The 66,643-nt window shown below is 41.9% G+C and overlaps 1 protein-coding gene across 17 annotated transcripts; it reads right to left on the reverse strand.

Moving 5' to 3' along the window:
- Positions 1-8,346: 8,346 nt before the first annotated feature.
- Ctnnd1 (catenin delta 1) lies at positions 8,347-59,569 on the reverse strand. Of its 17 annotated transcripts, XM_006234452.5 has the most exons (21): positions 59,233-59,555; positions 34,676-34,793; positions 32,780-33,068; positions 30,554-30,625; positions 29,342-29,494; positions 28,434-28,969; positions 24,420-24,883; positions 22,997-23,180; positions 21,770-21,887; positions 20,893-21,046; positions 20,072-20,089; positions 19,559-19,627; positions 18,408-18,535; positions 18,159-18,309; positions 17,343-17,535; positions 16,771-16,885; positions 16,151-16,238; positions 12,869-12,931; positions 11,186-11,289; positions 10,745-10,831; positions 8,347-10,457 (listed from the first exon to the last, which is right to left on the reverse strand). In XM_006234452.5, exons 3-21 carry the CDS (start codon positions 32,972-32,974, stop codon positions 10,446-10,448), a joined length of 2,904 nt encoding a protein of 967 aa, XP_006234514.1. In that variant the 5' UTR covers positions 32,975-33,068; positions 34,676-34,793; positions 59,233-59,555; the 3' UTR covers positions 8,347-10,445. The 17 variants fall into 17 exon arrangements, with proteins under 17 accessions (XP_006234514.1, XP_038960798.1, XP_006234515.1 ...); XM_039104870.2 differs by lacking the exon at positions 34,676-34,793 and having other exon boundaries at positions 8,347-10,454; positions 59,233-59,569; XM_006234453.5 differs by lacking the exon at positions 34,676-34,793 and having other exon boundaries at positions 59,233-59,569.
- Positions 59,570-66,643: the final 7,074 nt, after the last annotated feature.

Below are 66,643 nucleotides of genomic sequence, written 5' to 3' on the forward strand. Positions count from 1 at the left end.
AAGAAGTTGTGTGTCTGACCTGCGGATTAAACGCAGAGAACCATGCATTATAGGCATTTGCTCTGTCGCCAATCTAACTTTAGCTCCTAAACCAAAATTCTGCAAAAGTGATCGATAAATGAAATAGTGTGAAGTTGTGTGACAGGTCTGAAGGTTCATACCCTTCTGAAGGAGGCATGACTCAACTGGTAATGGGCTCTGACCACATAGCCAATACGCTGTCTCTCCATCACTGGGGGTTTCTAGGCACTGCCACATTTGGAACCTGTTTCACCTTGGTGGGGTGTTGCTGTGGAGAGCTACACTGTAAGGGCTCAGCTACAACTTGCATTGGTCCCATTTAACCCCTTTAAGTCTGGATTGTAGCGATAAGTCTGCTGGGACGCAGATGAAGCGCCAGGTATGAGTAAAAGACTCATGAGTCCCCACAGCGCCTCACCTTGCGTTCCATTAATTTTGCCTTAAACCAATTGAGATTGGCAGTTTAAAAAAACAAAGGATGGATTGAGGATTTAGCTCAGTGGTAGAGTGCTTGCCTAGCAAGCACAAGGCCCTGGGTTCATTCCTCAGGTCTGGGGAAAAACAAAAAAACAAAACAACAACAACAACAAAACAAAAACAAAAACAAAAACAAAGGATTCAGGACTGGGCATGGTGGTTACTAGACTCTGTTGGCAGAGGGATAAGGATTGCCCCAAGTTCAAGGAGGTCTATACTCCAAGTTCCAGGGCAACAAGTCTCTCTCTCTCTCTCTCTCTCTCTCTCTCTCTCTCTCTCTCTCTCAAAACAAACAAACAAAACCAAAAAACAAACAAAAGTGGTACTAAAGATGTAGCACTGTAGATAGTAAAGCACTTGCCTAACATGCATGAAGCCTCCATTCAATCCTTAGCACCCCGAGCCAGACACAATAGTGCATACTTACAAAGCTATTACCCAAGAGGCAAACACTTAGCCTTGGTTACACACTTAGTCCAAGGGAACTCTTAGGCATAAGAGAACCAACAAAAATGAGACCTCAGGAGAGTTAGTTAACTACTTTAAAATTCATTTCTTCATCTCCAAATTGTGGATAACCATAAGTTATGGTAAATATGAAGCAGGGAAAGAACATGTATTATAAAGCACAGCCGTAGGGTTAGTTTGTATTACATGTTTATGTCATTGCCTCCTATACAGGGTTGGCGTAGAGTAAATGTCAGTATATACAAAGGACTTTAAAAAGTGTCCTACAGAAAGAGCACTAGCAGGGTGTGTGGGTACAGGCATGTAAGCCCAGCTACTGGACAGGACTCAGGAGGAGGATCACAACTGCAACTTAGTGATGCTCTACCTCAGAAGTGAACATGTGGACATGACTCAATGATAGAGCGCTTGCCTAGAACAATCAAGGCCTCAAGGTCAAGCCCAGAGTGGGAGGGAAAGGGGCAGGGGAAAAGAGGATAAAGGAGAAGGGGAAAGAAGGAAGAGATGTGGAGGGAAAAAGAGGGGGGAGGGGAAGGGAGAGGGGAAGGAGAGGGGAAGGAGAGGGGAAGGAGAGGGGAAGGAAAGGGGAGTTACTAACATATTACATATACCTTGAATCAAATCTTTTAAAAAATATGCCCCAGTGGTCTAAGCTATCATTACCTCTTGCCCCAAATCATGCAGCTTCCTGCCATTGGTTACACAATCTTTCCTACTCTACACTGTTCCCTGTAACAGTGATCTAGTAACAACTTCAAACTCTTTCTCTGGCTCTCTTAAAGACAAGGGCCTGTGCTCATGATAACCTTTATAGCCAGAATAGGTTCTAGCATATAGCAATGTACTTAACAAATACATGTAGCTTTTATGTGACTTCATACAACCAAATCTTTTCATAGCTCTCATAGGCTCTGTATGCAGATTTCTTCCTTACCTCCCAAGGATAAACCTTGGTATTTGCAAAAAAGAAAAAAGGAAAAAAAGGTCTCCATCACATTCAAAAAGGCTATCATCAAAAGTACTAGACTTAATGGATGCTTCCACCTGGCCTTGCGTTCCCTAACTTAAAAATAATTTCTGAAAAAAAAATAATTTAGGCACAAATCATTTCTAATAGACATTTAGAATAGGACCTAGATGAGAGAAGTGTAACTATCCATCAAATAATTAATGAACATCTTATCCTGATCTGGGAACTGGACATGTACACTAATTGTCATTTTGGGTTGCCCTTGAAATAATCCTTTAAGTAGTTAGACATAACTTACTTAGCAAAATAATCATCTAATTAATTTAAACAAATACATACACATGTACAGATATATATATAATTGCAGAGAGAACTATCCAATGATAGGTATAATAAAGTTAATATGCCAGCTGTGTTGGCTCATGCCTGAAATCATAGCACTAAAGAAACTAAGGTAGGAGGGTTATTGTGAGTTCAAGACCAGACTGGGCTATCTCAAAATAGTAGCAGTAATAATAAAAGCAACAACATACTTGGTACATGCCAATTACAGTTTAAGTGCCATTCCATTCATAATCTCATTTTATTTTCACTGTATGTACATATTAGGCTCCATGACGAGAGGCACAAAAGATTAAGAAATCTCCCAGAGAGAACTGGGCATATGACTCCTTAGTAAGTGTGACTGCTTAGCATATACAAGGCTGAAGGCTCAACCCCCAGAACTGAGTAAAAGAAGCATAAGACAGGCAGGCAGGCAGGCGCGCGCGCGCGCGTGCGCGCGCGCGCACACACACACACACACACACACACACACACACACACACACACAGCTATGACAGTGAGAATTGGAATTCAGGAAGCCAAGCACCGGAGCCCAAGCTTGCTGCTGAGTTGTTTTTACACATTGTCATTCTGAATGACCTCAAAGACCCCAAGCTTGATCTGACACTAGTCTCAAAAAAGAGCAATCAGCATTTGAGTAAGGCATATATATATATATATATATATATATATATATATGTGTGTGTGTGTGTGTGTGTGTGTGTGTGTGTGTGTGCTATATATAGCACATCTGGAGCCGCTGTAAAACCTAAGCTATGCACCCTGTAAGTAGGAGTGGAACTAGGCTGTAAGGAGTGTCTACTGGAAATGTGTCCCCTGATGATAGACCAGCTGCCTTTCAATTTTTCAGCTAATGGCCCTGAGAAAGATCCTGCAGCCCAGGAAATGATGAATGGTGCTCAAATGAGCTGGGACAGCATGATGCTCCTTCTTGGCTCTCCTACCCCAAAGGTAGCAGTCTCTGTACACAGAAGGTACATCTCACAAGTGAGGAAGTGCTGGCTCAAGTTCCGACTCTCAGCATCCATGTTATATCCAGTTATCCATCTCCCCAGCATTAGAGGATGGAGATAGTTGCATCCCAGGAGCTTGTTGGCCAGCCAATCAGTAAGCTTCAAGTTCAGAGAGACTTCCCCCCGAAATAGAGATCAATAGAAGATATTAGAAGTTGGCCTCTGGCCTTCATGTGTACACACATATGAACACATACATGCATACATACAAGTAACACTTTAAAAGAAAGCATACCTCCATCCTGTCATTGGGCAGCCTATAGTTTTAGTTAAGCCCTACTTTGGATCATGCCCTATTAGAATATGGGGAAAGCTACTCAAGATTTTTATAATGTCGGCAATTTATAAAATGAGGCAGCAAGACTTAAAGCATTGGATCCTACCCTTGTGTTTAAGCTAACATAACTCACATGGTAGCTACTGAAGCTTTACTCAAATTACTTTGTCCTTTTGGAGACTTCAAGACTTCTTCCCTGTCTCTACACTTGCTTCCTGCTCTTGCTCTGCTCACTTGTTGCATGCTAACCCCAGCACTGGGATGACATACACTCCTCCTCTATTGCTGCAGCCTTTAAGCCTAGCTCATTCTATTGGATGAAGTAGCAACTACAGCTTCCCTTCTGCTTTTGCCTTTTCTTTAGAAGACACATGTTCTATTTCCATTCTTCAACAGGTACAGCTAATATGGACACGTTTCACAAAAGTTTTGAACAGTGTCCTTACTTTTTTCCCATATAGAATTATCCTCCATCACCCTTTCAACTTCCATGTCATTGTCCAGCATTCTTATCCACTCCTAATTACATGCTGTAAGGCTTACATCATCTACCGGGGCTTTGTTTAGTAGGCCTTCTGACCACTGGAGCCCACTGACCCTAATCTTTCTTCTTATAGTCTGTGCTCATGCCAACATCTGAAGTAATTAAGGGCTGGTTTATGCATCTCCTACTGCCATTTCCACTGCTCTTTTACTACTGTGTCTAGCTTAAGGACCTGGCCAAAGGTTATGGGAGTTGTGTCTGAATCTTCAGAAGAAATGCTCTGGCTTCTCGAAATCACCTAGAGGTATGACCAATGAAGTACCACTGCAGAGTCCCTGTTTACTGGTTTGTGGGTCACACAGGTAGTCAAAAGTTGGACTGCAAATTATCAAGATCAGTACAACAAAGGTCTCCCCCAATAGAGTATTTGTCGTTGCTTAATAGGCATGCCTGCTCTTTATGAGGTTGGTTCTCTTTGCACATTTACGTGGGTTCCAAGGACTGAACTTGGATCACAAGGTTTGCATAACAGACCATCTGGTCCTGAGTGTTTAATTCATCTCTATGCTAAGCATTCTGTGGACTCCTTCCTTCGCATTTTCCCACATTCCTTAGAAGTCTAAGGTATGCTGTACTTGGCAACCACTCTGTGCAAGGCTAGTTTTATCAGATCCTTGCAAGGATCCCTTCTTGGCTTTGTTTCATCAGCCTTATTTTGTGCCTCTTCAGCAATGTTTAGAGTTCTCTTTTCTAATATACAGCTGGATGTGGCTCAGTGATAGTGTTTGCCCACCATGTGCAAAGCCCTCAATTCAATCCCTACTTCCTTCCATGGAAAGCATTTTCAGGGAATCGAATCCACATCATCTTTCCAAAAGCAGAGCCTAAATAGTTAAAAAGGCTCCACACCGATCCTAAAACAAGAACTGAGATGAAAACAAGGAGAACCAAAGGGATGGGAAAGAGATGAGAAGCGCATCAAGAAAACAAATTTAGTCTGAAAATGACAAAAATGAAAGAACACAAAAAGATGAAGACAAGAAGCACAGGACAAGATCATGACTGAAACATGAACAGGGAACCCATATTCTCCCTCCTGGGGCACACTTCAGCATCTGGACTGCTTGTTGTCAGCACTAAAGATGATAATCAGGGAATGGCAGCAAGACAAGTATAATAATACTAGAAAGACTAGTTGTCACAAGCCTACGAAAATGCTTCAAATTCTTCCAATCATAGGAGCATGGGCAGAACTCTCAACACAGTTCACTCATGGCTTTTGACCCTGTCACTGCACACTACATAAAAACTCAAAATTGTCACAATGATGCAGACAGACCCTTAACAGCAATGAACTACTGTCTCCAGCTTTTCTTTCTTTCTACGTCTGCCAGTAATCCTGGCTGGAACAGCTGAAGAACCTGTTTTAAGGGACAAACTCAAAAAGTCTATCCTATGAAAAAGCAGTTTGCTTTAGGCAGTATCTTTCTTCCATGTTTGTTTTCTTGATCTCCTTGGCTTTGAACAACGGAACCACTTGCTCCCTAGTTGAAGTACCCTGTAGTTCATTAATTCATAATCCAGGACATGCTTTCTGCCTTAAAAGGCACCATATTCAGGGTCTGCCTGGGAATTGCCTCGATGATTTACAGGGTAGAGAAGTACTAGAACTTAGCCTCAGGCCCAGCCTTGGTGCTTCCTCGACTGTTCCCTTTTATGAATTATTACTCACTACTATTACCAAGAGTTAGCCAGTCATTCTGGGGTCCATACGGAAAATAAGCAAGTGTCCTAGGGTTTCAAGTTAGATAGCCACCTACATTAACCATAAAACCTATGTCACTTTACAGGGATAAGATTCCTGAGACCAACTTGTGAATCAATTTCCAAAGTGAAATGCAGGAATTTATTGTGGTATTGATATAGTACTCGTGATCTTGTGCCATAGGCAGTTAATCTACCTCAGAGATATAGGCCCATTCCAAGGGGCTATGGGAGAATTGATCTTTTTATTTTCTGAGATAAGAATCTGACAATGTAGCCCAGGATGGTGTCAAACTTGTAGCAATCCTCCTGTTTTGGCTTCCCAAATGCTACAATTACAGGCATGTTTTACTATACCCAGTTTTGGAATATATAATTTCAACCAACAGTACAGTTAATTCTTATATACTTACTCAGGCCCCTAAAAGTAGATCTACCAATTCTATAACATTTAAAAAGTACTAAGGGGGACGAGAGATACCCTAACAGTTAACTTGCTTTCAGAAGACCCAAATTCTGTCTGAACCAGCCCATAATTCCTATGGCTCTCAGAGGCTCCCAAGGACACACACCCAACTGGCTCTCTCCTCTCTCTCTCTGCCTTTCTCTCTCTCTCTCTCTCTCTCTCTCTCTCTCTCTCTCTCTCACACACACACACACACACACACACACAAAGAAAAAAAGCTTTTTAAAAAGTAACAAGAAAAGGGAATGGAAAGACAGCTCTGCAGTTAAAAAGCACTGGATGCAACACTCTCTCCTGGTCTCTTTGGACATTATACACATGTCCAAAGTGTGTAATGCAAGACATCCAGGCAGACAAAACACCCATAGATATAAAAATGGAAAAAAAAACTAACAAAAAACAGAAAAAAATATCAAAACAAAACCTGAGGGGGCTGGGGATTTAGCTCAGTGGTAGAGCGCTTACCTAGGAAGCGCAAGGCCCTGGGTTCGATCCCCAGCTCCGAAAAAAAGAACCAAAAAAAAAAAAAAACAAAACCTGAGAAGAGCCACTAAGAAGGAACAAATTCCAAAAGTTTCTTAATGTTAGTATGAGTAAGAAGTATCAAGAAGCCTGCTTCAAAAACATTGTCAAGTCTGCCAAGAACTTTCCAGAAAATCAGGCGTGGGGGTACAAGCTTATAATCTCAGCGCCTGAGAAGGATTGCCACAAGCTGAAAACCAAACTGGATGGGCTAGCTACACAGTGAGGCCTTGTCTTAAAAAACCAAACCAACCATATTCAGCGTTTATAGATCAATTGGTTCAACATTTCATTTTAGGTATGAGCATGAATAGCTGATTCATTGACTGGCCGAGACTACGTCTTGCTATGTAACCCGGGCTGTGTCTGTCACCTGAGAGCTGGGATTAGCAGTGTATACCACAGGGCTGGCATGCTCGAGACCTTTGAGAACTGTGTCTGTAGCTGAGCATGGTAATTTGCACCTATAATGACAGCATTGAGACAAGCAGGAGGATCATGAGCTTAAGGCCAGCCCTCAGCAGGGCTTCAATCTAACTCAATACCAGTGAGGAAAGGTTGCTGACCAATGGCCAGGTTTTTCTACAGAGCAAAGGCTCATGTTTTTGGCTTTGAATTTTATTCTTCAGGTCTAAGACTACAGGTGTTAAGTGCATTCAAGCCTTAATCTACACGGTGACACTGCGGGGGCTGCTTGGTCTCACTAGCCCCCCAAAGGTTCTTACGATCCTGGACTATCACTGGGAACAGCCAAATAACTGTAACTGAAGATGTTGCTATATAATGAGCATTTTACACAAATTCTCTGGTGGTTTTTAAATTATAAGACAGGACATAAGGGCCCTGGAAAAGTATTTTCCCATGAGCCTGAATCTTTGGTCTCTGCAGTAAAGATAACCCCAGTAGTCTGGTTTCTGTTAACCATGTACAATTTGCCAGGATGTCCTATTGAACAAGCAAACCGAGTCCATAGAGCCTGAGAAGCATTGCCATGCCCTGTGATTAGTGCTCGAGTGCAGAGGACTTTGAAACCTTTCACATTTACTAAGGGAGATGTTGGGACTGCTGGCTTCTGATCGTCTAGATTTGCTGTTGTGTTCTAAAGAGCCATGTGTTAGAGGGGTTTGATCAGTGTTGATTTTGTCAAACGATATGACATTTCCCCAGAGAAGGGAGAAGCCAGTCTGCAATCGTCGCGTTCTAACTCTAATGGCAGCAAGCTCTCCTGCTCTACTTCAGCCACTCGTTAACTATCTTTAAGACTCGGGTGGGAGGGTGTTCCACAGAAGGTTCCTTGATAAGAGCTGGGGCTGGAACTAAAGTAAGCCCATCCTGAGACAACCGCCTTCTGGCTGCTCTGCACAGAAAACAACACTGACACCAAAGTACCTGAGACGGAAGGAAGGAAGGAAGGAAGGAAGGAAGGAAGGAAGGAAGGAAGGAAGGAAGGAAGGGAGGAGGGAGGGAGGGAGGGAGGGAGGGAGGGAGGGAGGAATGAATGCAGCTGGAAGTGAAGGAACGACACGGACCTCCCACACACACACTTTAAAAACTTTTATTTATATAAAAAACTCATTTGTTTTTAAAAGCATTAACAAGAGAAAGAAAGAAAAAAGATACAGAGCAGAAGACATGCCCCTTAGTAGTATTCGGTGGGAAGGTAGGATTTTTGGTTTGCTGAAATTGAATGTTTAGTGTTTTTATAAATGAAAGAAGAACAACAAACAAACAAACAAACAAAAACAGTTAAAGGTCCCCAAAGCCCATGGCTATTCTATCACCCACACCCACCGAGAAGAAAGAGCACCAGGAAGAGCAGAGGACAAGGGAACCAAAAGCAGAGGCAGATGTGGGTGGGGGAGGGGGAGGCTCCCCTGTGCAGTGTACTCTGAGGGTCACGGAGAGCAAAAAGCTCCTTTTTGCTAGAAAAGGCAAATGGGACTCGGAAGAAATGGGAGGGAAGCAAAAGGTTAAGGGGGGGAGGGGTTGTAATGCATAAGAAAAGGGGTTGGCGGGCTGTGCACTTTTCTCCTACCCCATAGCCTCAATATATTAAGGAACAGGACAAGAGGGATAAAGAATTCCAGTTGCATTGAATAGAGCTTTTAGATTAAGGAAAGAAAGCAAATAAGGAAAAAGAGTTAAAAAATTGAACCCACATAGTAGCTGCTTCTCTAGCCCAAGCTATACCATTCACTATAACAGTAAGGGTGCAATGGAGGCAAGGCCTGATTCCCTGTAGCCTTTCAGAGATGATGGGATCTGGGGACAACTCAGGAGTCAGTCACGGCGCTCCCTCCTAACAGCCTCACTTTGATCTTCACCCATCCCAACTGTAAGCTGTTGAGCAGCATCCTGCTGTGATACACCAGAGGCTTTAACAACCCCCAGTGGGGACTTGAAGTTCCCTAGGTTACCACTTCTCTTCTTTCCTTCAGCTACTGGGGGCCAACAGTGGGTAAGAAAATAACAAAATCTAACTTGCAAAATCATGAGAAATGAGACTGCAGAGGCAAAGAAAGGCACCTGGAAGAGAGGGAGGAGGTGCACCCCAGGCCAAAGGCACAGAGAAGAGGCAAAGCCAGGGCAGCTCCTACCTTAGAAGGGAAAGGGGGAGGAGTTATGTACAAGTCTTGTAGTTGGCCAACAAATCCAGGGAGGGGGAGGAGAGGGAGGACAAGCTTATAAAGGAAGAAGAGAGATGGGTGGGGAAGGCTGGGGAAAGCCAGCCTGGAAGCTTCCTGCCAGTTTCAGACTAACCACTTCATGTACATTCCTTCTAGTTCCTCCTAGAGGTTTATCTTCGCAACAGACAATCTTTGTTTCTTCTCAACAACCAACGGCTCCGTGGCATTCTCCTTTTTACAAAGCATCTTGCAAACGGCCAGGTCAAGTTAGCAGTTTTATCACAGGGTAGGAGAGGAGGGTTAGAGACAGCCTTGATCAGGACAGCACCCCAAGGTTGCCCTGCAGCTGACAGAGGAGATGGAGTCTGTAGGTCCTTTGCGGTCCCTGCCTCGGTCGGACAGGAGGAAGAAGAGTTCTTACTCCGAGGGTGGGAGTACTTCACTTACTGGAGGCCCTTGCCAGGTGGAATGCGCCAATGTTTCCAGCCTTCATGGCTTCAAAAACAGCCACTGCATAAGGGAAGGACTCACACTTCCCCATCCACAGCAAAATAAAAAATTCCCCCACACCAGAAAAAATAGTCTTGATTAAAAGTCATCAGTTTGTCAGAATGCTGAATGCTGAACAGACAGCGTGTAATTTTCAGTTCTTCCCAATGATTCCAGTAGAGAGTTCCACTCTCCCTCCCTCTCTCTATACAAGGCCAAGAGGTCCAGGGAAGGCTGGCAAAAAGAGCTAATCTGCAGCAGGTTCAAGATATGCAAATAACTGAGTCAGGTTTCTTGGGGGAAAACTGGAAGTAGGGGCTGGGAGGAGAGGACAATTAAACTTCAGTGGAAGATGTTGATAATTCACGGATGAAAGCAGCCACTTTGGGCTACAAGGGTAGGAGTCAGCCTGGCAGTTGGCACAATAGTCCAGCGAAGAAAGGAAAAAAATCATCAGTCCATTTCACCACCAAAAAATAAAAGTAATATATTATAAGCCCATATGGAGAAGGTAGAGTGGTGCTAAATCTTCTGCTGTGGGGAAAAAAAAAAGAGAAGGCTGTTAATAAGGCTGAGAACAGGAGGATGGGGGAACAAACACAGCTGAGCAGATCTGGAGGCAGGAAAGCACACAACAGAGAACCAGATCATCTGCCGCATCCCAGCCTTCGAAGAGGTCATGATCACAGAAGCAGAACCCTTGGGTATCATGTGGCTCACTCAAGTGTCTCAGGCCTGATCAGATCAGCATGATTGGCAAAGAATAGGCACATAGGGACCTCCTTCCTCAGGACCATCTTAGGAGTGACTGGAGGACATACCATGGGGGGGTAAGACACTTGGTTCCCCTCATCATCCAAAACCAACACATCCAACTCTTCCTCCAAAGATTCCTGCCCCTCGTCCTGCTGTGAACACATGCAATTTGTTAGTGAGAGCCAAGGTAAGAATCTCTAAGTGTGTGCCAGATCTAAAGAAAATCCCAACATTGGTAAAGTAAACAAACACGGTTAAGAGTCCAGGGCAAATACCCTAAACAGGAGCAGGTGATGTACTAGAGAGATTAGTTAGCGTCAGTGACATCAGCAACACAATTAATGAAAAACATCTCAAGAACCGTCAAGTTGCATCAAAGCCTCTACTTTTTCCTGAAAACACCTACCAAAAAAAGATTTATCTTTCTCTCCCCCCCATTTTATATAATATACAGTTTCAATATACCATTAGCCTCATACACACAGCAATATATAATAAGGATTTACCATCAAGGGTGCTCCCTTCAATGGCTCCATATCACCCAAATCCCCAGATCGGTCCAGTGTTCTGTTGTGGTCTCCTCTCTCATTCAGTGTGGAATAGTTGTTATCTAGAGAAAAAAGTACACAGAAATGAGAGATCCCTTCTAGTATACAATGCATGTGAATTAGGCACCCGATTGAGAAATGAGCTGTTTCAGATGCTCCAACAAGACATTAAACGCTGATACTTTTTAAGACTTACACGCAGCTTGAGTATAAGGGGGGAGATGATATATGAGATATGCCCAGTACTGGGGATGTACTTCAGTGGTAGAGTGGTTAGCCTAGACTACCCACCATTGGGAAAACAACAAAGCAGTAACAATGAGAAACAGTGTATCCTATGGTGGTTGATACTAAAGAGACCTGGCCTGCTTATATACAGCCCTGAAATTAAAAGAAGACAGAGAAACATGCTACAATTGGAAGGAATTGATAATGCAAAAACAACTTGAGTTTAGCCTTTGGGAATGAAAAGAATTTAGAAGAGCAAAGGGGAAGAACATTCCAGTAGAAGGCTTCATATAAAGATTTTTAAATAACTCAGTAATGTGTTGAGTGTCCTCTTGTAAACCTACAACTGCAGCAACTGGAGGTTAAGGGAGGAAGATCCACAGATATTCAAGGTCATCTTCAGCTACAGAATAAGTTCAAGGTCAGTCTGAGATACAGGAGAACCTAATGATAAATAAAATAGAACGATGGGATAAAATAGTAAGTAGGAAGGAGGCAAAAGAAGTCAAGGTCATCCTCAGATAACCTGGGCTATGAAATCCTGCTTAAAAAAAAAAAAAAATCAGTAGAGAGTAGAGAGGAAGAACAGAGAGGGACAGGGCTAATTACACGCCACACAGAAACTTTATGAGAACATATGTGGGAAGAGGATCTATCAAGAAGTCAAGGTCAGGGGGCTGGAGTGCTAGCTCAGCAATTAAGCACACCTGTTGCTCTTGCGGAGGGCCTGGGTTCATTCCCATCACATACTTGGTGGTTCACAACTATCCCTAACTCCAATTCTATGGATTCTGACGTATAAGAGCATGGGCCACCTGGTAAACAAACATACACGCAGGCAAAACACTCATACATACAAAATAAAATAAATTGGCTAGGCATGGCAGAGTCTCAGCACAGGAGAGGCAGAAGCAGGTATGCCCTGGTGAGTTTAAGGTCAGTTTGATATACAAAGCAAGTTTTAGGACAGCCAGGAATATACAAAAAGATCTGTCTCAAAAAATAAATTTTTTTTCTCCTAAAACCAATTTTTTTAAAGTTCAAGTTTGTCCCATCCACAGTAACATATAAAAATGTAGAAAAGAGTAGATTGATCAAATTTTATTATAATTTCAGATATCCTTTCAAATGGAGATAATCAATCACTATACTTCTGGGATGGTTGTTTAGGGGGTAAAAGCTACAGGGGAAAAACAAAAAGAGCCAGGTACAGTGGAGCATATTTATAATATCAGCACTTGGGAAGTAGAGGCAGGAGAATCAGGAGTTCAAGAGCAGACTCAACTGTAGGGAGTTCAAGACCTGTCTATGTGACCTGAGACCCTGTCCCAAAAGAAAAGAGAGAGAGAGAGAATGCCTACTCACCCCAATTAAACACTATTCTGCAACATTAGACAGGAACTCTTTACCTACCTAATGATTTTGTGTTTGACCCCATATTGCTCATTGGAATTTCTTCCCGGTCAGGTTTCTTATCTATATGGAATTAGAAAGTTATCCAAGTCAAAATGCAATACACCAAAATCTGTATAAAGTAGACATTTCTTTCTAGCATGCCATCTTTCCTTGCCTTTATTCAATACAGTTTTACTCAGCACATACTATGTGCCAAGACTAATCACAACCTACGGTTCTAGGAAAGCCCTTGCAGAACTCTGGTCCCTTTCCTATAGACACCCAAATACAAGAAACATTTCAGAGGCATTTGTTGTCAAGCCTGATGGCCTGAGTCTCATCCCTGGAAACAACCTGTGAAGAAACTGAGCCCTTCGAGTTTTCCTCTGACCTCACACCCAAACTAAATAAACAAAGAAATAAATGGGGGGTGGGACCTTCAACAATATGGGCCCTTACATCTCAAAGCCCCTTTAGTCTTAAAGATTGCAAGGTTCTAGGCTAAAGATGTAGTTCAACAGTAGATGAAGCGTTTGCCTAGTCTTCTCACATATGAGGTGAATGAGGGTGTAGGAAATGACTTCCATTGGCGTGGAATAAGCAGACTTTACTATATTCAGAAATGGAAACATCTATTCCACATAAAAATATTTTTTCCATAATCATAAGCACTTTCAATTTAAAAAGCATTGTGTGGGGGCCGCTAAGGTGGTTAACGGGCTCGAGCACTCGCTGTGCAAGCCTGTCAGCCTGAGTTTGATCCTAGAGACCAGATATAACTACAAGAACAAGCTCCCTGGTTGCCCTCTAACCTCCACTTGAAGGCCACCATATGTGTGCCCACGACACACATCACAGACAATAATTAATTTTTAAATTAAAATAAAAATCCAAGGTTGGGAACACTGTTGAACATTTTTATATACCTCTTTTAACTCTGGGTTAATAGAAGAGATAGAAGTAGAACTTAGTCTCATAATTTTAGCACTTAGAAGGCAGAGGTAGGGGTCACTGTAAGTTCCCAGTCCAGGCAACTGTGGAGCCCATGGTAAGACCTTGCCTCAAGAAACCCACAGAAAGTAGATGGGGTAGTCTGTCTTGCCCTTGTATGGCATTTACTTATACAGATACACAGATTTTTGAAAAGTATTGGTACTGTCTCCCTGCAAAATAACAGTTTACAGAACTATGCAAATGTTGTAAAAATTAACACATTTTATTATACATGTGTATTTATCTTGACTTATATAATCATAAAAGCCATAAAAATGGTTTTATTATTACACTTTGTGTGTGTGTGTGTGTGTGTGTGTGTGTGTGTGCGTGCGCGCGCACGCATGGGTATGAATGTGCACATGGGAGGGAGAGAGGGAGAGGAGAGGGAGAGAGAGAGAGAAGGAGAGAGAGAGCGACCATGTATCCGTGTCCATTCATAGCATGACACGGATACAGTGGTCTGAGGACAACTTTCAGGGGTCAGTTCTCTCTCATGAATGAACTCAGGGTGTCAGGCTTACTGGCGAGTGAATTTACTCACTGAGCCACCTTGATGGCCCTAGAAAAAGCCTTCTAAGTATTGGGATGTTACTAGGCTCAGTAACATGGGTATGATTTTCCCAATTATACTTTTCTTCTTTCGGATTTTGGGGTTTATTGAGGCTTTTTCAGGGGGCAGGGTCTTATTCTACAGCTCAGGCTGGCCTTGAACCCCCTATGTAGCCCATGCTGGCTTTAAATGAAGGGCAATCTTCCTGCCTTAGCCTTCCAAGTGCTGGGATGAGACACTACACTCAGCCAGAATTATATTTTTCACTCAGGTAGCAAATACTGTCAGTTTTTTCAACAAAGTAATAAAGTTTCTGTGTTTATTTCTGAGGGAATGCTTGCCAAATAACCATGTTGAAATAATCATCACTTGTGTGTCAGCTACTTCATTAAGTAAAATAGTACTCTATAAAAACTGGCTAGTCTAATTAGTAATACCAGTAGTCTGCCTCAAGATAATCACAGTGGCTCCCTGTGGCGCAGCACAAGAGCTTCACATTTCCTCATTAACACTACACATCTAGGGGATGTGTACTTAGGGTAGAAATATAATAAAATATTACAGCTCCATCAAGGATGCTCCTAAATGGAGATGGCTTTTTAACTGAGGAGTGCATGGGAGTAAACCCAACTAGTTCAGGTCAGTGTCACCATCTCCATCTGTGTTGGCCCCGGCAGCACGCGCTGCTTTTATGTCATCAGTGCATATGTCCAAGAATCTTGGGGCTCTCACGCCATGCTCCAAAAGCCATGGGTGGAATCAAAAGGTAAAAGCCGTAAGATAAGAAAGGTTACGGTACATACTTTTAGTGAAACAAATATATAAAATACTAAATATATAATTCATCTATGATAAAGTGGTTTAAAAAGCTCTACCTCAGGGAACACACACACAAAAAAAAACTTGCCAAGAAAGACATGGATTCAGTCCCCAGTACCACAGCAACACAAAAACACAATCACACACACACAGAGCTATAGCGGTGGTGTTTTCTCTAGGGACTAGAAATAATGGACTTTCTGGTTGTCAGTAGTTTTTATTTTTTCCAACTAGAAAAGCACTAATAATTAACCAAGCACATTAATAAGTATCGGAGCTGGGGACCGAACCCAGGGCCTTGCACTTCCTAGGCAAGCGCTCTACCACTGAGCTAAATCCCCAACCCCAGTAGAACAGAAATTTAAGAGAGAGATTAAACAGAAAACTGATTCACCCTCTAGTAACTTGAAGTTCGCAGGCAAATTAAAGAAGCCACACTCGGTGGCTGGAGGTGGTTGTCCTTTAGGACACTCTAACCAACCAGCCACCCAGCCACCCCCTTTCCTTTCCTCTTTCCCACTTCAGGTCCTTCTCTGATCACCCTGCCCCAGTTCCCTGATAAAAGTTTATTTGTGACAGAAAAAAAAAAAAAAAAAAAAAAGCCGCACTTCACGCTACTAACTACCTTGATTTTGGTTTTACTTTCCCTTGAGACAGAGTGTCATGTAGCCAAGGTTGGCCTTGACCTATTACTGACCCTCCTTTTGCCACCTCAGAGTGCTGGCTGGGATTACAAGTGTGCACCACCACACCTGTTTGATTTCTAAATTCAAACCTATTCTCTTACACAGTACAATCCGGATGCAAAGCATTACTCCCACACTCGGCATCTAGCTTAATTAGAAATAAACACATATCCTATTTCTCAGTTAATAAGCCATTAAAGAATGCCAGGAGCACTAAACAGAGAAAGCTGCACCCCTTGGTTATAATACCTGATTTTTGGTTCCGGTCAATGAGGGGGAGAGTGCTATCATCATATGAATGGCTGCTCTGGCTTCTAGATGCATTGTTTAGATTCACCTAGAGACAAACATAAAACCCAGTGTCATAGAAACCTGGAGAGATTCCTGGCCCCTTCTCCTAACCATGTACCTCCCACTTCAGGAACCCTGAAAGAGCATGGGTTTCCTTCCCCATGCTCACCTGCCTTAGCCCTCACACATTCTTCCTGAAGGGCTTAGATGCTAGGTGCCTACTGACAGTAACTCCTCAGAAAAGACTGAGTCTAGGCAGTAGTGCATACCTACACTGCTAGTACTTGGAGGACAGAGCTAGAGGGAGCAGAGAACAGTAAGCACATGAAGGGTCTGAGTAGACAGGAAGCTCACAGTGGCCATACATTATCACTGCTCTCTACCAACAGCATCTACTGTATGTTCAACACTGAGAGAGAAGAACTACTTCAGCAAAAATAAACTGTGAGCACCACAGTTTATAATAAACTGGATTAAAAAGTAGTGTGGCAAGTCTTTACAATCTAACCAAAGACAGAGGCACTAGCCAAGGAACAAAAGAGAAGAAAAGTCAAAGCTTCAGTCGAGAGTTATTGCACCTGGAAGTCTGATTTCTTCCACCCCTCTTTTTCCAGTGGCTTCCGAAGCTCCTTATAGCCCCAGATTGTCTGCAGGACAAGAGCTGCTGCCCGGACTTCTTTTTCTGAGCGATTCCTATGAAGGAAAGTAACACCATACAAAGTTTAGTTTTCAGACCAGGGATCTCAGAACTTTTACTCTCTAACAAAGTGGTTTTCAACCTTCCTAATGCTGCATATAGTTAGTTCCTCACGTTATGGTGACCCCAGACATAAAATTATATTTATAGCTACTTCATAACTTGACACCCACAGGTTGAAAACTACTGCTCTAACAGCACAAGGATATAAAAATGTAAAAATGGGTGAAGCCAAATTTCACCAACTCTTATACTGTATGAAACACTGACATAAACTACTTTGATGTAACAGTCCATACCAATTTACAGACCGACACTAAGAATGAAAATAGAGCAATATCTCTCCACATGTTATAGGAAGAAGTAATCTCACAGAATGGAAGAGAAAAGTTATTTTCTAAAAACTCTTCTTCAAACTCAAATTCTCTTAGCTGTGATTAAGAAAAAGCTCACCCTGATTTGTTGATCAACACCAGCTTCTCAATACCCTGGGTCTCTCGAAGCTTTTTGGCGGCTTCCAAGTTCTCAGCAATAACTTCGTTGATGGTGTTCAATATAGAGACCACGGTGTCTTCAGAGAAATTCCAGGAGGAGTTCTGTTGACCTCCTGGCAGATTCTTTACCAAGTTAGGAATAGCATGTTTGCCTATAGCAGTAAAACAAAAGGTCAGAAGGAGCCTCACAATACACTTGAGAGTAGTAATCAGGCCAAGTGTTAAGTTCTAGTCATACAAATTAACTCCATTATTACTAAGATTATTTCAAAGGGGGCAAGAACATGAGACAGCCATAAACTCACTGCCATTCATCTATTTCCTCAAGAGCACACAGACAATGAGATGCTGGATATCAAATATAGTCTGGTCTTTCCAGACACAGTAATGAAAACAGTACATTCAGTACTATCTTATGATAATCTGTGGGGCAAAGCATTCTTTATGAATTTAAAAAAATTCAACTACTTGGGCTCTGCCACTAACTAGTTCAATTCTGGGCAAATGAAAAAAAAAAAAAAAAGAAAAGAAAAGAAAAATTCTTAACAATGCCTAGAGATAGAGAAAACAGATATTCAACAAATAATAATGGTTATAATGTTTTGGAAGAATCATCACTTCTTGCTTTTGTAAGATCCACAAAACTATGAACCTTCAACACTCAGAAATATAAACTATGAAGGATTATAAGATCCTTCTCCTCAGTGATGTCAACAAATGACTAAACGTTTGCTGGATTCCAGGCACTGTGCTAGGCACTAGTTCAAATCCTTACCAATTAACTCTTTGTTCCGAGCATCCACAGCCAGATTTCTCAGTGCCCCAGAGGCAGCTTTCACTACTCGCTCGTGTTCACTGGTCAGGAGGTCAGCTATGGCAGAGAGAGCCTTCTCTTGACGAAGAGCAGAGCGGATGTATCTGCCATACTAGGAAACACATGGGAAGCGGTAAAAAGATTACAAATGGTAGCAAACTAGTTATCTACACTCCCTATCTCCAAATCCATTTTCTTAGAGGTACTCACTGTCCAGCGCCCAGCACACAAGTTCTGGATAGCTCCAGCCGAGGCTTCTAGGATGGCAGGTGTCTTGCTCTCCTTAAGGAGTGAAATGTATATTCGCACCACTTCTGGCTGAAATAAGAGTTCATAGCCTGCACAGGAAAGGGCAAAACAGAAATCACTAATCAATGCCTACAAACCAGGCTCTGGCTGCCTGCAGTTCTGCTTCTCCATCATCAGGCCCCTCGAATTCCCTATCAGTCATGAGCAAATTCAGAGGCTTGATTTCATGTCTGTCTTCTCGGGTTTTTGTTTTGTCTTTTGAGACAGGGCCTTGCAATGTCAAGCAGACTGGCCTCAAACTCATAATCTTCCTGTCTTAACCTGTGAGTACTAGGACAACACATGTACCACGGATCTCTGTGAGTTTGAAGCCAGCCTGGTCTACAGACAAGTGTTCCAGGAAGCCATGGTTACATGGTGTGGTGCTGACTCACAAACAAAAAAACTACTACTAGCCCATGGTAAAAAAGAGAATAGACAGCAACGCAATTATATTCAATTCCTCTCTCCTTTCTCCTTGACTTGTACCTCATAGCTAACTTTAGCTTTGTTTGTTCCATAAGCAACCAGGCCTAATGATTCAACATCTGAAACAAAAAATTATTTCTAATTTAACTCAATCATTGTCCCCATCATGAGTATGACTAAATGATAAACAGCCTGAGATAACATAATTTAATTATCAACCTTTATATTTATAGAAAGCTAGCAAGTTTATATTCATTAATATACTGGATCCAAACATCCAAGCTGAGATAAAGGCATTTCTTCTAACAGTAAGGTTCAAGATCCAAAAACCTGCAGTGGCCATGCAGATAGCTAAGTCTCTTTTCTTATGTTTTTCTGAGGCATGCTCTCCCTGTGGATCCCAACATGGCTTTGAACTGATAGCAGTTCTCCTGCCTCAGCTACTCAAGTACTAAGGTTGCATACATGCACCATTATACCCAGCCTAGTTTCTAGCTCTAGACTAAATACTTGTGAATGAATTTTCCCAACACTTTTACTGTCACTTCAAATCTACTCAGTCAGAGAGAAATGTTCACATAGTGCATAAAACATGTTACCATATCCAAATTCTCTAGAGACAGAGAATAAGGAGGGTAGCTTACCCCGAGCAGGACTAGTTCTTTTAGGGAAATCCACTGTATCATTTGCTGGATCCTCGGTAGGCTTTTTCCCTATGAAAATGGAGAAAGGGCGGAGAGAACAGGGTAAAGAACTTTTTTTTTTAAAAGGAAAGATTCGACCTGACAGTTTTCATCCTTCAGTCAGAATCTTCAGATCATAGATGCAGCATCAAAAGAAGCAAAAGAAGGGAAAGCCCACACATAACTGTCCCAACAGGGATGATGCAGAAACAAGGAGGACCAAAACAGGCAGTAAACTGTATAAAAGGAAGGCCACTCCGGATGCTGTGAACTCAGTTCTGATAACATGGACTGCTGTCCAGAAACAGCATCTCAAAACCACAACCCAGAAGGTTTAAACTGATTCCAATGGTTCTCCTCAACTAAGTTTTCCTACATGCATCCACAGGGAAGGGTTAGACAAAGAGATATTAAGAAAGGTAAGAACCAAACCATGCAAGTTAGCAGACAAGCGCCTTAAAAGATTGCACTTACCTCTAGAGAACCACTCATCTTCCAGTGCATCACCAAGGTGGAAAGCGAGGAGAGAAATGAAGGAAGAAAACGCAGGAGAAAGATGTCAACAGGATCATGGGCAAGTACACAAGAAAGCAGAGGAGGAGGAAGAATAGGGAGGAAGGCCCCAGTTTAGCTCAGTTCTTGTCATTCACTGCCCTAGATGCCAAAACACTAACAATCATCACCATCCTCACATCACTACCACCAACCACCACCACTACTACCAACAACCACCACCACCAACCACCACCACCAACCACCAACAACAACCACCAACAACCACCACCAAACAACAACAACCACCACCAACCACCACCAACCACCACTACCACCAACCACCACCAACCACCACCACCACCAACCACCACTACCACCAACCACCACCAACAACAACAACCACCACCAACCACCACCAACAACAACAACCACCACCAACCACCACCAACCACCAACCACCACCAACCACCATCACTACCACCACTACCACCAACCACCATCACTACCACCACTACCACCACCACCAACAACAACAACCACCACCAACCACCACCAACCACCAACCACCACCAACCACCATCACTACCACCACTACCACCACCACCACCAACCACCAACCACCACCAACCACCATCACTACCACCACTACCACCACCACCACCAACAACCACTACCACCACCACCACCAGAGCAAAAGGACACATCTCCATAGGGAGACTTCCACACTATTTATTAAGTACCTATAAAGCTAAGTGTTCCTCTTGCCCCATATTAAAGAATAGGAACTAGATAAGACTCACCTTTGCCCTTCTTGGCCCCAAAGCAACTGGCAGCATGTGGCCCAGTACTGTTAGCCACACTAGGAAGTGCCTCCTGGTAACGCTCTGCCTGTGGGATTTCACGATGAACTTGATATGATAAGTTCCGAAGGAGGCAAACACAATTCTCCACAAGCTTAGGGACATAAAAGAAAAGGTTCAGTTGGAAAAGAGAATGCTTATGATGGTTTCCAAGAAAATCTAAGTCTCCATGATTTGAGTATTAAACTATCAATCCTAAATGCATGACTCAATCCGTCTTCTCTCAGATTGCCTTGTAAGAACCTCAAGATCCTCAAAATCCTTATCTTCATGCAAATAGAAGGACTAATTATAGACATTTAATGGCTTTTGCAACTAGTTGGTGACCCAATACATAGGTCACTGTTTTTTCTACTAAGAAAATATATAATCTGGAAGGCTACTAAGCAGCTTAACTATATATGGGACACACACACCTAAAGAAAACTATCTTTGGAGCTTAAGGGAAGCTCAGTCATTGACAGCACTTACTGCCCAAGTCGGACTGACCTTGACTGCACCTATGAACCCAGTGCTATAGGAACAGGGTTGCTGAAGGTGTCTGCTGCCAGCCCAGCTAAACAGCAACCTCCAGATTCAAGGTGAGACTGTGTCTCAGAAGAGTAAGAGGGAAAGTGCCTGGTAACAGAGAGAACCAGTGTTTTCCTGGCTTCTGCTCTGGGCACTTAAGCACACGCACGCTTCTCTTCGTCTAAACTAAACGCCCATTTCAGGGAGGGGAGGTGGCATAATAAGTATTTTACATTATCTGATAGCCTGAAGTGGTAGGTGGACCACGGGTATCTTGGGAACAAAACTCAGTTAGTCATTAACTTACTTTACTGTCTGAATCCTTCTGCCCAATTTCTGCCTGAACAATGAAAATGAGGGCATCAACTAGGCCATCACACTCCCGAAGTTTCCGCCGGGCTTCACTCCTCTCCGAGCTTACATTTCTAAGGGGAAACACAAAGTTCTGAGGATGGCTAGATTCCTGAAGTCCCCTCTTAGATATCATTATCCATTTACATCTAAGGTGCCCTTAAAACTTTTTCTAGTCAGTAAAATAAGTAGTTAATACTTACTAAAAGCAAGGTACTGCAGTTGGAAATTGACTCAAAGTCTGTCTTCTGAGCTTTCTCAAGCTTATAAAGTCAGGTTGAAAAAATACCAGGAACTAGAACAGGCCGTCAGTGTCAAAAGCACTAGCATTGGATGCTCTTCTAAGGACTTGGGTTCAACCCTCAGCACCCACACAATGGCTGAGGATCTAACATGCTCTTTCAAGCTAAGTGATAGACAGCTTACCCAAGCTTATACAAGACAATGGGTTTAATACCCAGCACCACAAAAAAGGGGCGTGTGGGGAAGGCACATCAACATCAGTAAATCTAGCCAGAAGTCATTTGTTATAAAGCAGAACAAATATAGACAATGACAAAGGTGTTTAATTTGAAATACAGATAACGTGACAGGGATGAAGAGAACACACAAGTCCACAACTAGGTCAAAACCTATGTGGGAGGTTCTAAACAGGCATTTACCTAGTTAGATGAACAGAATCAAAGAGGAATAAAAATGATGTGCACAGGAAGAAAGGAGGGAGTAAGCACACAAGCAGTAATGGTCCACACGGAAAAAGAAGCAAAGGCAGGTAGGCGGAGATCAGCACACACGAGGCAGAGGAAAGGCTGCCTAGTACGTGCCATGCCCTGAATGTGGTCCTCAGTACCACAAAATATCATAAAAGCAAGCAAGCAAGTAAACAAACAAACAAACAAAAACCTCAGAAACTCAACTTCTAATTTAAAAAAAAAAAGCCTCCATAAAATTCCAGCTGGGATGTGGTACTGAAGACTGAACCCAGGGAAGCACTTTACCAGTAAGCTCCACTGTATCTGTTGCCAAACTCCATCCCTTTCTGAGACAGAGTCTTACAAAGCTAGCCTTGACTATACTGTGCAGTTTAGGCAGGCTACTGACTCAACCTCAGATAGGTTTACAGGCCTGCACTACCAACCCCAGCAAAAACTGAATCTTTACAGTCTTGAAAACCTCCACTTACCTAAGGCAGCCAGCTGTGTTGGTGAGCACTGACTCCCATTCAATATGCCGTGGCTTACAGTCTTCATTAGGTTCTCTCTCCCAACCAGAATGCGGAATGATAACTTCATCTGTCAAGGCGTGTAGCGCATGGTCCACAATCTCCATTTTGATTGAATCATGGGATGAGAGATTCCACAGGGTTCCTGACAGGGACAAGTCAGAGAGCTCTCTAACACCCAAGACACTATGTTGGAAGAATATCAGAGGCAGCCCTATTCTATTTCTTCTTAGTCACCCTCAATGACCATACATACATCCATTACAGAGTCTATGAATCCATGTAGTGTTAGTCAGGTTTCAGACCCATGATAATATATATGGCAATATATATTTTATACTGTAGTTTAATACAGGCACACAGTCATAAAAATAAAGCTTTACAAAACAATCTACACTAGTTTCTTTACCTCAGCAACAGTCACTTTGGCCCACATAATTCTTTGTTGTGGGAAGTTGTCCTGTCTATTGTTGGATGCTTACCAGCTAACCAGTATCCTAGCCTTTATTCATCGGATGCCAAGAGCATGCTCTACCTAGCCTCAAGTTATGACAGCCAAAAGCAACTACAACAAAGGAGATGCCCTCTGGAGGCAAAAATAGCCTGCCAATTAAGAACCATTATTTCTTTTTCTTTCTGGAATAGTGATTGTGCCCCTACAAAATGGGATATCATGTATAATCTGGAAAATTATCAGTCCAAATAAATGGCCATAAACTCAAATTTCTAAATGGAACAGGCAGGTTGAGTCAAGAAAGGCACACATTTAAAACAGATTATAAGGTTGGGTAAATGGCAATTGCCACCCAGCTTCTGTCTTTGGAAAATTGCCACCCAGCTTCTGTCTTTGGAAAAACAAGTTTCTCCACCACTACGGTTGGTCAAAAATAACAGACTGTGCCAGACAAGGTGGTCCATTCGTTAATCCCAGAACTCAGGAGGCAGAGGCAAGTGTATCTCTGAATTCAAGGAGGACAGTCTATTATATAGTGAGTTCTAGTCAGCTTGCCTACATAGAGGAAAGACCCTATCTCAAAAAAAATGAGAAAACATGCAGGTACGCACAATGTGTTGGAAATTACTGTGTGTGTCATGTGCCATCCAAGGCCACTCGTTACCTCAGAACCTATAATCAAAAGGTAATGGACTGGCCAGGTATGGTGGTGCATGTTTTATTACAGTACTTGGGAAGCCAAAGCAGGCAGATTACCTCACGTTGAAGTTCAACCTGCTCAACATAGTGAGCTCTATGTAGCCAGAGCTACATAATGAGACCCTGACTCAAAAAGAATTAATTATTCAGTAAATTAATGAAAAAGTAATAGACAGATTCTAGACTCATCCCTCTCTATGGATTAATAGGGACCCCTAACCTAGCACTCACCAGTAATCACTTCAGTCAGGTCCATATCACGAGCCTTTCGGAGCAATCTGACCAGGGCAGGAACACCATCACAGTTTTTTATGGCAATCTTGTTATCTTGGTCACGTCCAAAAGAGATATTCTTGAGAGCTCCACAGGCTCCGAGGTGCACTTCCTTTTTGGGATGGTCTAACAATCCTACCAATATCGGGATGCCCTTGAGCTTCCGCACATCAGTCTTCACCTTGTCATTGCGGTAGCATAAGTGCTGCAGGTATGCAGCTGCATTGGACTTAACAGCATCCAAGCGGAAGCCTAGCATGGCAATCACCTCTGGCAGCTCAGGCTGTCTCCAGTTTGGAGGCGGGGGCATTCCCTTGCGCAGACTATCCAAGCTTGCTAAACTTCCCCGCTCGTGCTGAGCTAAAGGAGCCCAATAGTACTGATCAGGTGGCACCTCTTCACCAATCATGTCTTCATAGCTCCTGCAATTTTGAAAGAACAAAGAACAAAGCAGTTAAATATGGCTTCGTTGACATTCTAGTTACCCATCATCTTCAAGGTAGGATCACAGCTCTACACAGAGATCATGCATCTGTATGGTCAAGTTTAAATAATTTTGTGTGTGAGTTCAAGTCTTCTCAATGTCCTTCTACACTATTTTTTTTTTTTTTTTTGGTTCTTTTTTTCGGAGCTGGGGACCGAACCCAGGGCCTTGCGCTTCCTAGGCAACCCCTCTACACTATTTTTTGAGACAAAGTTTCTTCCCAAATCTGAAGCTTGCTGATAAGCTAGATTGACTGTCCTGCAAGACCCAAGGATCCTTTTATCTCTGCTTCTCCAGTGCTGGGATCGTTAAATGTGAGCCAAAAGAGAGCTTAGCTTGTTATGTAGGTATTGGCAAACTCTGGTCTTTATGTTGTACAGAAAGCACTTCACCAACAGAACCCTCTCCCTGCGCCCAATTTCAGTAATTTTAAAAGTAATCTGTGAAGTTTGCTGATTGAGAAAGACAAGTATTTGGAAATGTTAATCACAAAGAGAACAAACAAGGAATCTGCACACAGGAAACAGTCAGTAGAACAAAACTATTAAGCTTGCCCTACTTTGGAAATTAAAGTAGAGGACTTCTGGCATGTTGTTGAGACTTAGCTTCAGTACTACTGAGGTCAAAATTGTCAAGTTCACCCCAAGGCCTCATATGCTGTTCAGTCAGACAGGTATGTTCCAAGACAGGTATGCTCCAAGAATGAGTTCCACTCTTCAACTTCTACACTTCTAATTCTGCCTAAATGGTGCCTACACACCAAAACATATTGGAAAGTCCCAGCTCTTGGATCAAAAGAAACTGAAAGATATCAAATGAGAAGCAACTTTTCCTGTTTCATTACCGCCAATACCCACTAGAGGGTGAGCCTGTCACATTGTTATTTATTTATAAGTACAAAGGAAGAGACCTATTATCTATGAGCTCATCTCACCCTGGGGCTCCCACTAGGGAGGGGAGAGGCTATTGTGTGGGACTCTTCAAATAAGACTGTTTGTTGCTTGTTCCATAAAACCACTCCCACTGTCACCAAACATTGAAAATTAGCCTACCTAGCATGTACCAACACTGACCATTAAACAATAAAGGATTCAGCAGAACAAATCATTTTGTTAAAAAATAAATTAGGCTGAGCAATGGTGGCACATGCCTTTAATCTCAGCAATTGGGAAGCAGAGGCAGGGGGATCTCTATGAATTCAAGGCCAGCCTGGTCTACAGAAAAAGTTCCAGGACAGCCAGGGCTACACAGCCCTGGTCTTGAAAAACCAAAGGAGGTAGAGGGATGATAGTAAAAGCACTTTTAAACTTAAAATGTCATTGAAACAAAATAAAGTAGGTTGTTTTAAAAGCAGATTGCTAAACATTCATTGCTACATGAAAAAATATTTCCTTTTAATGAGAAAACAGGATTCATGTAAGGACACCCCAAGGATACACCAAACTGTTCACAAGAGAACAGTGTTTCAGGCTGTGTGCTGAGCATATTTTACTTTTCTTGTTTTCTTGTGTCTAGTTTAAGACAAGCAACTACAAAAGTCATGGTCATTGCCAGATTTGGTTTCAGTCACCCGAGGAAATCTATCTTTACACTTCCTTCTTTCACAGGCAGCAGATCAGGATTCTTTTACAATAAACTACACAAATGATCAAATAACTTGCTTAAGGCTATATAGATAATGGCAGAGGCACAACTAGAACCAGGGTTTTCAAGTTCAGTGCTTTTGCCACTAATCACTGCCTCGCTGTGAAAGTTTGACCTTGCACTATACTTGAAGGCCTGAAACAGGAAGCGGAACTCTTCTAGTCGAGAATCTTGCCAGTCAAGCAGGATTCCAGAGTCAATGTCACCCTGGAATAAACCCAAGAACCAAGCCCCAAACGCTCTCTATGTGAACGAATGGGCACTTCAAAGGTGTGCAGGGAATGGTCTGGTCATCCACACCCACCTCTGTCTAATCTCGCTTGGCTAATGAGGAAGTTCTAGCAAGCAGACTTGCACTTCAGCCCCACTCCTCGGGCAGACTGTTCCAATGATAGCTGCTATCTATCTACCCTGGCTAGCTTACACCAGCTAAGATCTGATGCCCCTTTAGGAATAAAAGGTGAGTCACATGGGAGTTGAATTTGCTAACCATGCCACCTGAAGAGTGTCAGTGACTCAAGCTTAGATAATAGGGCCTCTACTCCTGTCCCAGACGAATTCAGTTTATGGTTAGCCAATACTGCCTAATACACATTCAGGAAGTGCCGAGACCTTTGCTTTGGAAGGTCATGAACCTACATACAAAGACTGAGTAACAGCCGCCCGGGCACCCTCACTATCAAGATAACAAACTATAAGCCTTCCCCTATTTCTTGACCTGGAAAATATAGACCCTGATTTTAAAGTAATGTTTGCAGCCCAAAATCAAACATTTTTTTTTTGCACACACCCAGAAGTAAGAATTTTTAAAATAACTTTCGAAAATATGAAAGTCGAACAGGAGACATGACAAAGGTACTAACAAATAGCACACAAAGCCTAAAATAGGTCCTTTAGAAAAGGCCTACCAGCCAGAGCTAAATAGTGATACCCGTCTCAGTAACAATAAGAAAAAGGGAAGGAAGAGAGAAAGGGAGGGAAGACCTTCCGATCCCACTGGAAAATATTCTTCCAAACAGTAATCATGACATTCGGCTACCAAAGATCACCTATAGGAGTAAGTACCCTCAGAATAGACAGGTGCTTAGACATTTGGGAGTATTACTAATGCACCAGTCTAGGAGGACCACTCCCCACTCACTACCTTCACAAAACCCTAACTAAATCCAAAGCGTTAGGGTTTCTGTGAGCTCATAAGTGATTATTTATAAACATCAGGATTTGAACTACTGCAAGAACAGTTAGATTTTCAGGAACAAGAGCATAAACATTCCCAGGCCCCTGCACTCAACTCTTTGTGGTACTCCCTTCTCTATTGCCAAAAGGGAGAAGGGAGACCGATCTTATGTAGAAACCAACTCTATTTCTTAAGCTATGGTCCAACAACCATCACCAATCACTTTTTTCTTCTGAGTTTGGTTTAGAAATACCACAATAGTCCAAACCAGCTTTGCAATGATCCTGCTTTGGCCTCTTCAGCAGTGGAATTACAAGTGATCTGGCTACAAATTATGTTCTCTCCAAATGTGATGGCACACCTATAATCCCAGAATTTGGAAGGATTAGGAGTTTAAGGTCATCCTCTACAGTTTAGCCAGATTGATGGACAGCCTGAGCTACTAAGACCCTGTCTCAAAACAAAAAACAAAAACACCAAAAACAATCGCTAGCAAACAAACAAGCATGACTTAGGGTAATTATAAGAGAGAGTAAGTAAGAGGACAAAACATTTGCTGTTCCTTCCATGAAAAAGAGACAGGAGTCTAACTGTCCACAAGCGTCATAGTCCCTAAAGCTACCTCTTCCCCATCTGGGAAAAAGTCTCTTTCCCCATTCTTGCCCACCTGAGGCGTCGTCGAGGGTCCGAGGGTGTTCCTGTCCGACGGGCAGTACCATAATCAGACATCATGCCGTAATCTAGGTCATCATAGCCCATGCTGCGCTGGTCATCCTCTAGCCCATAAGGCTCTGGATGAAAACGATGCAGATCTACACTGCTCCCACCTACTCGAACCTGGGGCTGGGGCCCATAGACATCTTGTCTACTGGGTGCCCGGTAGCCCTCCATGCTGGGCCTATACCGCTCCTCAATTCGGGTCACTCGGGACAGACTGCCATAGTTGTCACTGCCACCTGGATAACCATCTTCATAGTGTCGGCCATACCCATCTGGAGGATAGTGGAAGTTCCTAGGAAGAGTTGCAGTGCCCGCCTGCCCCACATAGGGACCAGGGCCCCCATTGCCATTCTTGCGGAAATCACGGCCCAAGGTCTGGATATAGTTATTGGAGACTGCTGAGGCATCCACAGGCAGCCCATCTGGCCCCATGGGGACAGGCTGCACTGTCCGCGTTGTCATCGTCTTCACAACTTTCTTGACCTTCAGTTAAACAAGAAAAGGAAAACCAATTATTGAAGGAAATTAACAATCTATGTTTAAATTCCACAGTACTCTAAGAAAAGAAAGAAACCCACACTAGGTCTTTACATAGACGTATTTGTCATCCATTCCTTTTCTCCATCCTACAGAAGCCCTCAATGGAGAACACTGCCCAACCTCTTGGGAAGAAACTGGAACTGGCACACACTTTCTTCCTTTCTTCTCACCTCCTAAACTCTTTTACCTTGTCTGTTTCCCCAGTGATCACTTTCTTTCTGGCAATCAGTGGCCTTCGCTCACTTAATTTGTTAGCTTCTCTACTAAAAGACCATAGAGGACCTATCACTCTAGGACATGAAAATCTCAGCTTACTGTGGTCTCTGTGCGCCTAGTGGTCCCATCATCTGAGGTCTCCACAGAAACAACAGACATGGCTCCTTCAGGGTCCTCCTCTGTGTAGGTTTCCACGATCTGACCTGGCTCCTGCATCCTGGGGATAGTGCTATACAGAAGGTGGTTGTGATCCTGTAGGAGAGAGAAGAGTGAAACTACAACTAAAATCTATGTAGTAACAATCCATCCTAGCAAGAAACACTGGTGCCTCTAGAGACAGAGTCTTCATGCCTCTCCCACTGTCTCTAGGGGTTTTTTAGAAAAAAAATGGCTGTTATTTTTAAAACTTGTATAAAAAGGCACGGCACGGTAGTATACAACTCTAATCCCAGAACTCGAGAGGCAAAGGCATGTAGACCTGTAAATTCAAGGCTACCCTAATATACACAGCAAATTCCAGGCCAGCCAGGACCACATAGAGACCCTGCTTAATAAATAACTTATGTAAAAGAACAGCAAATAAAGCTTCCTAGTACTAGCTATCTAGCAAACAAATTTTAAAAAGGTAACTAAAACCATACTGACATTGCGTGACAGAGACATCAGACTTGACTTCCCATTCTGGTCACCTACTTTCATATGAACTGTGTGAACTATGTTAATTGTCACATCTACACTGGAACAATACTTCAAAAAGAAGAACTCACCCAATAAAGATAAGATTAAAAAATAAAAATCAGAGGTTTTTGCTGTGTTTTGTGAAGCTAGGCAAGCATTCCAGCTACCACCAAAAAAATCTAGAACCCTCTTCTTACTTTTACTTTGAGGTAAGGTTCCAGTAACTTCCCAGGTAGGCCTTGAAACTTTCAATCCTCCTTCCTCAACCTCCTAAGAGACTGAGATTAGATTTGCCCCACCAGGCCCAACAAAAGTTATCTTTTGGCTGGTTTTATGTTATTCATCAGATTCAAGCTTTTCTACAATGTAGAATTATGCTCTCCCTCGAAACAGCTGCAGTTTCTGAAGGATCAAATGAGACAGGCGTACTATGAGAAAAGCCAGTGATTTAAAAAAAACAAAAACAAAAAACCCAACAAAACTATAATTTGGAACAGCACCTTCTTAGTTTCCTAAATTAAAGACCTAATAAATATTTATGATGAGCACTCCAGCATACCAATATGATCATAAACACTGGAGAGGTAAAAAGATGTGAATCGAGCCATCTAGACCTTGAGTCAAAACAATTACCTGGGGTCCGTTGAGTTTCAAATCTGAAAATTTCTGTCTCTCAAGGTCAGCATCGCCCACAAACCGGCCGTTCTGAAACATAGCCCACAAGACAATTCATTTTCTGGCTGTCCTTTGTTCTGTCAAAGACAACATCTTTCTTTCAAAAACGAAAGGGCTTTTGAGAAAGTATTTGTGGACTGAAATCCTTGTGTCAGTATTACCATAAGAACCGTAATACTCCTCAATCTTAAGATAGCACTTTCCTCTAAATTGGAATGGGGCCTAGAATTCTGGCAGGCGGGGTCTCTGGAACACAAGAGCGTAAGTTCCCTGAGTACACAAAGGTTGAGTTCAGTAGTTTCAAGGCTACCGTATGCCTGATTTCTTGAACAGTGTTTGGCACATGAGAAGCATTCAAAGACCATTTGCTGAATAAATAGCATACTCAGGTAAGTTCCCTACATATAACCTTTTTAGAAAGTCCTAAGAATGTAAGTTAGGAAAGCTACAATGGGGTGGTGGGTGTCCCAAAAAAGCCTTCTTCTATTATTCTAGGGATCTTCATGCTGTGGTACCATGGGAAACTCCCATGCCAGGAGACTTTTTAAAGAAGAGAATTAATTTCCGAATATGAAAGAAAGTCCTCAACAATGGCCCTCAAGAAAAAAATCTTAGCATCTTTATGAAGTTACGGCCACAGAACACATTCACAAAAGTCCTTAAATTACTCTATTTTAAGCACCAAGACATAACCTAATGAGACTGTATATATAAAAGCTCCTCTCCGAATAGAATACAGTAAGACCCAACAACCTTGGGATATTCTTCCTCCACTCATTCTCCCTTTACATACAGTGTAATGCTGCAGGGGGAGGAAGTTAAACATTGCTTCAGGAAGAAGGAAGGGTGTGGTTTCATTGCTGAGCAGAGGTTAAAAATAAAAGGACAAGAGAAACCACTAAATCCTGGGATTCTCCACCACCTTAAGTCTGAGCACCCCCACTTTCCTTCAATGCATCTCATCCCTAACTCTCTCTGCTCAAGTTCCTGAAAAGTTCCCCGAACACTGCATACATGGTCTCTTGTTTATTTCATGGTCCTGATTATTTCAAATTATATCTACTAGTCTAAGGATTAGGCAAGCAGCTGGGCATGAGTGTAACCTAGCACCAGGGAAGCAGAGGCAAGAGGATCACAAGTTTGAGGTCAACCTGAGCTATATACCAATACCTAGTCTTCAAAAACCCAAAGGTCTGGAAATGTTGTTTAGTGGCATGTACAAGAGCCAGGTTTCCATCCCTAGCTCCTCACACGTACGTTAGTAAATAGTCTAGGATATGTTCTATGGTAAAGCATTTGCCTAGCATGGTCAGGGCTCTAGGGTCAATCCCTAGCTACAAGACAAACAAACACACAAAAAACAAATAAGCAATCAAATAAGGACGAAGTGTGAGCCCTGTTCTAATGCCACTCAGACCTCTAGAGGATCAGTCTACTCAAGCAGTGCCCAGCATGTGTGCGTGCACATTCACTCAGATACATTACAGTAAAGTCAGACATAAACCTTAGGGAACACAATATACTTCTCACTTCTAACACCAGTCCTCCCAAGTCACATCTAAGTCAGCCAACCCTGAGACTACTGCTGCTCCTGTGGTTATCTGGGTTAAATAATAGCATGATGCCCCCTCTCCAGCTCTAACCAGCAAAAGTAACAATGATCTCTTCTTCCAAAACATGGTTTACACACCCAACAATAAGCACACAAGGACATATGGGAAAGGAATATGAATATTGGGGATTTATGAACACTGTAACACTTTCTGAGAACAGATTGTTCGCTAGTTGAGATTGAACTGGAGCTAGGAGCTCAAGATGCCCAACTTCCCCAACCACTAAGTAGATATACTCTCCTAATTTTTCACCCTGAGAAAAAAAGATATTTCAAGGAAAACAGAAGTGACTCTGAGTGTAGCTACAAAATACAGTACCATAACTAGAAATAACTAGAACTGCATCCCTATCCAAAACAGGAAGTCACAAAGGGTTTCTAAAGTCCATCCAACTCAGATCAGTAACAAATCCCTTATTTCTTAATCAACATTTATAATATTCCTGGAACAGTTCACCGTCAAGTGTAAACACTGGACAGCCCAGGGCCAGTAGCATCTCATTAAGGATCTGTAGGCCTCAGTTGCAACCATGCCAACGTCCTACCTGCAGGTCTGATGGAGAAAGGGTTACCTGATGCCGACGGGTGAGGGTGCCGTTGGCCATGAGTGAGTTGGCATCTTGTGGTGAGACCCGGACGCGTTCCAGTTGCGCCGACACATGGCGCCGCTCCTCCTCCAGCGCCCGGGTCAGCTTCTCAAATTGTGCCTCTTGTTCTTTCACAGAGGCCAAGATGCTGGCGGTCGACTCCACCTCTGAGTCGTCCATGAAGGTAAGGGGAGGAGCCGCCGCAGGGCAGGATAAAAAGTAAGGTGGACCACAGAGGGAGTAGAAAGAAGGGAGTAGGTCCCCTCACTTCACACTAGGGGTGGGGGGAGGGGTAAGAGAGAAGAGAAAAGATCACAGGTCAGAGAAGACAGAAGAATTGTTAATCCCCAGCGCCAAAGATGCCCTCTGTGTTTTTACTGCAGTGCAGAAAGCAAGCCACCACCAACCAAGCTTGGGAGCCCATCACCAAGGTCTGTTCCAATAGGAAGGACCCTTCGCCTACTTCCCTCTTTAACACTCTACGAACTCCTTCCTATTGAAAGAAAAGGTGGCAGTTTGACCAAAGTCTCTATACTATTGGCAGGACAGAGACACCATAGCGTGGGATTAAAATTAGATTGTTTTTCTCTGGAAATATTTGCAGGCATCAGCTTAATAAAAGTTAACTCCCGGGTACAAGGACAAGTTACTTCTACAAGTAATGGACAACGCAAATTTTACTTAACCTCTCCCAAACCTGAACACTATAAATGTAGCTGTAGTGATAAATTATAATAAATGAAAATGTCAGTTAAGAAATGGAGATATTAGCTAAGTGGTGGAGGTGCATGCTTCTAATGTTAACACTTGGGAGGCAGAGGCAGGCAGAGCTCTGTGAGTTTGAGGCCAGCCTGGTCCACAGATAAAGAGTTCCAGGACAACCAGGGCTACATACCGAGAGAAACTCTGTCTTGGAATAAAAAAAAAAAAGAACCCAGTGAACTAGTCTATGGGGGGAGGGCGGCAATGGGGGGAGGGTTGGGAGGGGAACACCCATAAGGAAGGGGAGGGGGGAGGGGGATGTTTGCCCGGAAACCGGGAAAGGGAATAACACTCGAAATGTATATAAGAAATACTCAAGTTAATAAAAAAAATTAAAAAAAAAAAAACAATATTTCAATACTCATGCCAAAAAAAAAAAAAAAGAAAAGAAAAGAAAAGAAAGGAAGGAAGGAAGGGGGAGAGAGAGAGAAGGAAAAGAAAAGGGAAAAAAGAAATATAGAAGAACTTCCCAGATAGAAAGGCAAAAGAACTTAAACTTCCATGTCTCACACATGTGTAAAGAGGCCTTTCTATCTCACAAAACTATACTACATGATAGAGGGCAAAACATGCTAATGGGAACAACAGTGACAGAACCTCAGACACTGTACAAAAAGGCTTTGCCTCAAGCCATCTGTGGTGCAGGCCTGCAACCCCACCTTCTCAGAAGGTGGAAGATCACAACTTCTGTGGCTAGCCTACATAAATTTGTGGCCAGCCTGGGCAACTTAACAACATCTTGTCTCAAGTTTTTGTGGCCAGGTGTAGTAGCTCATAGCTTTAATCTCAGCACTTGGGAGGCAGGTGCAGATGGCTCACTATGAGTTCAAGGCCAGCCTGGTCTACAGAGCAAGTTCCAGAACAATCAGAACTACATAAAGAAATCCTGTCTCAAAAGCAGGATAGATAGATAGGTAGGTAGGTAGGTAGGTAGGTAGGTAGGTAGGTAGACAGACAGACATATAGATAGATAAGACAGACAGATAAAATGTATACTGTTGAATGGCAAACTAGGAGGAATTTTTTTCTCTCTTATTCCCTTAACTTCTCACCAAACACCTAAGGGAGAAAAAGGCACCTAAAATAACTTTTAATTCTTAATATATATTCCATACACACCTGTTAAGAGAAGGCCCGTAATTGATTGGTTTAGCACAGAGAATAGCCCAGTCTAGATTCAGATAAACCATGGAAGCATCCCAGCCACCTCAGCAAGCAGCAAGCAGGAAGGAGAAAGCTGCAGAAATATTTGGAGGAAAAATGAGAATGGGAAGAAAATAAACTACACCCACTGCATACATATAAGAGGGTGACGGGAGTATTAGAAATGAAAGGGGGTTATTTAAGAAACAACTTGGAGTTGCTTAATGAAACAAATACCCTTTAAACTTTGCTGTGTTCAGATATCTAGGCTTTGGATGTAGGATTAATTAAAGCACAGACTGCACTGTCACTGCAGTTCCTCTACTTGTAAATCCACGCAGAACCAGACCAGGGTACAATGTAGATAAAGCCACATAGGCAACTGATTTGGGGGTGAAATTTGTTAGAATGCCCTTCCCCCTCCTTCCTACCCTTAAGGCAGAAACCTCAAAGCCCAGTTCCAGCATGCCCACAAAGACATTGAGAAACCAATGTAATAGTCATGGGGGGGAAGACATGTGGGGACTAGCCTAGGCTGGGCCTTCTGCTCAGGCTCCGTTTCCCACGCTTCCCAGAGCCCCACCAAACACAAAAGCTAGGGCCTGTTTGCCTTAAATGTATCCGGCATTCAGCAGGCAAGAGTACCTAGAGGAAACTGATAAACAGGTGCCCAGTAAACTGAATTGGTTCAGTCACTAAATCCGAGAACACATTGAACTGTCCCTAAATGCGTCCTATACCCAGTCCTAGGCTCCCACAATCATTTATCAACCACTGTTCTCATTCAGCCCAATACCCAATGCCCCAGTGCCACTTTCCCATACTCCTACTCCACATTCCAAATGGCCACTCAGAGGTCTTTCTTTAACACATTGTTTTTGGATTTTTGTTTGTTTGTGGCAGTCTCCTAGGCTGGCCTCAAACTCACTATAAAGCTGAAGCTGGCCTCGAATTCCTGATCCTCCTGTGTCTACTTTCCAAGTACTGGAGTATATAAGAATTTATCACCACTCTTGGCTTGTTCTAATTGTTACCTTTTTATGCCTATTTTCTCATTTTAAACACTTGCCTTCATCTGCTATGTACAGTGACCTATGAACCTTCCACATCAAGAGTACCCAGCTTAAGAGAGACTCCTCCAGTTACTGATTTTAAACAGGGCCTGTACTGCAGTTACCACTGTGGTAGCCTCCACCCTGTAATCTTCTTGCTAATAAAAGCCCAGGCGACCACTACTACGGGGCACAGAGAAACAACACTCCCTGCCACAGATGACAGTGTTTGTCATTATGCCATAAATGGTCACTTTTTGCCGCCATAACTTTAATTTGATACAGGGAGTTACAAGGACAGTTAGGGAAAATGCTGAGGGACCTACCCAGTCAGGAGAAACTCCTAACTTACCCATCATCCTGGCTTCAAAACTGACTAGATAAAGACAATGCAGTTAAGTGGACGAGGAGGTCACACTCCTAGGTCCTTATGTATGGACAGCTTTTCTGTTTAAGAGGAGGGAGAAGCAGTGGCAGTGTGAGGCGGGATATAATTCACAGGCTGGTCCCAGTCCTGCCTTATGTGATGTATCCTCATCTGCCTGATGTCGACAGCAACAGGCCATTCTAACCCTGAGCTGCTCTAACCCTGAGCTGCTCTGACCCTGAGCTGCTCTGACCCTGAGCTGCTCTGACCCTGAGCTGCTCTGACCCTGAGCTGCTCTGACCCTGAGCTGCTCTGACCCTGAGCTGCTCTAACCCTGAGCTGCTCTGCAGACGCACTGAGATAAAGTATGTTCTACTAGGTGAGGTATTGAGTTGTTTCAGGAGTTAGATTCAATCTTCCAATTACATTACTTCATGGTAATGTCTCAGCCCCAAACTATCTTGTGAAGTAGTAGATGGAATTAATGGGATCTGGAACACAATTGAACTCTACAGAGTAGATAAGCTGGTTTCTCTACCCCAGCTCTGTGTACTAGGAGTTCCCAACTAAACCAGTGTTTCTGGGACAGACGTGTTTCTCTAGTACCCGACAGTCACTGCACCAGTACGAAGCTGTTACATTAACTCTTATTTCTTTCTCAGGGCCGTACAAGTTACCTCAGATAAAGAGAACATGAAAAAATTACCAACACTGGAATGGCTTACATTTATTGCCCTAGCAATCACAGAAACCATAAGGAAGTCAAGTTTTACTGCAAATGTTAAAAAAACAGACTGATAGGTGAAAAAAATTAACCAAGTTCCTACAGTGTACGTAGATTTAGGAATTTAAACCCAGGTCTAGAATATTTCTTAAGACAATACTCTCTTCTATGCCATGCTGTCCAAATACATGTCCAAGCTGGGTATACTGCAAATGTCTGTGATCCTTATGCTCATGAGGCTAAAGCAAGAGAACCACAGGTTCAAGCCCAGCCTGGAGCTACCTAACAAGATCTTTCCCCAAGTTATTTAGGAAGAAAGAAAGAAAGAAAGAAAGAAAGAAAGAAAGAAAGAAAGAAAGAAAGAAAGAAAGAGAGAGAGAGAGAGAGAGAGAGAGAGGGAGGGAGGGAGGGAGGGAGGGAGGGAGGGAGGGAGGGAGGGAGGGAGGGAGGGAGGGAGGGAGGCAGGCCGGCCCTTTGGCCTATAACCTTTGAGAACTTTCTTCTAGGAAAAGAGGGAGGGGGGAAATATCTATGTCTACAGCGTGCAAAAACATAGGAAAAAGGAAAGCACATGACAAGCCATAGCAGAAGGTCTCATAACTTGACGAAGTCTCCTCTTCCTGCCACATACCATAAAGACTATGCTGCAAACCAATCTGCCAATCACTGACTGTGGCCAGCATCAAAAAAGTCCTCCAAGTCTGGTCTAATACCTTTCCAAGTTCACCACTTACTATTGTCAGACACTTTCATCAAAAAAGGATAATCAGGGGTATTTAACCTTATTACTCTCCTAAGACATTTTCTGAGAATAGTTCTCTTTACTTTTTTTTTTTTTTTTTTTTTTTCCGGAACTGGGGACCGAACCCAGGGCCTTGCACTTGCTAGACAAGCGCTCTACCACTGAGCTAAATCCCCAACCCCAGTTCTGTTTACTTTTAACAAGCCATAAGTCTTTACAAGATAGATCCCACCCATCCTAGAAGACCTTCCAGGTCTACAGCTTATACATTTGAGCAATGATAAAGCCAGTTTCTTTCATCAGAACTTCAATGTATATTAAGTTAAATCAAATGTCTAGAAGGACCAAAGAATCAAATAGTGCCAGTCAAATAGCAGGGCAATAAAACCAGTCACCAATAAGAGCACAACCCCTGAAATAGTTTGTTTTACTATAAACTGGCTACAGAAGTGTATTTGGAGGCTGGTGAGGTGGTTCATGCTACTGCTGACTTGAGCTGGAATCCTGGGACCACAAGGTAGAAGGAGAAACCTATCCTAGAAGTTGTGCTCTGACCTCCTCATAGCAGTAGCAGTACTCATGTTCCAAACACACACACAAATAAGTAAGTGTAATAAAAACATTTGTTGGGGTTGGGGATTTAGCTCAGTAGTAGAGCAGTTGCCTAGCAAGCACAAGGCCCTGGGTTCGGTCCTCAGCTGCGGGAGGGGGGGCGGGAGGTGGGGGACACAGCACTTAGGAGGCTGAGGTGGGAGAATTGATATAAATAGAAGCCAGCCTAGGTTACAGAGTAAAACCCTAGCACCAATCATCATCATCATCATCTTTATACTAGAACATGGGCTTTTAGAATTTGACTGTATTCAAGTCTCAGATCCAACATTTACACAATCCTGGGCAAGGTGCCTCAGTTTTCTTCTCTGTAAAATGGAAAAATAAAAATACATAAGGGTAGATATGAGAGCTAAATGAAACAATCCATATGAAATGCTTGGAGAAAGTCAAGACACATGGGAAGCCGTTGTATGGGAATACATTGACAATGCAACTGTAGTAATTACTACATTTGAACACAACACACTAAGATGTCTGTGGGAGAAACCACATCTTCTTGCTCCCATGATTCCACTAGAACTCTTCACTTTTCTTAATGGCAAAGATTAAATGAAGCCCCTGACTTCAAAAGATCTAAAATCCAATTACTAGTTCTGTCAAAAAAAAAAATTTAGAAAACCTGGGAGGAACTGTAATCCTGTTTAAATTTTAATTTCCATTACCATTTAATGACTACAAATAACACACACACACACAGACATACACACATACACAAACTTCCATAAAGCGTACATAGATATACCCATATTTGGCCAGATTTGGGTTTGCACTTGCTAGAAAAAAAACCAATTTTCCCTAAGTCAAAGAGCTAACTAAGCTTTGACCTTCAGGCTCTGGGGAAGAGATCACAATCTTCTGTAACCAGTCCCAAAGTCTTCTCCTTTCTTCCTGTTAAAACATTATAAAGCAAAACTAATGGCACAAACGTATGTTCTCCCTCAAAGCAAATTCCATTTTTACATCTTCTGAGGATATAAAATAATTTTTTAAAATACCAAGCCTCTTACCAAATACCAATCAGTAACATACAGCAAACACAACCTATAATACTTCAGCACTGTGTGATATAACTTTCAGTTAGAAAAAGTGTCCAAAACTCACAGTTCAATGTTCCTGTTCAAGAACACACAGAGAAAATTACCATTGTTTCTAAGTCTCAAACATATTCTGAGAAAAGTTTTTCTAAGACTCCATATTAGGAAGACTGCTTGTACCAGGGTCCAAAGTTTCAGCTACCGGGGCTGGAGAGATGGCCCAGCAGTTAAAAGCACTGACTGCTCTTCTGAAGTCCTAAGTTCAATTCCCAGCAACCACATGGTGGCTCACAACCATCTGTAATGGGATCCGATGTCGTCTTCTGGTGTGTCTGAAGACAAAGCACTCATATCCATGAAATAAATAAATGAATTAATTAATGAATGAATAAAAGAGTTCCAGTTCCCAATCCATCCCTCAGGAAAGTTCTACCTTCTGAAATTGAGACTAATTATAGTAATTCTAACTTCTCTGTTGAGATTCATATCAACACTAACCCCTGTAAGACATACGTCTGAGTGAGGCATAAGAATCACAAAAAAAGAGTTCACTGCCAAGAAGACCACCTCTTAAAAGCAATATCAAGGGCTAGTGATATTAACTCAGTAACACAGTGCTAAGTAAGTATAGTCATAAAGCCCTAGGTTTCGTCCTCTGTAACACACAAACTAAAGAAAAAATCCAAAGACAAAAGAGCATGTAGTAGGTGCCTGTTGCTTAAGCTAGTTCTGGATCAACCTAGACAGCATAGTATAACAACAATAATGGTGATATATTATTAACAATTAATAAAAATATTATTAATCTAAGGGGGACTCTGCTTACTTCACAATTTCATCTCAGCTAAGAACTATAGAGTAACAAAATGTACACTCTTGAAATAGCCCAGTGTGCAGTTTTTGCAATTCGCTGAGACTCTAACTTAACTGAAAGAAGGCTGACCAATACTGTCCTACTGTGTTCACTCTGAGGCTCACTCAGGCAGTCAATGGGGCCTCTAGGGAAAGTAATATAACTGATTCCAGTGGCAAAGGAAAAGAACTAGAACAATAAAAGCTTTTGTTTTTTAAACGTAAACACATGGGATCGGAGAGATGGCACAGCAGTTAAGAAGGCTTGCTGTTCTTTCATAGGACCCAAGCAAGCTCAGTTCCTGACACCCTAAGTAGCTCAAAACTGCCCATAACTCTAGTCCCAAGGGATCTGATACCTTCTCCTGGCTTCCTAGGACACCTACACGTATGTGTATGTATCCACAGAAATAAAAAGAGCCAGGGGGCAGTGCCACGTGTGCCTTTAATCCCAGCACATCAGGCAGGCAGATATGAGTTTAAGGTCAGCCTGGTAGAGAAAGCGAGTTCCAGGCCAATCAGGACTACACAGAGAAACCAACACCTGTTTTGAAAAGATGAAGAAAAAAAAATAACACAGAGAAAGTTTTTCTTGTGCCTCTGTGGTAGCTCACACCTGCAATCTAAGTACTGAGGAGGATAAGACAGGGGGAGTCCTTGGGAGTTGATGAGTGAGGCCAACCTGGGCTATATGAGCTCCATGATAGCTTGGGTTATACTGTGTGATCCTGTTCTCCCCTCCCTCCAAAACAAACAAACAAACAAACACACAAACAAACCACCAGGAATTTGATTCCATCTTCCCTGGGCTGGCATGACAGCATGTTTCCAGGAGCTGTGTTCTAGAGCAATGGACCTATACTGCATTAGAAGGCTCCGAGGCCCTGAGAGATGACCAGGCTTTTGGTAACCAGGGCCACAAGGGTTTCTGGGTCAGGAGCATCTGAAGGACACAAATACATAGGCCATAAGATGGCCAAGACAACAAAGCTTGGCCATCCTGGCCCGACTCAGCTCCAGGTGGCATGTAGCCTGCCAACAAGGTGAACTTGGCTTAGTGATATAGACCAAGCTAGCCTAGAACTCAGCAGTGCTCCTTGTCTCGGCTCCCTACTGATGAGACTACAGGTGTGCATTACATCCACTGCAGAATTTAATGCTTGTCTTCTTTTTCATTTTGCTTGTTTGAGACAGGGTCTCCACTCTGTAGTCTAAGCTGGCCTATAGCCCTATATAGTCCAAACTGTCTTCAAACTCTTGAAGCCATCCTCCTACCTCGGGTTCCAGAATGCTAAAACTACAGACGATGGCTACTATACAAGATGAATTTGTAGCTCCTACTGTAAATTTATAATTTCAAAAAAGTATGTGAAAACATACTGAAATACATTTCAGGGGTACAAAGCTGACTAACATCAGGAAGTCTTGTGCCACAACAAAAACTGGTCCACAGGCAGGAGATCCCTGGAGTCTAGGAGTTTAAGGAAACCACATACTGAAAGATATCATCACAAAAGGAAGGGGGAGAACCACTTCATCAGGGCCTAAGTTCAGAAATGACATAGAACATTATTTTTGCTCCTTTTTCCCCTCCTACATATCCTTGGAACTCCCCAAACCCTAGCATATTAACATTGGCTAAAGTTGGGCTGACTTTGAAGCAAAAGAAAGGTGTGACTCTGTCAAGGAACCCAGGTCTGAAAGGCCATGGAAAGAAACAAAACCTGCTTCTCTTTGGAGTGTATGACACATACACAGGACTGGTCTAACAAGTCCTTCTGATCTCTCAGGCCAGGCCACCTCCCTCTCCTCCCCCATTAGCCAGGTGCCTCTCTCCAAGGCCCTCCACTGGGACAGATACTGAATTTTCCCAACAGACACTGAGACAGCTACTCATCTAGATCCCCGAGCAACCTGAGCAAAGGGACCTTGCCTAGCCTTATAAGGAAAGCGCAGGGCTTGGGGAGAGCCGATAAGGAAACTGAGATAAAAGGGAGGGGTGGGGGAGGTGTCAGACTCCAGGAAGGGGAGAGGCCAAATGCCTTTCTCCTTCCTGAAAAAGGAGGGAGAAAAAAGGGAGGGCAGTAAAGTGAGAAAAATCTAGCAGAATTTGATGATACTGTGCAACTCTTCTCATTAAAAGGGAAATCCTAAAATTAACTGACATCTTATATGCCCCCTCCCAGGGGCATATAAGAAAACTAAAAAAGAAAGCTTAACCTTTGGGTTTAGGAGAGTCATCCAACTGTTGAACTCTCAATCTTTGTTTTAAAGAGGCAACTTCTCACCAATCCTTTTACCTCCTATCTATGGCATCTCTTTTCCTCATCCTTTAAAAAGAAAAAAAATGGGAAAAGGTGGAAACATGTAACTGAGCCATATGCACAGAGTCCCTAAGTTCTCAAAGTCTTGACAAGGACGAAAGATAGCCCTTCTGCAAGGTTTGGGAAGCATCTGTCTTTATGGACAACAGTGCATCAATAAAGAAAGCAGGGACAGGAAGCACCAAACTACTGTAACTATATTCATGGTAACAAGATTTTCCCATCTGAATGGAAAAAAAAAAAAAAATCCAGCCCCAGAGCACAGGGTACTGCAATCACCCCATAGAAATTATCAGGAGAATCTTCTCAGTACCTCTGATTCAATACCAATCTGTCTATAAGATGGTCTAGCTAGTATCTGTATGATACCCACATTCTCGGAATCCCCGGGTGGGCTCAGTGGTGCTTTGCCTCGCAGTGGGTATGTCCACTAACAGTCCTGCTATGAGTGAATTACTAATCAGAAGCAGCACTGCTGTTAAGCAGTAGAAACCTCCTCAACGCCATAATACTTCTCCCATACAGTAGGTTTATGAACTTCCTATGTTTCCAGTGGTTGAGTCATTCTAAGTACAAAAGTTAAAACAAGGGATTTTTGTAAGCAGGATATAATAGTATTACATACCTGTAATCCAAATACAGAGTAGGCTGAAACAAGAGAATTTCAAGGCTAGTCTGGGCTATGCAGTGAGCTCCCAGGGTTAGACATGAGCAAGAAGGAGTGGACCAGAGACCTTTGGGTCTTACATTTGCTTTACAAGGCAAAGCATTCCTTAGTATGGGGCTTGTGTTCTATCTAATTCAGAATAAGTTTCTTTATTGTTATTTTGTTTTTAGAGACAGGAGGGAGTCTCTCATAGCCTTGGCTGTCCTTGAACTCACAGAGATTTGCCTCCCAGTGGTCCCCAAGTGCTGGGATTAAAAGCGTGAGCACCACCACCAAGCATCTAACTACATTTCTTTTTATAAGGAACAAGTACTCAAATCAAAAAAAGTAGTGGACACAAAACAGAGACTACTTTATACCAATCACCTACTTTTCCATTGGTGAGCCTCATCTTAAAATCTAGCAAAAAACACAGTCACCCTCACCCCACCTCAACGAAGAAAATCGCATCAAAATATTCTCTCGGTTTTTAATACAATATCTCATTAAGTCAAAAGCAAAGATCACAGTTGGGGTAGGAAAAAGAAGGAACCAGAAGCAGAGAAGACTGTGCTGGCCAGCACCAGAACAGAGCAAAGGGATTGTTCTAGCGGTGTGTTAGCAATCTGCCTCTAGGGCAGCTGTCCTGGGCAATCAAAGGCTGGTGTGTGTGTGTGTGTGTGTGTGTGTGTGTGTGTGTGTGTGTGTGTGTGTGGCAATCAAAGGCTGGTGTGTGTGTGTGTGTGTGTGTGTGTCTGTCTGTCTGTCTGTCTGTGTGTGTCTGTGTGTGTCTGTGTGTGTGTGCGCGCGCATGTGCGCGCGCAACCTCAGGGGCTAGGCGACTCAGCAAGAAGTTGAGGACTCAGCCACCCAAAGATGCCTATTTCACAGCTGAATAAAGAGCATGAAAGACAAAACCAGAAAGAAAAAGGGGCAGCAGGAGGAGGACAAACTGTCATGGGTATACTACTTCAATCTCAGGAAACTACCAGCTATCCCCGGTTAGGACTAAACATTGGCCACCTGCAGTAAGAGGATGCTGAAATCAAATGAGCAGGGTGGGTACTCCTGTGGGAGCAAGGTGCCAAACAGAAGGGCTCCAGGATTACCAGTTTCTTTAGCCCTTTCAGACCCCAATCAACTTCTGCAACATGTATAGTACATCAACATTATCTAACATCTATGCCCTTCTATCATTCCATTCTTAATTAAATCCAAGAGACCCATAAATAAGCATACACAAAACTCAGTAAGCTCTTCAATGCTAAGAGATCAAGGCCATTTATATAACTCAAGTGCTGAGATGTAAAAGGCCACAGTCAGATCTCACACCCTCTAATCCCTCAGAGTAGCTAGATGCTCTGAGACCCATTAGATACACAAAGGCTGCTCTCTTCTCAGTAGGGCTCTGTAGCAGAGCTGCTCTCCAGGGACAAAGAGATTTCACAGGAGAACCACAAAGACATCACCCTCTCTGTTCCCCCACTCCCAGCTTTCTCACTTCCTGTCACAGTAGCACCAGACCACAGTCTCCCAGAAACAAACAAATACAAAGTGCTGGATTCTGGGCTGCAGGCCAACCACATTCCAGGGCATCCTGTCTACCAATCACCAGTTAGAGCTCCTACTTTGCCCTGCTCAGTTCCTTATCGTGTTCAGGAAAACAACCCTCCTCTCAGCCTCAAGCCAAGACTACATAGGGCAAAGCTCAGGCCTTTAAGAATCAGCAGAAAGATACTATATGCAAGGATCTAAGTAAGAACTAGAGATTGGGGGGAGGGGGGTGTGTTTGAGGAATATTTAATATCATATTTGGCAAATTTTTTCACCTTGAGACACCGAAATAGGGATTTTAAAGCTAAAGTCGCTTGCTATTCTAGTCAGCACAGCTACAAGTGGCAACCCCCCCCCAAGAAAGTGCCATCAAGATGATTACCAACTGTAGAACATGCCACCCATTTCCACTGCTTTTAAACTCTTCCCTACATGTGGAACTGATTCCTAAAGCAGGCCCCACCGAGAACAAACAAAAGCAGCAGACTCCACCCTACAGAAAGGCAGTTTATCAAGTTCTGAGGGCAAAGTTCCTGAGTTCCCAAGAGAACAGGAGGAAGGCCATTAGGAATTGCACTGTAGCCCAGGCAGCAAAGAAGCTGACAGCAACCTTGTTTTTTTTCCTGCAGCATAGTTAGAAAAAAAAGCACTGACCAACTCTGAGAATGGATCAAACTATGTTTTTCTATTACCTTTTCTAAGCCCATTCTGTCTAAGCCTATTGGAAGTTAGTTTCCCTAGAAGTCAAACTTTAGACAGAGGTCAAACTCCCATCACCAGAAATTCCTGAGATCCAAAGAAGTAGCACCCTTTGCCCAAGATTCCATTCACAGTACATGAGTAGTGCTCAGAAGAGCTCTGACCAGAACATTCAGAGCCAAGAACTAGTGAATGCCGTCTTTCTCATCGTTTCCCTCCGTACTCTTCCTAGCCACACACCCCCAACTCACTAGAAACATTACCAGCTAAATCCTGATATCTGGCCATATCTCGATCTCTGCAGCACAATTTAAAAGCATTTAGTCCTTAAGTGGACCTGGCAAAAGCAGATAGAGAAGTAGGGCAGGAGTAAGCACAACAGCTCTAAGTTGACAGAAGCCTAGGACCTAGGCATTACAAATCATGTCACCGAAGCACACAAGTTTCCAGTCCTTTCTTTTTTTTTTTTTTTTTTTTTTTTTTTGGAGAGGGGGCAAGATCTAGATTTATTTCAGTCTATGAAAAACTAAAATTCAAAGAAAATCCAGTCTTTTACCTAGTCACAAACTTAACTAATTCTCTTTTCCTCAAGAATGTTCAGAATTTGAAAATGTAGTTATAAATATTGGTATTCTTAATGTTTCTTTGCTCGGAGCTCAAACAAAATCAATGAGAGTTGCTGGTACACAATGAGATGGACATACAAAGTGATTTTTTTTTTTAAGTAAAATCTAAGGAAGTTTCCTGAAATAAAACAAACAAAATGGTTGTAAAAGACAACACACACACACATACACACACACACACACACACACACACACACACACACACAAAATATGTTCCTATGCATGTGCTGCTACTCTGAAAAGGTGTCTGGCAGCAGGCAGGTCTGCATGGTGAGACAGAAAAGGAGTGTTGACTCAGTGAAATGTCATCATCCTGGAGTATGAGGCAGAGAAGAAGACTAGTATAGTCAACCAATTACAGTTTAACTGAACTCCACCAGAGATCCCGAGTCTAACTGTCTCTCAGGCTCTTTCCAACGTTATTGGAAAACTCAACCAAAAGGAGGTTAAATAAATAGATCATCCCTGGAAGACCTGCTTTGCTATCTATCTTCCTATATCATGCTCCAAAGCCAAAGAATGAGAAGGAGGAGGTTGGGAATGGTGGCTCTCATCCATAACCCCAGTCCTCAAGAGATGGGCAACAGCATGAATTCAAAAGTTCAAAGTTAGCCTGGACCACTTGAGACTTTGACTCAATAAAACAAGCCACAGGAGCACTTGGACTGGAGAGGGAAGGGAGAAAAGAATGTGTCTCATAATGCTAGGGTACATTCCAACTAGCCAGCATCCACAGAGCATTCAGAGTGCCACTCCAGGTCCAATTCCTAGGCCACTCCTTACTCCAGAATAATCTTTACAAAGAATTATTGAGAGGGTTTGATAAAGACACCAGCTGTTTCCACTACTTTCCCTCCCTTCCCTCCCCCTCCTCTTCAGAGCACAGTTCAAACTCACATCAAACAGTTAATACAATTGACCGTCAGTAGGAAGGAGAAGCCTGAACTAAAATAGCAGGAAGAGTGCCAACTGGCCCCACTTGGAATGCTTGCTTGGCTCAATTTAAAAATAAGAAACTTTTGTCATCCACTCCCTCTGTCCAATTTAATTCTCTCTACAACCTACCTTTCAGTGTCAAACGGGTTTCAGTTTCTTCCTTACAAGTCTATTTTCAAATCTCAAAGAATACAGGGGAGTGTACATAAATATGGCTTAATGCAAAATAATGTCTGAGGGATGGGAAGGATTCCTGAACTGCAAAAACAGCCTCAGTACAGGACTCCCCCTGTCCCAACAACCAAGTACACCAGAGGCAAAGGAGAACACAAAATTAAACATAAACATAATGGTAACTGTTTCTCATGGCTTTGGTAACCAGGTGAGATCAGTAACAGAGACCGAATGTAGCACATCCTAAATGTTCAGGATAGAACACTTGCCTTATGCATGAGGTGCTCTGCAACACTGAGGGGGTTGGGGGGATGACCAGCTCCTCCCCCACCCATATTCCAAGTTAACCAGAGTTAGCCAAGAAGGAAGTTAAGGAAGCCAGCATTTCCCTTTCAGACAGGAAGTAAATTAGCCCTTCCTGTGAGTTTTAAACAAATTGTACAGCTGGGGTTCAATGCTAACATCCTCTCTTGAATTTGTTCCACAATTTCAAAACTGCAAAGGGGAAACGGAGACGTGGTCTAAAGTTTTCCTTAACAGGCAACGAGTTCTACACGCCATGCCTTCAAATCTGTATTAACATGGAATCCGAAAACAATATTGGGTAACACTCAGGAAGATAACGTCAAATTAACTAGCTCCTATCTCATGTCTACCACCACAAGTCAGTTAGTAGTCTGCTCAGTTCAATTAAATACCCACCCACATGAGAATTCAACCCGGAGGGATCATGATCATTTGGGAATTCATATTTTCAAAAATGCTACGTTATGATTTTCACAGCCTGTAGGAAATCATGTGGTCTGTTCCTGACAATCTAACCACAACATTCCTTTGACAAAAAAGGGGCAGTAGTTAGAAAATACATTTGGGTCTATTTTACTGCCCAGTAGACAGTTCAGATCATTACTCAGTCTGAATAAAAAACTCTGAAAGCAGGGACTTAAGTATAGGATGGCTGTAGCAGCATAATGTTAAATCCTTTGCTAGCCTGCTTGCTTGCTTGCTTGCTTGCTTGCTTGCTTGCTTGCTTGCTTGCTTGCTTGCTAGCTAGCTAGCTAGCTAGCTAGCTTGCTTGCTTAGACAAACTCTCAGTACATAGCCCAGTTTGCTTGTTGCTGGTCTCAAACTCACAGTGATCCTACTGATTGCTGGGATTACAGACCTATGTCACCAAGTTCAGCTTTAAATACTATTTTTTTTTAGACTCAGTACCTTTCCAGGCCCACTGCCTGTGGACTTGTGAGCTGCTCAATGGAGTACATACCAATTTACATTGCAGACAGAACAACACTGTAAATGTTTTAACTTCCTGCAAGGAATGAAGGTCTATGCCAACATCTCAAAGATCTGCTCCATAGTCTACTGTAAAAGAAGCCAAGTCCTATCTTCATTCAAACATTCATGACCCAAGACCTTTCTAGCCTAGTTGATAATAGATGAGGAATAACCAGAAACTGAAACAGCAAGAGCTATTGCTGACATTTTTCCAAGCAAGTCACTTTAACTTCTAGTTTGAGACCAAATGAGTAGCAAAATGACCTTAAAAGCGCTATGGAGAAAAGTATTTCTATAACAATTGTGTGAGTGAAGATTTAGGCTTAAAAAAAAAAAAAAAGGAAAAGAAAAAGAAAAGAAAAAAGCTGCATTATATAATATAGTCGTGACTATCGTAAGCATCTTCATCTATATATGCTGGAGAAATAAACATCAACTAGTTACCTAAAGTACCTTGAAAACCTTGCAGAAATCTGTGATTACCTAGAGTACTTCCCACATAACACTAGTTAGGAGAAGGGAATTGGAGTGCTCTTTGGTCAACTAGTAAACATGGTATTAAGCACAGGATAACAACCAGATAATTGTCTTTAGAGAGCAGAATACTGAGTAACCAGGTCAAGTACCAGGTCTCAAACAGAAAAAAAAGGAAAGCTGGGAACAGTAGTCCTACAGGTTAAACCCAGCCTGGGGACGCACAGGAAGGCAAACTGGACTGACCAACCCGAACTATACACACATAGAGATCAGGGTAGTAGAGCAGTATCTCTAGCTGAAGAATCCCTAACAAACTTGCAGAAATCTTGAGAGGGAAAATAAATGTGAGTGACACAAGTCCTCTGGTAATCAGGTACTATCTGACTTTGCTATATGGGTTGCCAAAAAACACCAAATCACCAAATAGTTGGTTATTCTTCAGTTCCATCAAAATCAACCAAGCAAAGTGATTCAATATGTGCTTTGATAATCCCTAATAAATTAAACTTACACACCTAGAAAATAAAAATAGAGTCCTACTGCTACGATAATCACTACTGATATGAACAATAGAAATATGGATATAGTAACAGTGGCTGTAATTGCCCAGTCTCAGGAGGGGGAATCCCTGAAACCTTCAAATCCCAACATTAAAAGGAGGAAGGAGGAACTTCTATCCAGGTATGGTAGTCCACGCCTTAAATCCCAGCAGAGGTAGCTGGATTTCTGTGAGTTCCAGGTTAGACTGCTCTACTCAATGAGTTCTAGAAACAGATGAAGAGAGATCCTGTCTTCTCAAAAACAAAACAAAGCAAAACTAACAACAACAAGAAATCCAGGAACTTTTGGTGAATTGAGCACAAGCAGCAGGAGCAGCAGCAGCAGCAGCAGCAGCAGGTAAGCGGGGGTCTAAAGCACTGAAACAAAACCAACAAATGTAGACACAAAGACTATACCAGACCTCAGCTGCAATTTCTTCTCTTCCTAGTCAACTAAGTCGATAAGAAAATCTTTGATGTTTATGATGCATGTAAACTGATTCTAACTGCACTTGTCTTATGGTTCTCCAAGACAAGGGTCATCAACCCATACAGAGTGTGCTATTATCGAAATCACTCTCACAGAGCTTCTACAATGGGAGAAAGAGGCTGGGACAGCTGTTGGCTCAAGTTAGAAGGAACATACAAAACCCTAGTCCCAGCTGTTGTCTCCCTAGACCTAATTTTCTTTGTACTCTGTGAGGCTAAGCAGGATCCTGTACCAGTACTCTATTCTTCAGTACAAAGAAGCCCAGACAGGTAGGTCTTTGTTGACACCCACTCCCCACCATCTCTCTTGACCAGGGGCCATCCTAGGTCTGTGCCTTCTCTATTCCTCTCCTGTGTAGGACATGTAATCACTCTTTTCTTTTTTCTCTTCCAAATATTCGTCACATATAAGTCCTCCTTCATCACTCATATAATAATACTCAACAGTTGAGATATGGAGTCAGAAGGATCAGGAGCCAGATGGGGCTTCATGAAACCCTGTTATTTATTTATTTATAGACAGACAGACGGACAGACAGAAACAAATACATACATACAAATTCCCCCCACCCCCGGGTCCCATATAGATCCGATGCTATGTACTAATGCTTCAACAGAATTACATATTGTAATATATGTGCTTATATACTCATTAAGTCAATTTAGTTTACTATTATAAACTAGAGCATGGAAAAAGTATTTTTGTGCATGTAGGGATCAAATCCGGGAACTTGTTTATGCCAGGCAAATGCTCTACTATTGAGCTATATCCTCAACTCTTGATTTTCTGTTTGTTTTTTTCTTTGTTTTATTTTGGTCTTTTCTGTTTTGCTTTTGGGGAAGAGTCTTGCTTTCTAACCCAGCTAGTTCCCATCTCCTATCCTCCTGCATTAGCCTCAGGTGCTAGGACTGCATGTACACCACTACACCTGTCTTCTTCTGAGTAAAGATGTGTCACATGTTCTATGAATACACAGGTACATTTTAGAAAACTAAATCAACTTCATTCTGTTTTTATTTTAATACTTCTTTGTTTAGTTGGTTGCACGTCTGCTGTTTTTGAGACTAGGTTTCATGTTTCCCATGCTAACCTCAAACTCACTACTTACCAAGGATAAGGTAATTCCTGGCCCTCCATTCTCCACTTCCCAAGCATGCACCATCATGACTAGCTCCTTTTTATTATTTTACAGTAATTTTGCATATGTATGTATATGTGTGGGAGCCTATGCCATGAGGCACACACATAGAAGTCATCAAGTTTGGCAGCAAGCATCTTACCCATTGAGCCAATTGACCAGTTCTACTTATCTATATTTTTGACAAAGTCTACTACTATGTAGCATAGGTGGCTTCAAACTCCCAATCTTCCTGCTTCAGCTTCCGTAAAACACTGGGATTATAGGCCTGTGCCATACCAGGTTCTCTACTTTTTCTCTAACTGTGATCCTTAGGTCTATCTGTGACTGGGGACATCTATCCACCCACAGCCATACCTCCTCCTCCTCATCCTCATCCTCATCCTCCTCCTCCTCTTCCTCCCCCCTCCTCCTCCTCTGGCTGACCTTCTGCAGGACAGGCACTCAAGTGCCCAACTGTGTCCTAGTTTACAAAGCCAGCAGTGGAAAGAACAACAGAAAGGTTACAGAACTCCCCCATTCCAACAAAGAAGCAGGAGAGAAATCAGATTGGCATCAATTTCCCTTTTAAAATAGACTCCTCTATTTTAAAAGTAGACTGAATATACACACCAGCTACTTTATTCAATGAGATTTACTTCACTTGCAATGAAATGGGAACTGCAGGTGCTTTGATAAAGGTAGTGAAAAGTTGACCTACTTTCTATAACAATGTCTATGTCCTCAAACATCAGAATAAATTCTGGTCTCCTAAAATATAAGCTTCTTCAAACAAACATCTTCTCATTCAATAGTAAGAAATGTGCTGCTCCATTTCAATGCAGAACAACATGGGTCACAAATATAAATGTTGTTATTTATTCTGGGGAAAGTAAATTTCTTTTGCTCTACTATTGGCTGAGCTAAGAATAAGTAATTAGGAAAGATAAATGAGATCTTAAAACAGTAAAGAATCTAGACTGAAAATATAAGAATTAGGGTAAGGGAGCTATCACAGAAGGCTAAAGAGTACGAAATAGATACTATTCGGAACCCTAGTTACATAGATTACATCATATAAAGAAACTACATAGCAAAGCCCCATCTAGAAAGGTGAGGGGTAAGATGGAGAGAAGGAAAATTCTAGACTGGAGGAAACCTACAAATTTCCTTCCAGACAGGGCGCATGCATACATCCCCCAAACCCAGGTTGGCTTTTCCTCATATGAAAGCAGACTTTTCTTAGAAGCACACTTTTCACAGGAAGTACTCATTAACTCAAAATTTTTACATGTTACAATTTTACAAATGTCTATAAATATGGGCTGCAAGTGGAGTGGTTCCTGAATAAAAAGAGGGAGCACATCTCAATAAAAATAATAGCAAAAGCCTGCCTTTGTTTCTGTATGTCCATTTATATAACCCAGCATTAACTCCTGGCTGCACCAACTTGGTGTGAATAATCTGGCTCAAAATGAATTGTGACCAAACATGAGGGACTGGTAGTGGTACATACCTGTAATCCAAGCAACTGAGGGACAGAGATAGGAGGCTCTTCACAAGTTTGAGGACAACCTGGTCTAAATTCCAAGTCAACCATGGGTACACAGTAAAAGCCAGAGAACAAAAATCTGGTTCAAGTTGATGACAAACCCAATCAAAACCCTTCTCAAGCTACTCTGATCAAATCACATTTACCCAGAGTTCTATTTCTGCTGGACACCAAAGGGCGAGAATAACCTGCAGTTCTTCTAAAGTCTGAAGAAATTATGAAGCCATTCTGGCAGTCTTACCTGTTTGTCTCCTTCATTAACCTCTCCCTTTCCGGAAGAGTGACCACTGTTTTTGAGCCCACACCCCCCACCCCACCCCCACCCACAACTCCCCAAGAGTTGCTGCCCCACTATCAAAATAAACTGTTACTTAAAGGCTGCCCACTACCAAAATAAACTGTTACTTAAAGTTAACAGAATATAAGAGGTTTGAAAGGTCTGTAACCCCATCACTTGGGAGGATATGGCAGAAGATTTTGAGTATAAGCAAGTTTGCTACACAGTGAAACTTTGTCTCCAAAAAAAATTTATAAAAGACATCTTGTCCAGCTGGAGAGATGGCTCAGTGGTTAAGAGCATTGACTGTTCTTCCAGAGTTCACATCCCAGCAACCACATGGTGGCTCACAACCGTCTGTAATGGGATCTGATGCCCTCTTTTGGTGTGTCTGAAGACATTTACAGTGTACTTATATAAATAAAATAAATCTTTAAAAAAAAAGACATCTTGTTCAACAGACAAATGATGTTTATTCAGTGTTTTATGGCAAACAAACACAAAATATTACTATGAGATATATATTTTATGAATTTTAAATAGCAAACCAATTATAATGACAATCTGATATAAAAAAAGTTAATACATTTTGTTTGTTTCTGCATTAGACTGGCAAGTGGGCTCAGCGGTTAAGAGCACTGACTCCTCTCCCAGAGGAACTAAGTTCAATTCCCAGCAACCACGTGGTGGCTCACAACAATCTGTAATGGGATCTGATGCCCTCTTCTGATGTGTCTGAAGAGGTTAACAGTGCATTCATATAAATAAAAAAAATAATAAAGTTTTTAAAAAAGTTTAAAAAAAAAAAAGAAGAGATCAAACTTAGGGCCTAGAGCATGCTAGGTAAGTACCCTCAAACTAAGATAAATATCCCCATAGAAATGATTAAAATTATCCCCATCTTAAGAAAAGACCAGGACGGGGCTGGGGATTTAGCTCAGTGGTAGAGCGCTTACCTAGGAAGCGCAAGGCCCTGGGTTCGGTCCCCAGCTCCGGAAAAAAAGAACCAAAAAAAAAAAAAAAAAAAAAAAAAAAAAGAAAAGACCAGGACAGTGACTAAGCAATTTGTTCCAGGGTAAATCAGAGCAGGACTGGAAGCCAGCATCAATTTTTTCCAACAGGACCTTCTCTTACACAGCTTCCTTTCTGTGTTTTTAAGCATCAATTGTGCTATCCTATTTTGCCTTATAACACTGGGGGAAGTACTCAGTAAAAAATTCCTTTTTTGGTTGAGTAAATTAAAAAATACTATGCAACAGTTAAAACATCTAAAGCAAAACAGAAGTGATTGGTACTAGGTGAATGGGAATAAGGAAGAGTTAATGTGATTCTTGAGATTTTTCTTGCAAATTCTGCATGTGTGAAGTAAAAACTTTAAACCCCACTTTCACCATGATATGAGATACATGAAAACATTAATCAGCTTACCTAACACTGATCAGCACTTTAAAAAAAAAAAAAAAACTCTTTATGACAAGAGGAAACAGGATGTGGTGGTACTTATCTTTATTCCCAACACAAAGAGATGAGGTAAGAGGATCTCTCTGAACCTAGGGGCTAGCCTGATCTATAGAATCCAGGACAGCCTAGCTCCAAAACAGAAAGGCCCTATGAAAAAAAAAAAAAGAAAAAAGAAAAAGAAAAAAAGACTAGGGGTAGCTCAACAGACAGACTGCTTGTCCAGTATTTAGGAAGCCCTAGGGAAGTAAAGCCAGCCTGGGCTACTTGAGACTCTGTCTCAAAAATATAATTAAAAATAATTACACAACTAAATACAAATCAGTCATATTTTCGTTTCCCCTTTTAATTCTAAGCAGGACAGTGTTCCTGCTCTATCAGTGCTCTATCGGAAACCTTGGAGGCAGCTACATCTTTTAGGTCAATCAATTCCCATTTCAGCTTCATGTAACACAGATTTGTTTATTTTTATTTTATGTGTATGGGTGTTTTGCCTACATGTACGTATGTGCACTATGCACAACTGATGCCCACAGAGGCCAGAAGAGGGTCTCATATCCCCTGGGACTGGAGTTACACAGATGGTTGTGAGCCGCCACGTGTGTGCTATTCTGTGCTAACCACACACACACACACACACACACACACACACACACACACACCCCAACACAATCTCCAGCAAAAAAGAACACATGATATCAAGTGTAGTAGCTTAGTCCTATATATAATTCCAGCACTCTGAAGGCAGAGACAAAAATCAAGAGTTGAAGAAGATCAGCCAAGTTACAAGAGACCATGTCTCAAAATGAGACTTGTAGAGAGGGGAAAAAAAATGACACCAAATGCATTTTCTTTGAAGCACTCATAATCAAAAAACTAACATCCCAAGATCTTTGTGTTTTTGGTGGTGGTGGATAAACCACTGATCCAAGCAGAGGAGAAAATGCTGTTCCTCGCTGCGCTCCCTGTTTTTCTCCAGAAAATGGACAGGCTGTCTTCACTGACTGAAGGCAACAGCTGCCTAAGCTATGAAATAAATGGACCTTACTTCTTACACTGTTCTTTAGACTGACTGCCAAGAAAAGCTAAACCTTAAAGATCTTTCATTATTTCCAGACACTTTGTTTAAAAGAAGCTAAGAAGAAGGGACCACAAATTCAAGGTGATACTCAGTTACATGAGACTCCACCCCAAAGAAATGATTAGGGTTGGTGAAATGTCTCAAGAATAAAAGAACTTGACATCAAGCAAGCATAAGGACTTGAGTTCTATCCTCAGAACCAACGCCATGGAAAGAGAACAGATTCTCTCCCATGGCCTAATTGTCCTGACTTCCACACACCTGGTCTCAGCAGGAGCAGGTGCCCGCCCTTCCCCACCCCACAATGAAATACATGTAAACAGAAAAATAGAAAGAAATAAATAAAAAATCCAAACTACAGGTAACAGTGAAAGTGTCAAAATTACACAGGAATGTAACTAATTCATGGTGTACTGATTCCTGTCTCCATTTAAGCCTTCTCAGGCCCCACTAATTCCCATCAAGTACTGTAATTAAACAAGGCTTACTGAGCACCTCAGTTTGTAGCAGACACTACAATGGGTAATGAAGGAATAAGATAGTACCAACACCGAGCAGCTCCCAGTCTGCAGTGAAAGATATGATAATTTTATGATACATTTATTACACACAACTACCTCCTACAAGCTTCTCATTCAACCCAAAGAACTGAAAACTGTCTAGAAGACAAATAACAAGCAAACAAAGGTTGAAACATATCCCAGAAGTTAACAAGACATGGTCGTGCATGTCATTAGTCCCAGCACTTGGGAGGCAGAGGCAGGTGAGTTTCAGTTCTGTGAGTTCAAGGCCAGCCTAGTCTACAGAGTTGAACCCTGTCTCAAAATAAACAAACAAATAAGAAAGCAGGACTGCTGATGAGCTCAATGGCAGACACCTGCCTCACCTGTGTGAGACCCCAAGTTCAATGCCCAGCACTGCAAAAGGGGGAAAAAAAGAGACTAATGGGACAGCAGTCGTGTGTATTTATGATCCCTGCTTTTAGGACTAAGACATCATCTATGCCAGCATACTCAGCTCTCACTGGCTCTAAGGAAACTAGCCTTTTACATATACTATCCGAACTTGGTCCCTATAAGGAACAACTAAAACAGTCCTGCCCAGAGCCAGGCTTCATTTATTTTAGTCCCAGCTGTTATGTCCATTCTCTTTGGGTAATAGCAATGTAACCCTGGTTAAATTCATCGACTCTGTAGTCAATCAGACCAGGGTCAATCTCGACCTCCACCGTTTAAAGAATGAGTTGTTCAGCAAACCCCAGCTTCATTATCTCAAATTCATTTCTAAAAAAAAATGGTTAGAAATTAGGTAGTCTACAAAAAATGCTTAGTACACTGTAAAATAAGACAATGACAGGGAGGGGACGGGACGGGAAGACCCAGAAGGTACTAACAGAGGGCCGTCACCTACCACAATAGAAAGCAATAAATTATACTGAGCTAAATATTTTGCTATTGCAACTGATAGTGATCTAAGCTGAATTTATCAGCCTGCATCCAGTCTCATCTACCCCTAAGGAACAATTATTTGATAAACCTACGGCTGGCATGTGATTACAGGAAGCGTCCGTCTCCTTTCTAAGGTCTCAAAGAGTCCCAATTTTAGACCAGCTGAGACCATGTTGACCCCCCTGGCTGTACATACTCGACTCCTAGGAAAGGCACTAGAACTCTAATCAACCACACACACCTGAAACACAGACCCCACTACCTTACTCACATAACAAAGAAACTAACTGAATTCCATATAAAGCAAACAAGGAAAGAAAACCTGTACATTTCATACTCATCTATCATCATTTTCACCGCAAACCCCAAATAAGAAGCACAGAAAATAAGTAGCAAAATAAAAGATTTACTTATCTGTACCCTTTCAATTCCTGGAAGAACCAGGGAAGGTGAAGTAAAAGACAAAAATCTTCCATCTTACCACCTCAAAAGGCTCTGTACTATAGGCAGGCCAAACAATGCCTTAGTTTGTAAATTGTCCTGGACCCTAATGCTGCACAACACCGCTACACAAAGCCCAGTTTCAAAGCCGGACCCAGATCACCAGCAGTCATCCAGAACCTATTTTCAAACTGCCTTTGTACTCCTCCTTCAGACTCTCATCCCTCCCCCTAAAGGCTGAGTGAGAAACCGACACTCTGGCAGCAACAGACCGACCCTCCAAAGACACACTAAGAAATCTCCTTGGAAAAACATTTCAAAGGAAAATTGAAAAATTGGAAATCAGAACCATAGCCCAACAGACTGTACATAGTGACTTTTTCTTTCTTTTCAATTGCCTATTTTAATCCTGAGGTCCACACGTCCAATGTTTTTCTGTAATCCTTGCCTAAATTATATGGAAAGGAAAAGAGGAACAAAACTTGTTTCCTCCAGAAGCCACAACCGCACAATGACAAAACCATCCTGCAAGGAATGTCTTCCCTGTAGAAAAATATTCAAGGAAATGTTCTAGACTAAAAAGAATGGGGGCAGGGACTATGAAATCAGAAGATTAAAGATTCCTATCAGTTTAAAGGTAATGAGGAGCTTATACTTTAAGACCCATCTTGCTACAATTAGAGCAGTATCTATTCCAGCTCTAATTTCCATTCTGATTCCCATTTTAAAAGAAGAAAGTACCTGTGTTCCAGCTACTGATGAGTTGGCTATATAATTACCTAGGATCTGGACATTTCCAAGATGTACATACACAAAGCAAACCAAGCAACTCTTAAGGTCAAGTATAAAACATGAGGCAGTCACAGGCCTTTAGCTTTAACAGTGTTCTAATAAGTTAACTGAGCAAGCAAACAAAGACACCTCTAAAAGCATCTTTCCAGTGGCTTAAAAATAAAATTCCCTTTGTAAGGCGTTCTCAAATGTGTTTTGCAAACTCTAAGTTTTCATTAAGTGGTTTCTCTTCACCTGTCTATTCACAACCTACAAATCTTTCAGAGACCAAAGGGCTGGAAAAGACTTTCAGGTGTTCTGTGGTTTCACTCCGGTCAAGAGAAAGCATGATTAGAATTTCCTTATCCCTTTAAGGGCCAAACATTAGCATATCTGCAAGTTTAACATACACCTTCACAAATCTGTGGCATTAAAAGGACTTTTAGGACAAGAAAGAAAAGGGGGGAGAGAGAGAGAGAGAGAGAGAGAGAGAGAGAGAGAGAGAGAGAGAGAGAGAGAGAGAGAGAGAGAGAAAGAGAGGGAGGAAAAAAAGTAGTGGCAATTCAGTTAACAGTTAACATAGACCCATTTGTTTTCACAAGGCAAAGCAAAGAGTCTCCTAGGCAGGCGACAGCAGCTCCCACCCACCACCACACCTGGAAAAGTGAAAGAGGGATCCACCCAGGAACTGCAGAGTTGAAACCCTTCTGGGCCGTTCACGTTCAGAAGGAAAAAACAATACCATTGAAATTCGAAAGCTTCCTGCAACTTTCCACTGCCACAAATACAAAGGTGAGGGGGCTAAAAGTTCCGAAACATGGTAGGAGCCATCTGTACGACTAGCCTCCGACCAGGACAAATTCCTTTCCCAACCCACACACAACATGCCAAAAAAACAACTTTTTGAGCTCTGAATAAAAGAGTATGTTAGCTAAATCCAGAAAAAAATATAAAAGTACACACAAAAATGTAATTTACACAACTTCTATCCCTGGTTCTAACCAGCTTCCGGTATTAGACCTAGAAGTTTGTTTCTAGGTCTTGTACGTTTTACCTTTTCCTTAAATACCAAGAAACCTCCAAAGTATTAAAAGTAGAAAAAATAATTGATTAAAACTCACCGTCAGCATTAACAGGCTTCCTCGACCTTTTAAAAGTCCCTCCAGTTACCATCAAGAAAAAGATTCCACTTGCGTTATCCCTTTCCCAACTAGTTAAATACATATTTTAATAAAAGGAAAAAATTTAAAAGCACACACCTCAAATGTGGACTTCTAAAGCCAGTCCTTTTAAGAAACAAACCCAAAGCTTCACCAATGTGCTGAGAAAGACGAATCCAGCGAGGTTCGCCGCCTCTTCCTCTTCCTCGTTCCACGATCTTTCTGCCTTTCTCCTCTCCCTTCGTGTCTGTCGGCCTCTCTCGCTCTCTCGCTCTCTCTCCCTCCCTCTTGCTCGCCCTCGTTCTCTCTCTCCCTTTCCCTCTCTCTTTTTCCCCTCAGATCCAACACCTAAAATGGAAGTTGCACCCAGCCAAAGGCAAGGGAGCCTGGGTGGTGACAAACTGATCTGGCAGCCCTACCCTAGCTTTCCTAAGTGATGTCAGCCCCTGCGAGCTTCCAATAGGAACCAGGCATAAATCAGGGAGCTGACCTTATCCAATAGGAAACTTTATTATAGGAAATTAAAAAAAAAAAAGGCGAGAGAAAGACGAGGAAGTTTTATATATATATATTATATATATTTAAAGCGGAGACTATACAATCTCTGAGGAATTACTGCAGAGCTGGGGGGAGGGAGGGAGGTGCTAAATAACAAAGCTTTTTAGAACGGCACGCCTAAGCCTCAGTTCTCTTTGAGGAGGGTCTTGTTCCCTTTTCCTACCTATCTGGGTGGGAAAACAGAAAAGAGCTTACTTTACCTGCTGCGATTTGGTTTGCTGTTTTCTTTCTTTAAGCATTTCCCCAAAGGAAGCTAGGAAAGAAGGAGGGAGAAATCCCAGAAACAGGACTATGTGTTGACTGAGATGGTAGAAAATATCTAAGACAAACCCTCAATTTCATTGTTTTGATTTGATTGAATTAAAAGCTAATGAGGAAAATAAATGCTTAGACTTGTTAATACTTTGTTAGCCTCTCTGCTCTAAATTAAAAGAAAGCAGGATCCACTAAGCTGTTGAAGAACAGCACTATCTTCCCATCAAAACAATATGGGTCTGCCTGGGACAATAGGCAGAATCCAATAAACAAAGAGTTCAGAATAGTTAAGGATACCGTTAAAATAACTAAAAGAGTGCTATTTTTTAATCAACTCAAAATCACCTGGCTTTTTTTATTTGACCTAAATATTATAGGGGTTTTCCTCTGAATTCCTTTAAAATTTAGGAGGGGAAGGGGGTGTGTTTGTTGTTGGATTTTGTTTTTTCTCGGGTGGGGAGGTTGCTTTACTTTAAAGACAGGATCTCACACTACCCCAGGCTGGCCTCAAACTCAAAAGCCTTGCGCTTTTGACTTCTGAGTGATAGGGTTGAAGTTATATTACCACCCTGTAAAACTGGTATCAGTTATTTACTAATTACTAAATGAAGATGATGAATTGGAAGGTTTCTCCTTATGTATTTTAATTAGATTTATTTATGTGTGCATAGGTACACATGTACCACAGAAGTCATATTCAGGTCAGAGAACAATTTTCAGGAATCAGTTCTTTCCTTCCTCCATGTGTGTCCAGGGATTAAATTTTGCTCATTATTTTGGTGGTAAGTACCTTTACCTACTTCTAGTCCTATTTTTAAAATTATTTTTATTTTATTTTTTGAGACAGAGTCTCATTATGTATCCCTGACTGGCCTAGAACTCTAGATATCTAGACGAGGTAAGCTGGCTTTGAGCTCACAGAAATTCCCCTGTGTCTGCCCCCTGAGTGCTGGGACAATAGGTATGTGTTCCTATTGGCTACTGCAAAATGTATCTGCATAAAGCTTTCATAATCTATAATGGTGATATATTGGCTAAGAAGAGAGACTGCAGTCAAACTGCTGGCTTCCAGCTATACCTCTACAAGGACACTAGTTCAGATGTTTGCACCATTATAAGACCTTGGCCAAATTATATAGTCTCTGAACCTCAGTTTCCTTAACTAGAAAACGAAAATAACTCTTTCTCACTGGAGACACGCCTCAGTGGATAAATGCTCGCTTGCTGCTCAACCATGAGGACCTGGTTCAGATGACAGCACCAATGTAAAAAGCCAGACATGACTATACACATGTTTATGGATAGGAGGTAGGGATCCATGAGGGTCACTGCAGTTTGCTAGTTAACAGCCCAGATCCAGACTTAAAGTAAGTTAGACAGTGATAGGGCAGAACACTGGATGTCCTTCCCTACCCTGTACAACACACATCACATACCCACATCTGTTGTAAGAATAAAAGTACACATAAAAGTCACTTTTGCTTTTCAGTCAGACCTTGTTACAATTCCTACCAATGTGAAACTCCCTACATAGCCCAAAATGGCCTTGAACTTCCAGTAACCCTATGGCTTCAACCTACAAAGTACTGGGTTTACAGAGATGGGCTACATTATCTGACAATATAAATGCCTTCTAAAATGTCTAGCAAGCATATAGTATAAACTCACTAAGAATAAACTATTGGGGGGCTGGTGAGATGGCTCAGCGGTTAGGAGCACTGACTGCTCTTCCAGAGGTCCCGAGTTCTACTCCCAGCAACCACATGGTGGCTCACAACCATCTGTAATGGGATCCAATACCCTTTTCTGGTGTTCTGAAGACAGCAGTAGTGTACTTACCAATAAAAAAATAAATAAATAAATCTTTAACAACAACAAAAAAAAAAGAATAAACTATTGGCCTGGAGACATGGTTCATCAGTTAAGAGCACTGGCTACTCTTGCAGAGGACCAATTTCCAGCACTCACACGGTGGTGGCTCAAAGTCATTCAGAACTCCACCTTGGATATTGAAAGCATATGGCTCATGTACACACACACACACACACACACACACACACACACATAAATAAATAAAATGTTTTTTACATGAGATGGCTCAGTGGGTAGGGTACTTGTCATCATACCTGGCAATTTGATTTTGATTCCCAAGCCCCATGGTAGAAGAAAACTGACTCTCACATGTCCTTTGGTTGTAACACACTCACATTGGCATGTACATACACACACAAAAACTAATTAAAATGTAATTTTAAAAAACAAAGCAAAATGGATTATTAAAATGAGCATTATAGGGCTGGAGAGATGGTTCAGTGGTTAAGAGTATTGACTGCTCTTCCAGAAGTCCTGAGATGAATTCCCAGCAACAACATGGTGACTCACAACCATTTGTAATGGGATCTAATGCCCTCTTCAGGTTTGTCTGAAAACAGCTACAGTGTACTCATTTAAAATAAATCTTAAAAAAAAAAATGAGCATTGTAGTGCATGTGCCTGTAATCCTAGCATTTAGAAGGTGGAGGAGGAAGGAGGATAAGGAGTTCAAGACCATCCTCAGCTACATAGTACATTTGACGTCAGGCTGAGCTACAGGAGACTTTATCAAAAGAATTTTTTAATTTTTTTCTTGAGATAGGGTTTCTCTGTATAGCCATGACTGTCCTGGAACTTGCTCTGTAGACCAGGTTGGCCTCGAACTCAGAGATCCACCTGCCCCTGCCTCCCAAGTGCTTACAGGCATGTACCACCACCACTCAGCATCGAAAGAGATTTTTAAAGAATGAACTGTGGGTTAGATATGCACCTGTTGCTAGTGTTTGTTTGCCTAACATGAATAAAACTTTGAATTCCATTCCCAACACCTCATAAAACAGGTTTGTGGCAAATACCTAACATCCCAGAAGGAAGGTCAGAAGTTCAATGTCTTCCTTAGCTACTTTGCAAATTCAAGGTCTGGACTACATGAGATCCTGTCTCTCAAAATAAAAATAATAGTAATAGTAGTAGTAGTAGTAGTAATAGTAGTAGTAGTAGTAGTAGTAGTAGTAGTAGTAATAATAATAATAATAATAATAATAATAATAATAATAATAAACAATGGGACTGGAGAGATGATTCAGCATCTAAGAGCATTAGTTCTCTTCTAGAGCACCTGGGTTCGATTCCCAGCATCTACATGGTGGCTCATAACCATCTGTAACTACAGTTCAAGGGGATCTAAGTCCCTCTTCTGGCATCCAAAGGTACCAGACACACGTATAATACACAGATATATCAGGCAAAACACCTATACACATAAAAACATAATAAAATCATTTTAAAAAAACACAAAAGGAGACCAAGGTGTGGTGGCAGAACTCTGGAGGTGGAGGCAAATATATGTCTGTATGCTCAAAGCCAGTCTGATTTACATAGCAAGTTCCAGGACAGCAGAGTTCAAAACCAAACCAAACCAACGAAACTAACCAAACAAGTAAACAAAAACAAAAGGGGGGCTAGAGAGGATAGCTCAGTATTAAGAGAATTTCTTGCTCTTCCACAGTTCAGTTCCCAGACCCACAATTGATGATTCACAACTGCCTGTTGTTCTAGTTCCAGAGAACTAAACACCCTCTTTTGGCCTCTGTGAGCACCTGCACATGTATGGCGTACACACAGAGACATATACACACATGTTTTTAAATTTTAGTTTTTTTGTTTATCCTGACATCCCCTCAAAGTTTTCAGTGGTTCACCACTGCCAAGTAATGTAACCAAGGAAGCATCTGCCAAGTGAAATACACTTTGAACTCTATACTTCTTTCTTCTAAAGTGGCGCTATGGAAAGAATACCACCATTTTACAGATGAGAAAATGAAACCTCGCCAAGGTGGCAGATTCCCTGTCCCTTTCAAGGTACCAGATTTAACTTTTTTTTTTAAGATTTATTCATTTATTATGTATAAGTACACTGTAGCTGTCTTCAGATACACCAGAAGAGGGCATCGGATCTCTTTACAGATGGTTGTGAGCCACCACGTGGTTGCTGGGAATTGAACTCAGGACCTCTGGAAGAGTAATTGGGTGCTCTTAACCGCTGAGCCATCTCTCCAGCCCAAGGTACCAGATTTATACACTTTACATATGAAATTTATACCCATTAACTATAATCACACCTTCTTTATCTGTCTAACCTGGAATTCCATCCCAGCTCACTTAATCAGGCTGGCATAGTCATTACCTACCCTCCTGAATTTAGTTCACCTTCATGAAGACCCTCATATTTACTCTATAGTGGCCAAAGACCAAAGTGTATTACATTTGTTTGATCTAGTTTTTAACCAAAGTAGAAAAGGAAAAAATATATTGTCCAGAATTATCTCATTATCTATTCAGTACTCAGGATATCATCTTCTTTTAAATATTTAACCCCAAATCCGGGTTTTTTTTTCTAAGATTGATTGATTGATTGATTGATTATAAGTGCACTATAGCTGACTTCAGACACACCAGAAGAGGGCATCAGATCTCAATACAGATGTGGTTGCTGGGATTTGAACTCAGGACCTCTGGAAGAGCAGTCAGTGCTCTTAACCACTGAGCCATCTCTCCAGCCCTCAGGATATCTTGTATATCTGGACTTCATCCCTGCCAAGTTCAAAAGCCAAAGATAATTTCTAGAGGCAAACAATACTAGGGAAGCAGAAACAGGACACCTAGTCTGGACCATATGAAGTCCAGCTAGGACTAAATAGTCAAACACTGGCTCAAATACATCCATGCATGCATACATACATACATACAAACAAAAATAAGTTAATGAATTGAAGTACATTTTAAACATACATGGTTGTTTTTTCTTTTATTTTTTCTGTTTCTTTTGTTTTTGATCCATAGATTATATTCAGTGTTCAATAACATTTAAAAATTTAACTTCCACACCTATAACCAAAAAAGCAAGATATCATAAAATGATGAAAGATTAGTGAATGGCTGGGAGAGAAATTGGGCATGGTGGTAAATGCCCATAATCACAACATTTAGAAGACAGGGCAGGCAGATCTCTGAGGTCTAGGCCAACCTGGTCTACACAGTAAAACCAACAACAAAAAAAGTGAAGTTGGGCATAGTGGTGAAATCCTATAACCACACCTATTGGGGAAGCTGAGGCAAGAGAATTGCTAATTTGAGGAAGTCCTAGGCAGCATTATGAGTTCCTGTTATGTTAAAAAAAAAAAAATAGGGGCTGGGGATTTAGCTCAGTGGTAGAGCACTTACCTAGGAAGCGCAAGGCCCTGGGTTCAGTCCCCAGCTCCGGAAAAAAAAAAAAAAGATGAAAAGAGAAATGTGGTTGAGGCTGAGATTTAAATAACTCAGTGCATTAAAGTACATGCTCAGCCTGTATAAAGAAGGACTGTGTTTCAATAATTAGCAACAAAAGAAGGAAATTAAAATCAGCAGGTAGGGCATAGTGTACAGTGCCATGCATTATAATCAATCTAGTTCTATTTATTCATTTTTTAGATTGATCGCATACATTTGTTTATTTGTTTGTTTGTTTGTTTATGAGCTAGTAGATGTCAGAGGATAACTTCCCAGAATCTGTTCTCCTTTTCCAACTTGTGAGTCCCTGGGATAAAGCTCAGGTCAGCAAACTTAGCAGCAGGCATCTTTACCTGTTAAACCATCTTATTAAGCAAATCCATCACCATCACCATCACCATCACCATCACCATCACCATCACCATCACCATCACCATCACCATCACCACCATCTTAGGCTTTGAGACTGTCTCATGTGGCCCAGATGGGTCTCATCCTGCCTATGTAGCTAAGGATGACCTTGAAGTTCTGATCCTTCTGCTTCCTCGCCAACGTTTTGGATTACCAGGGTGTACCTCACCCACTTCTTCTTGGGTACTAGAAAGTTAAACCCATGTGTCCATACATGCTAAGTAAGCACTTTACTGAGATACATCTCTAAATCTCTAACCCCCCTCATCTTCAGCCCATTTCTCCTCCTCCTTCCTTTTTCCTTCTTCTATTTCTTATTTCTCTTTCCTCCTTTTTTGGGACAGCTCAAGCTGGCCTCTCTCAGTTCTTGTGAGGGTAGATGTGCAGGCCACCACACCCAGCCTTGATTCTAGTCTAAAACATACTGAAACTATAAATGACGTGATGAAATAAAAAAATCATCTTTCTAAACACTGGCTATCTGTACAAAGGAGAAATAAAGCATTATATTCCTTTCTACCCTCTGGTGGTTATGCATCCAGCATTAGTTATTTTTGAAGCCTTGGATAGGATGGTCATGTATCATTCCCTTTACACGTTTACTACCACAAACTGGGTGTGGTGGTACAAGCCTTTAGTCTCAAAACTTGGGAGACAGAGGTAGGTGGATCTCTGAGTTAGAGGCCAGCCTGGTCTACAAATTGAGTTCCAGGACATTCAGAACTACACAGAGAAAGCTATTTTGAACCAGCACCACCTAGGGGAGGGTGGATTCTATTACCACAAAGATAGCACTTGATTAAAAACAAATAAAATAAAATAAAATAAACATACAAAAAACAAGCCAACCAACAAGATCTATTTCTTAAAAATTATTTTAGCCTTGATAAAAATATATTAATAAGGGGATAAAATATTTTCTTTACACTTCCACAGAAAAACCACAATGTAATTGTACCTGCTCAATCAATTCTACTGTTTTTGT

This window comes from Rattus norvegicus, chromosome 3 (assembly GCF_036323735.1).
Source record: "Rattus norvegicus strain BN/NHsdMcwi chromosome 3, GRCr8, whole genome shotgun sequence".
In the NCBI taxonomy this organism is placed as follows: Eukaryota; Metazoa; Chordata; class Mammalia; order Rodentia; family Muridae; genus Rattus; species Rattus norvegicus.

Coding starts and splice junctions, on each gene's coding strand:
- Ctnnd1 (XM_006234453.5), bottom strand. CDS start 32,974: ATGGACGACTCAGAGGTGGAGTCGACCGCCAGCATCTTGGCCTCTGTG. Junction 21,047..21,769: donor AGAAGGATTCAGACAGTAAA/GTAAGTTAATGA, acceptor TATGTCCCTAAG/CTTGTGGAGAATTGTGTTTG. Junction 17,536..18,158: donor TCGGAACAAAGAGTTAATTG/GTAAGGATTTGA, acceptor TTACTGCTATAG/GCAAACATGCTATTCCTAAC.